Source organism: Salmo salar, chromosome ssa21 (assembly GCF_905237065.1).
Source record: "Salmo salar chromosome ssa21, Ssal_v3.1, whole genome shotgun sequence".
In the NCBI taxonomy this organism is placed as follows: Eukaryota; Metazoa; Chordata; class Actinopteri; order Salmoniformes; family Salmonidae; genus Salmo; species Salmo salar.
In genome coordinates, this window is record NC_059462.1 from 16,451,803 (window position 1) to 16,523,891 (window position 72,089).

General features: G+C 41.4%; 3 protein-coding genes across 4 annotated transcripts; 1 reads left to right on the top strand and 2 right to left on the bottom strand.

The window, feature by feature from the left end:
• The first annotated feature begins 5,508 nt into the window (after positions 1-5,508).
• Positions 5,509-9,685, top strand: gors2 (Golgi reassembly-stacking protein 2). 2 transcript variants are annotated; one of them, XM_014163946.2, is made up of 10 exons: positions 5,509-5,741; positions 6,183-6,263; positions 6,602-6,805; positions 6,961-7,047; positions 7,150-7,280; positions 7,371-7,503; positions 7,633-7,756; positions 8,220-8,303; positions 8,399-8,515; positions 8,621-9,685. In XM_014163946.2, exons 1-10 carry the CDS (start codon positions 5,679-5,681, stop codon positions 8,887-8,889), a joined length of 1,293 nt encoding a protein of 430 aa, XP_014019421.1. In that variant the 5' UTR covers positions 5,509-5,678; the 3' UTR covers positions 8,890-9,685.
• Positions 9,686-10,128: 443 nt separating this feature from the next.
• Positions 10,129-33,401, bottom strand: LOC106581771 (serine/threonine-protein kinase tousled-like 1-B). Its single transcript, XM_014164057.2, has 22 exons — positions 33,071-33,401; positions 20,793-20,914; positions 17,914-17,985; positions 16,412-16,450; positions 16,053-16,128; positions 15,921-15,964; positions 15,550-15,645; positions 15,274-15,360; positions 15,095-15,187; positions 14,685-14,795; positions 14,372-14,508; positions 13,943-14,131; positions 13,756-13,822; positions 13,275-13,372; positions 12,896-12,977; positions 12,712-12,803; positions 12,368-12,457; positions 12,101-12,270; positions 11,866-12,001; positions 11,649-11,760; positions 11,455-11,562; positions 10,129-11,162 (listed from the first exon to the last, which is right to left on the bottom strand). Exons 2-22 carry the CDS (start codon positions 20,907-20,909, stop codon positions 10,992-10,994), a joined length of 2,187 nt encoding a protein of 728 aa, XP_014019532.1. The 5' UTR covers positions 20,910-20,914; positions 33,071-33,401; the 3' UTR covers positions 10,129-10,991.
• Positions 33,402-40,220: 6,819 nt separating this feature from the next.
• mettl8 (methyltransferase 8, methylcytidine) lies at positions 40,221-56,935 on the bottom strand. The gene is given in 10 exon segments (NM_001140324.1): positions 40,221-41,247; positions 41,376-41,441; positions 41,631-41,737; positions 43,502-43,641; positions 46,798-46,858; positions 48,121-48,170; positions 48,327-48,688; positions 48,787-48,878; positions 49,023-49,179; positions 56,915-56,935. Coding segments are annotated over 9 exon segments (1,188 nt in total). The 5' UTR covers positions 49,175-49,179; positions 56,915-56,935; the 3' UTR covers positions 40,221-41,089.
• Between the last annotated feature and the right edge of the window lie 15,154 nt (positions 56,936-72,089).

Consider the following 72,089-nt stretch of genomic DNA (forward strand, 5'->3'; position numbering starts at 1 on the left):
TGGTCCAGACTTGCAGTGTAAATTACTTGGAGGACTGAACGGGTATAAATCTGTGGCAGCCACATAGAGCGGCCCTGAGAGGAATGATGATTGCAGGGACTTAAGGCGTCAGCAAGCTGCTAGTGAAATACTGAGTTTATTTATTTACTTCTAGGAGGATAGTGTCATTATAGACACTAGACCAGAAGATTGTTCACTGCTTAAAAGTAATAGGGACAAAACTGTAATGTCACAAATCTAATACTTTTGCACAATATATAAATCACGTGTATAAATAAAATAGTATTACCATAGTACTGAATTCAAGAATTGTAAATGCAGTATGCATTTAAAGGCACACATATTGTATTCATTTCTGTCCAGGAATGCAGATTAAGCATTCTTTCATTCTTACAGTTTGTTATCAGAGTCAGTGTTACGTAAGACATGCTGATCCTAATGCTACCTAAAATACTTGTAGGACAGAATTATTGTTGTCCTCTCAGCCTTGAACGCGTTACCCACAGAGACCATTTTCAATATAATGTGTAAAAGGCGAGGGCAGATAATAACTCTATCTAGTCTATGATGGGGTTAGTGCTTTGAAGTGGGGATAATTTGGCCTCAAAATAAGAGCAATAAAGGTATCCTTCCACTAGGGAGATTTTTTTCCCAGTATGATACATTTTCCCCCTTATAATGGAAAAAGGCCAGTAAAAATGAACTTTTATAACCACACAGTTTTGAGGGCTAGCCTAACATAAAGTACAGTAAGCTACTGAATCCTTATATATATATATATATATATCTATATCCTTCTTTGTAAGATAAATAATAAGCTTCATTTAAAGTTAATGCATTTGCTTAATCAATGCATTCATGTTTTTACAATACAAATAAAGGTAATTGACTAGATGTATAGGTTTAATATTGATTAGTAAGTCTAATCTCTGATATTGAGAGACTCACTTCACTATCCACGCAACCCCCTGCATTTGGCATATGTTTATACGGTCCCCCACATTGGTTGATTAATCGCAGCTGTATTATTGTAGAAACAAAATCAATGCCGTTCTGCTTTGTTTCATTTCACACCACAACAAGAGTGGAAACCGTTGTTTACCTGTTATAGAATTTCACTCCAACGTATAGGCTAGTCAGTCATGTTTTTCACTGCAAGAAGCTGCTGTGGAAAGCTACTCTAGATCAGAGTATGCCTATATCAAGTTCATCACATGGACATTCATCCTGAAGGAACTCCTCTTGATTGATGAGTGGAAGCAAAACCCTGAATAACTTTATTTCAAATGATATGATAAGACCTGAGACAGAGATACTCAATGATGTATTCATTAATCTGTTTGTGCAACCCACGTTCCTTATGATAGTGATCTTCCTTATCACCACACGATTCTATAACACCCTTTATCCTCTTACCTTAGCCTCGTCCGCTCCTGCTCTGAGATGATAGCCAGTACCAATGATGGTACTGGACAGCACCATCCAGCACCTATGGAATCAACAACCATGTTGGTGTTGTCATTTACAATGTTTGGGTGCCGCCCCTATGGATAAAGGATAAAGGCGCTGATACAGTTTGCTGAGGAAATCATTACATTTATGTCAGGTCGTCTACTATCCAACTGTTCAACATGAAATTCCTTTCTCATTCAAAAGAAAGACCTGGAACATGTTGGAACATCATGAGACACGTTGATAAGGTTCCACTTGGTATGCCTGTTTTGTGATGATTCCCCAATCATGAGATACAGTGCCTTCAGAAATTATTCATACCATTTGACTTGTTCCACATTTTGTTGTGTTACAACCTGAAATCAAAAATGTGTTTTTAGACATAATTTGCAAATGTATTGAAAATTAAGTAAATATCTCATTTACATAAGTACTCACACCCCCACACCAATACATGTTAGAATCACCTTTGGTAGCGATTATGGCTGTGAGTTTTTCTGGGTAAGTCTCTCTAAGAGCTTTGCACTTATTGTACAATATTTGCACATTATTTTTTATTTTTTTATTCTTCGAACTCATGTTGGTCATGTTGGTTGATCAAAACTAGACAACCATTTTCAAGTCTTACCATAGATTTTCAAGCCGATTTAAGTCAAAACTGTAACTGGGCTCTTCAGGAACCTTCAATGTCGTCTTGGTAAGTAACTCCAGTGTATATTTGTCCTTGTATTTTAGGTTATTGTCCTGCTGAAATGTGGATTTGTCTCCCAGTGTGTTGGAAAGCAGAGTGAACCAGGTTTTCCTCTAGGAATTTGCCTCCGCTTAGCTCTATTCCTTTTCTTTATATCCTAAAAAAAACTCCCTAGTCCTTGTCGATGACAAGCATAAATATAACATGATGCAGCCACCACCATTCTTGAAAATATAAATTGTGGTACTCAGTGATGTGTTGTGTTGGATTTGCTCCAAACATAATGCTTTCTATTCAGGACATAAAGTTTTACTTTACTATACTTATTGCAAACAGGATGCATGTTTAGGAATATTTGTATTATGTACAGGCTTCTTTCTTTTCACTCTGTCACTTAGATTACTATTGTGGAGTAACCATCCTCAGTTTTCTCCTATCAAAGCCATTAAACTCTGTAATTGTTTCAAAGTTACCGTTGGCCTCATAGTGAAATCCCTGAGCGGTTTCCATCCTCTCCGGCAACTGAGTTAGGAAGGACGCCTGTATCTTTGTAGTGACTGGGTGAATTGATACATCATCCAAAGTGTAATTAATAACTTCACCATGCTCAAAGGGTAATTTTTACCCATCTACTGTTGAAGTCAGAAGTTTACATACACTTAGGTTGGAATCATTAAAATGTGTTTTTCAACCACTCTACTTTGTGCATGACACAAGTAATGTTTCCAACAATTGTTTACAGACAGATTATTTCATTTATAATTCACTGTATCACAATTCCAGTGGGTCTGAAGTGTACATACACTAAGTTGACCGTGCCTTTAAACAGCTTAGAAAATTCCAGAAATTATGTCATGGCTTTAGAAGCTTCTGATAGGCTAATTGACATAATTTGAGTCAATTGGAGGTGTGTCTGTGGATGTATTTCAAGGCCTACCTTCAAACTCAGTGCCTCTTTGCTTGACATCATGGGAAAATCAAAAGAAATCAGCCAAGACCTCCACAAGTCTAGTTCATCCTTGGGAGCAATTTCCAAACGCCTGAAGGTACCATGTTCATCTATACAAACAATAGTACGCAAGTATAAACACCATGGGACCACGCAGCCGTCATACCGCTCAGGAAGGAGACGCGTTCTGTCTCCTAGAGATTAACGTACTTTGGTGTGAAAAGTGCAAATCAATCCCAGAACAACAGCAAAGGACCTTGTGAAGATGCTTGAGGAAACAGGTACAAAAGTATCTATATCCACAGTAAAACAAGTCCTATATTGACATGACCTGAAAGACCGCTCAGCAAGGAAGAAGCCACTGCTCCAAAACCGCCATAAAAAACTCAGAGGTTTGCAACTGCACATGGGGACAAAGATCGTACTTTTTGGAGAAATGTCCTCTGGTCTGATGAAACAAAAATAGAACTATTTGGCCATAATGACCATCGTTATGTTTGGAGGGAAAAGGGAGAGGCTTGCAAGCCGAAGAACACCATCCCAACCGTGAAGCACGGGGTGGAAGCATCATGTTGTGGGGGTGCTTTGTTGCAAGAGGGACTGGTGCACTTCACAAAATAGATGGCATCATGAGGCAGGAAAATGATGTGGATATATTGAAGCAACATCTCAAGACATCAGTCAGGAAGTTAAAGCTTGGTCCCAAATGAGTCTTCCAAATGGACAATGACCCCAAGCATACTTCCAAAGTTGTGGCAAAATGGTTTAAGGACAACAAAGTCAAGGTATTGGAGTGGCCATCACAAAGCCCTGACCTCAATCCGATAGAAAATTTGTGGGCAGAACTGAAAAAGCGTGTGCGAGCAAGGAGGTCTACAAACTTGATTCAGTTACACCAGCTCTGTCAGGACGAATGGGCCAAAATTCACCCAACTTATTGTGGGAAGCTTGTGGAAGGCTACCCGAAACGTTTGACCCAAGTTAAACAATTTAAAGGCAATGCTACCAAATACTAATTGAGTGTATGTAAACTTCTGACCCACTGGGAATGTGATGAAAGAAATAAAAGCTGAAATAAATCATTCTCTCTACTATAATTCTGACATTTCACATTCTTAAAATAAAGTGGTGATCCTAACTGACCTAAGACAGTGAATTTGTTACTAGATTAAATTTCAGGAATTGTGAAAAACTGAGTTTAAATATATTTGGCTAAGGTGTATGTAAAGTTCCGACTTCAACTGTACCAATAGGTACAGGTTTTTTTGCGAGATACTGGAAAACCTCCCTGGTCTTTGTGGTTGAATCTTCATTTGAAATTCACTGCTCAACTGAGGGACCTTACAGATAATTGTATGTGTGTGGAACAGAGATTGGGTAGTCATTCAAAAATCCATGCAACTTATTATGTCACTTGTTAAGCTTTTTACTCCTGAACGTATTTAGGCTTGCCATAACAAAGGGGTTGAATATTTATTGACTCAAGACATTTCAGCTTTTCATTTTTAATTAATTTGTAAAAATTCTAACAATATAATTCCACTTTGACATTATGGAGTATTGTGTGTGTGGGCCAGTGACATCAAAGCTCATTTGAAAACAATTTAAATTCTGTCAGTAACACAACAAAATGCTTAAAAAGTCGATAGGTGTGAATAGTTTCTGAATGCACAATAGCATACACTGCTTTCTATAGCTATACTTTCCCATTCTAAAACATGGAAAATAGCCAATGCAAGGTGATTTAACATTATACATCCTTCACATTACATTTTTTTTCTTTAGAGTGACCTTAAATAACCATCAAATAAGAGCATCAAAATGTGTATAAATGCATAGCCTACTAAACTGCTGAGAAGGGGTCTTTCCTGAATTACTTTTTTTGTTTTCTTTGTAACTTTTCATAACACACACATTCGTTTGATTAACTGGATAAAAAAGTATTTAAAAAAAAACACATTGAACACACAAAAAAGCCACAAAGTTTTAGTACCTTGTGTTTTTGACGATGCCAGAAACCAAAGACAGTACAGTATGAAGATAAGCAGAAACGGCTTATCCAATAGAAATCATCGATCACGCTTGTATGCGATGTCATGGCGACGTTGGTTAGCTAAGCGCATGCGTAGAATCACGTCAACGGTTGTCTCGCGCCAAAATGCGCATGTGCAAACAGTCAAATCAAAGCCCCTCCTTCAATATAAAGTAGTTTTTGACGAAAATGAAAACATGTCAGTTTGTCAATTTCACGAGGTTGGAGTAATAACATGTTCAACTACTTAAGATTGGTTCGAATCTAAGTTGTGCTTTTAGATTTCAAGGAAATGAACAACTAAAGTAAAACATTGTTCCTGTGTTATTGACCTCTCAAACCCCGGCCTGGTCTGCTGTCAAGCGTTCCCGGAAGGCTCACGATGTTGCGTCTCTGGGTTTAGAAACTCTCTCTTGCAGTGTACCGGAAGTGTTGCTATGTAGGCAATTTAGCCTATTTTTCGAATCATTCCGGAAACAGAGGGAAATAAAAGCTACTGTGGCTAGCCAGCCAATCGCAGTTTCACCACAAAAATATCCAGGGTTTGAGGAGACATGGGGGGAGCACAGAGCATCGAAATACCTGGAGGAGGATCCGAAGGTTATCACGTCCTCAGAGTATGGATATTTGCTTGCACACGGGGTCATGCTAAACCATGAGCTGTAACTGGGATAGCTGATAATGGGAACAACACAGGAATGCTTGTCAACAGACTGAATGATGTTGCGGCCTTCTGATTGCCGTAGCCTGTCAGTGTGTATTTTAGGGGCTTCCTATGAGCAATTCACAACATGTTTGCTGTTCAGAAAACAAACTATGTGTAGTCTAACAAATTAAACAGAGCACTGTCTGAAAACTTGCTAGCTGATTTGGCTAACTAGCTAGATTGCAAGCCAGCCATGAAGCTAGGCCATCACTTGACTTGAGGAACCGGTCCGTCAATGTGCAGTGACGGGGTGTGATTTCCTTTCAATCCAGAACACAGTTGTTGTTTCATTGAATGTTTCAAGGCAATAATATGATTGTGCCATGTGCAAACTTCATGTCTCAATTTGCAGGTGCAAGAGAACTCCCCTGGTCATCTTGCAGGATTGGAACCATTCTTTGACTTTATTATTTCCATCAGTGACACAAGATTGGTAAGCTGTCATTTCTCAAATGATCTACCTCTGGTATCTGTCAGATCCCTAGCAGCTCAAATGTTTCCAAAGCCAGGGATACAAGACAACCAATAGCTGGACTAACTTTGTTTACAGGTGATGCACTTTAACATGGTTGTGAGTAGATCGTTACAACCAGAAGTTACTTTTCGTTGCAGGTTAGGAGAGCATTTTACCTAACCCTTTATCTAACTTAATAATCCTGATCCTGCTACATTCATTCTCCTAACCTGCTACGAAAAAGTCACGTCTGGTCGTAGCTTTATACCACCTAGTCAAAACCCTTTCAAATCTGCTAACGTCTTCACTCTTGTCAGAACAAAGATAATGACACATTAAAAGACTTGCTGAAGGTGAACGTGGAGAAATGCATCAAGATGCTGGTATACAGCAGCAAGACCCTTGAGCTGAGGGAGACAACAGTCACACCCAGCAACATGTGGGGAGGCCAGGGGCTGCTGGGTGTCAGCATCCGATTCTGCAGCTTCGAAGGAGCCAATGAGAATGTGTGGCATGTTTTGGTGAGCGAATCGCCTTGCAGTTTAGAGCTGCGGACATGAATGAATGTGAAACGGGAAACGCCAGGATTGTGTAGCTTAATCATGATGTGAAGACTTTCAGTAACCCGAGTGCATATATTTACAATATCGATCTGCATTCTATTTCTTGTCCTCAGGAAGTGGAGCCAAACTCTCCTGCAGCCCTGGCTGGTTTGAGACCACTCACTGACTACATCATAGGTGCGGACACTGTCATGAACGAGGTGTGTGGAATGCCTTTCTTTAGTGACAATTCAATGATGTTCTCCCTACGCTAAACTGTTGATGATGATTGCTATAGTGTTTGGCTATGTTTTTCCCCGCAGTCTGAAGATCTCTTCTCCCTCATTGAAACTCATGAAGGGAAAGGGCTTAAGTTGTATGTGTATAACACTGACACGGACAACTGTCGGGAGGTGGTCATCACTCCAAACTCTGAATGGGGTGGAGAAGGCAGGTAATGGCATTGACATTTGTTGTTCATTGATTTAGCTGAGGTGCCTATAGGCTGGCAGGTAGCACAGTTACTCTCTCTGCCCTTCTTCAGCCTAGGTTGTGGGATTGGCTATGGCTACCTGCACAGGATACCCACACAGCCATTTGAAGAGGGTAAGAAGATGAGTTTCCCTGGACAGATTCCAAGTGAACCGGTTTCCCCACTCAAGGATGGCTTCACAGAGGTAAGACCTTTTTGGAAATGACCGACGACTTTTCACTCCTAATACCTGGCAGTCACGTGAGGGAATTTATGTACTCTGAGAATATTCGACAGCGCTAGGTGTTGATCCCAGTTTTAATTTGTTCCTCAGGTTCAGCTCTCTGCTGTCAGTCCTCAACCTGCGGTGCCTTCTGCTCCGACTGGGTTGGAACAAAATCTCTCTGACCTGTCAATCAGCTCAGCTCCTCTCACTGTCCCGAACGCTCTACAAACAGGTATGCTAGGTATCATTACTCTTCATTTAGATGCATATTGCTTACTGACTTGATATCACCAGGTAAGAGATTAGTATTCTCGGCGGTGTCAGAGGAAGGCCCAAAAAATGGTCATACTTCAGTCCCCCAAGTTAAATGGCCACCCGGACTATTTATATTGACACCCCCATCATTTGTTTTGTACACTGCTGCTAATCGCTGTTTATTATCTATGCATAGACACGTTATCCCTACCTATGTGTACAAATTACCTCGACTAACCTGTACCCCCGCACATTGACTCGGTACTGGTACCCCCTGTATATAGCCTCGTTATTGTTATTCTGTGTTACTTTTTATTTTTTACTTATTTTCCTAACTCTATTTCTCGAACTGCATTGTTGGTTAAGGGCTTGTAAGTAATTCGGCGCATGTGACAAATAAAATTAGATGTTATTACAATGGATTGTCTTTGTCCAAGGAGTGCCTACTATGCCACTGTTGCCTAGCCAAGTCGGCCCCCTGCTAAGCACTGTACCTCCAATCCTCCCTGCTACCACGTTACCAGGTACGCGCTAGACACGGTTTGGTAACAATATAATGTTGCATGTATAATTTGCATGTGGCTTTGTGTATTTAAATATATTCATATTTCCTGCACAGGTCTAATGTCGTTACCCGGAGGCCTACCTCCCCTTCCCAACCTGCCAAATTTGAATTTCACTTTGCCAGACTTCGGCACTGTATCGTTACCAGGTATTGGAGGGATTCCACCAGCAGGTAATGTCAATGTTTTCAAGATTCTTTATTTTTAAAGATGTTTATTTGAATACTACTTTCAGTAATATTTCTGTATTGCTGAAACATTCTACCTGTGTTCCTCAGGTTTCCCTCCATTGGCCCATCTTCCTCCTCTAACTCTATCCATGCTCAACTCTCAGCTGCCCCTGGTCCCAGGGGTAACTCTGCCTCCATCTGAGTTCACTCTGCCACCTGTCTCTGCAAACGTCAAAGTCTCCTATGAGCAGAGACCTGCCCTCATCCCGGACACAAAATCCTCCAGCGCCCCAGTGGTCATTGACAAATTGACGGAAACACTCCTCCCTACACCAGTGGCCTCCTTTGAACCAACAGAAGCGACCTCTGAGTCCTAACAGAGAACCATCTACCAACAAGCTCTACTATCTTTAAAATTCAACAATCTGGAAACACTTATAGTTGTACTACTGAAACTATGGTTGTGCCCCTAATTCTCCACTTTGTTCCGAAAGTGTGTATACTTCCTGTCATGGATTTACAAGCTCTGGATTAGTGTAATCATTGGCGAGTGTTTCTCTCTCTCTCCCCCCCTTAAATCCATCATGGGAAGTGTGCAGCCAAGTGCACACTCTGGAAAAAGGGTGGAGAATCAGGATGTAGCCATGGTTGTTGAAACAGCAAAGGTCCTCAGAAGGATGGGAGAATTGTGAGAGACCCACTTTAGTAAATTGATACTGCATTACAAGCTAAGGGCTCTTATTCAATCCGTGTAGCGGAAGTTCGGCTTTACAGTGTGATTGGAATTTAAAGGCAATGTTCCCGCTTTAGTGGAGACTGAATTCACGGTAAATGCTGCAAATGTGAGCTCAAAGCAGCAATCAGCAGTAGAAACAAAGCATGCTCCCTGCCCGTTTTGGTAAAACGCTGAGGGATATGTAACCACTCAAATTCATAGACAGAGCTATGATGCAAAAAATGTTTACAAACATTGGAGTAAAACAAGCTTATTTTGGGTTCTGGACAGTTGAACTCAGCTCATGAGCCATTTGTTATATTAAAAAATTCATTAAGTCCAAAAATTCTAAATTGTGGAATCTAATACTTCAGCTTGTACTAAAACACTTCATATGAATGAAAGTGTAATTGAACCATCCCTTGATTAAATGATGTATTTTTGCCTGGGTGTGAAAATGACGGTGCTTTACTTTTGAAAACCACAGGGTGTCAGTGTAGGACCAATGAAATCTACTTGGGTGAACAATGGGATTGTTCATTGTGCACTTTACATGTACTCTTCGAACTTGGTGGAACAAAAATATTCTTTATGGATGCAAATGTAAATCATGTTTGCATGATTCATCACCGTGTAGGCCTAATACACGTAATATGTCTATTGAGCCCTTCAGCATTTTGTTTTAAGATGGTCAGTGGAACAGAATATATTGGGCTGTGTAACTCCATACCTGCAAATAACCTGAAGGTCACCGTCTGGTCACAGACGCCTGACTGCAGCGACAAGGAGTACTCATCATACTTTGATCTTCCCCTCAGTTTCAATAAAGCCCTTATCCATCAAATGGAACAGCGGAGTGCTTCTCCCACCGTCTCCAAAAGAAGTCACTCGTATGGCATGCTATGATTTCCTGGTATTTATTATCAGTCATCATTTATTCTTTTTATAGAACTGTACAATTGTACCCAAAGTGGATCATACAGCCCTTTAAAAAGTAACATCAAAAGCAGCAAAATGAAAACACTCCAGGACATAAATGTACAAGGGAAATTGTTAAACCATGGTACAGCTGCAATTCAAAATCTGAAAATCTTCTGTACAGCAAATATACATTTACTCTTGAAGGAATTATTTTTAATCATCCTGCATATTATTCTGTACATTGCCATTCGTCTACATTTGGTTATTTTGTGCATTCAACATTAGTATGCTGCCTGGGCCTAAATGACAATAATGCCACTTGTATGCTAAAATTACATTCTCATAGCTAATTGTACAACTCAAATTAAAACCTAACACTTTCGCTGAAAACAAAAAACAAACAGCCAAATTGATGGTGAAAAAGGAACCTCTTCGCAGCTAAAGCATTTGCACCCTTGCAAGAGGATGTTAACAGTTCTAAAAACAGCAGGCTGCCAGTTGGCCCTATAAGGCTTCCACCAGCAAAAGAAACTCAAGTGTCCAGTCACATTTCTTCAAGGTACTTTGTCTGTAGCAGTGCTCTATTCAACCTTTACAAAGTCATTCACTTATGTTCTTTAAACATCCTTTCATTAGTCTTTAGAAAACACATTTGAAACAGCACAGTACAGGCGAAGGCCTAACTCCACACCATTCAGTCTGCAGTGTCTATGGCCCTCTTGTCCTTCCATACACCGCTAGTTGGCATGTAGCTCCTCTCCCCCACACACGGTCCTATGGGGGAGGGGGGCTCTGCAGGCGTGGGGCAGCCAGGCAGTAATTCAGTCAGTTCAGGACCAGCCCTCAGTATGAAATGATACTGGAGGCGGCAGGTCCTGAGCCACCGGCACCCATCTGCAGGTTCCCTGAAGAGTTGGACCTCCTCATGTGAGGAAGCAGGTAGGAATCCCTTCCCAGCTGGTGAACATCAAACCGGTCCTCCTTCCTGTATGCCAGGCAGCGCCTTATAAAGGCCTTGGGGAATAAAAGGCGACATCGTTCAAAACACGGGCACTGAGAACCAATTAAAATGATTAAACAGAGCAATACGTTGAGTATGCTGGTGATCATAACTTATGGCTGGACAGAAATGCATCTCAAAAGGGCCTGTGATGTCTGTACCTTACTGTGAACACTAGCGGTCTCGACAAAAGCAATGCCAAATACAGGAATTGATCATAAAACAATGCAAAACTATTAAAGAAGATGAAGTAGAAGTGACAATTGCAGTCAGATGGTAATATTCAGAACACAAATGATCCCTCACCTTTGCTTCATTACTGGCAACAGGCTTGACAGGAAACTGAACTTCGGTTGCATTAAGTATTGTGTTCTCCTGCAGGATATCCTGCTGAGACTGATTGTGGCCGAACGGCTGAAAAAGAAATAAGGCTCAGCGTCAACTTATTTTCTCGACACTCATTTTGGTAAATCAATAAAACCAGTTCTTTAAAAACGTACTTTTCTTCCATACAAACACTGGAAAAAGATGACACCCACAGACCACACGTCCACCTTGTTGGAAATCTTTGGAGGTTCTTTGCCAACAACAAAACACTCCGGAGGCAAGTACCTTTGAGAAAACAAAAACAAAATGATGTCTGCCCACATGTCAAGCATCATATCACCCAAATAATGTGCTGGTCCCATGACACGTGTATGCGGTGGCACTTCTTACCAGTAGGTCCCTGCTCCTTGTGATGTCAGGTCCATGCCATCTGCACCGTAGCTGTCGTCGTCCATGATTTTGGACAAACCGAAGTCTGTGATTTTGATTTCCCCACACGCTGTGCCATCAACAAGCAGGATGTTACCTTGAAATTGGAACAGAACAAATGAGCACATTGCATCAGAAATAATTGGAGCCCTCCCAGTATGGGATATCATTCAGGTGTGTGCGAGCGTTCGTTCACCCGGCTTGAGGTCATAGTGGATGATGGGGGGCTTGATATCGTTCAGATATCGGAGCGCATTCACAATCTGCATGACGATGGAGCGGGCCTCCTTCTCCGACATCAGCTTGTGCTGCTTCAAGTAGAAGTCCAGGTCATTGCCTTCACAGTATTCCAAAACTGTGCAAAACCTTTGGGGGCATCATAAAATGAGCAATGTGTAAACGGCAGTGACAAGAGATATATATAGATATATATTAGTCAGTACAATAAGCAAGGTTAACTTACGTGTCTGTGTCCAGTGAGAAGTAGTCATACAGCTTGACGATTCTGGGGTGGTCCAGCTGCTTGTGTATTCTGTACTCCCGACAGGCATGTCTGCAACAAGGTGAGCAATGTTACCATGGGCAACCAACTGAATGACACCAGGCAGTAGGAGCACAGCAGTATGACTGAATAACCCAGATATTAAGCAGATGGAGTAGAACAATAAGCTTAAAGCCGGTGCATTACAAGTAAATACATTTTGAAAAACTGTGTTGTTACTGTGATTCATAAAACTGACTCGATACCGCCACACAGTGTTGAATAAGAACACGGAGAAAATGGCAACGATTTAATGTGGAACATACTTGTGATAATTCTCCTTTTTCTCCTCTCTCCAGTTCTTGTTGAGCTGATGAATTTTCACAGCAGCATAGCGTTGCTCAATCAAGTCAAACGCCTATAACAGAAAGGTTCTGGACTGGTCCACTCAAACAAAGACTTGTAGATGCAAACTGACGACATGAATACACAGGTCGAATATAAACTCACCTTGTAAACTTCACTAAAGCCTCCTCTTCCCAGAAGATGTAACAGTAGATATCTCTCGTTCAAAGTCGGATGGTCTTTGAATCTTTCAAACAAAAACAAGGTCAGAATCTCATTAGGAATTAACTCGATGGTAGGACTTTCACCAACTCAAAAACAACTAATGGCTAGAAAGAGGGACCTCATTATTGAAATGCTAGTCAGGGGGGAAAAAAAACAGGCTCATTTTACATCGTGTGGCAGAATGGAAAACACGGATATTGAAAATGACTTGTGACAAGCACCATGACTGCCTCTCCAGTGTCTAACTGAACCATCTCTGTCAGCAGGAGCCCCTGTGCGTATTCCCTGACATCACAGAGATGCCAGTGATCAGACTCACTGTGAACTGTCCTCGTTATTTATTCTCTTAAGTTCCCGAATGTGAAGGTTCCGCACTCTCTCCAGACGCTCCAGCTCCACCTGGATTTCCGCTTCTTCCTATAAAATGATTCACACACAAACATACAGAGGAACATCAGAGGACTCACTACAAGGAGAGGGGAGCTCATCAAAACTCACTTCTACGCCTCGGCTGACTAGCCTTGTATTAAATATTAACGGTTGACTTGGTAGCAAGTCTGTCTCTAGGGCAAACCCTCTTGATGCTTATTCACCTAGAAAACAATTGAATTAACTATATGTTGAGGGGAAATTCAGGGAAAATGTCCACAGAATCTCTAAGCAGAGTGGAACTGTTAGTGGTTCTACATCAGGGAACAGTGTCAGGATGTCTAATCACGATTGGATCGACTTGAACAATGCGACGCATTAAACAAACACTCTGCTCGTGTTGCCTAGATCTGCCAGGTTGGCACACTGACCTTTTTGAGGTGCCCGAGTCGTAGTTTGTAGATCTCTTCCTGCTCGTGATACTCAGCTAGAGTCAACCTTTGGAATGAACCAACAAAAGATCATGAGAAATGAAAGCAACAGGATCAAGCATATTTGTTGACAGATATCTAGCGTCTTGTGTGCTTAGCCAAAGGTAGGGAGGACAAGGGCACTCACAGCTGAGGTAGGCTGGGCTTCAGAAAGGGATCATTCTCTGCTCCGTTCACTGCCTTGGTTTTGCGTTGCTTTGGCTCAGAGTTTGTGGTTGGTGCTTGGGAGTTGCTGGACGATGGGGGTTTCCTTTTGGCTAGGAGTTTCCTCTGCTTCTCGATATCCTCCCTCTGTTGGTTTATCCACTCTTGCTGTCTGCAGATAAAGATGTTCTATGTAATCAATACCATTTCTGCCAAGCCTGAGTTTTACCCTGGATAAGCCTTTAGAATAAAGAGGAAAATGATACACGCCAGTACAAATTCTACAAACTTTTCTTCGATACCTGAACAGACTGAACTTTGTTGAAAGAGAAAGACGTGTAGCTCGATAAATTTCTCAACTATGGTTAAGTTGACTTGAGACAACTTTGACAAGGAGACCAAGATACTCAACTTGACTAGGTTTTGGAAGGCAAAGCCATCGGTCCACTGCTCTGTGAAAGAGGCTCCATGTCGCACAGTGGTGAAATGGCCTAACCGTAGTCTGTCCTGCATACTCTTTTCCCGGCACGCCTGTTTCTCCTGGGTGCTCTAGGCAACACAAACAATGACAGACGTCACTGACTGAGTACTCATACAGGCTTGTCACAATGTTAAAAAAAATGTATATATATATATATATATATATATATATATATATATATATATATATATATATATATATATGCTAGCTTCAGACATTCCGCCTTGAAACGAAAGGGAAGTACCTTTTCTATGAGCAACTTCTTGCTCATGGTGATGCATTTATTTAAGCGTTCTTTGTACTTTTCAAGTAATTTCTGTTGTTCGTCTATCTGTCTCCTGAGATCGCAGTTCGCCTATGGAGAAGAAACAAATCAGGTTTATCATATTACAACCCTAGTAAAACCATAAGCCCTCTAAACACTCCTACCGTAGAAATAAGAACATTGCAGCTAACTTCCCAAGCATGTCAGCCTAGCATTGAATAACACACATTTTTGTACGCACTTTAGGTCTACGTGCAGCACGGCGAGCCTTTTTAATTGATCCATGTGTTCAGTGGCGTCACATTAATACATCACTGATACTTCAACTCAATGAGGGAGTTAGGAATGTTCCGCTGATGTGTTCTGTCCATTAGCCATATTTCCCTTACTCTAAGCAAATCATCAATTCTGCCTTCTTTTTTCTCAAGGTCCAGGTTCTTGTTCATCTCCAGGGCAGCCAACTTGAGCCCCGTCAGGTCAGTCTGCAATTAAAAACGAGTTAAGAATTTGTTCGCGACACACAGTCCAAAGTGCTGAACACACATACTACAGTGGTGGTCATCTTCACCTGCACACATTTGATTGCTAACTGCCTTGGATGCATCACATGTTCCCCAAAAGACAGACTCGTAGGCGATGAGCTGTTTTGCCTAATCTGAAACCCAAGGGACAACAATTGTTAGCATATCTAAAATGGTAGTCAATTTCTTCAAAACATTGACTGTGTTATATATATTTTTTTTAAATGGGCCATTCTGGCTTGGACAAGGCTACTATGCTTTCTTCATACGTTTATAAAGCCAACAAGCAATAAAGGAATTGAAGTGGATATGGGGTTACTTACACTGGAACCCTGCACAGAGTGGGAATGTGAGTTCTGAGGTGAGCGGATCACAGAGGGGAGACCTCTCACAGGACTGGACCCGTTCCCTCCATGGAACTGGAGAAAGAGAGACCACCAGTGTGAGTGACATCGTCGCCTGACACTTGGCAACAACATTGGCACAGAAAGCCTCCTTTATGTCCGGTTTTGTTCATTTGAGAGCTGGCCTGTGTGTGAAATGGATCACATCACGGCTTCATTGATATTCTCTAAAAACCTCTGCTGAACATCAAACGTGGCGCTCCACGACACAGGGACTAAGCCCAGCTCACTCAGGATAAGAGTATCATTTCAATTTTCAACCCCCCCCCCCCAAAAAAAGAATAACTTACATCAAAATAATCACTAATTTTGGGTCCTCGCACAATAGACTTCCCTGTGAGAGAGAAAATACAATTAGCATTGACTTTCAGACATCGATGACTGTACCTGGAGTACAACAGAAACAGCTTGAGGGAAGTTACCTTGGCTGTTCTCTGACTGGGTGTCAGGTTTCCTCTTTCTTCCTCTGGACGATTCAGAGTGTTTCTTTTCAGGAGTCTGTAAAGGACAAACTGTTTCACCAATGACCACTATCTGGTCGGTTGTACAAATACAATCATTTTGATTCCTTGAATTGTCCAGATTAGGATTTAAAATGTCTGTGTTTGAAAAACAAAAGCATAGTGAATACACTGTAGCAGCAACACATAAATCACAAGTCTACAGCCTGCTAAGGACTCCTGAATGTCGGTGAACTGACCGACCAATGCTGCCCCGCCGCCCAGTAGCTGAAAAAGGACGGGGAACATAGCCTAGTATTTCAAATACAATGAGCACCTACCGAGTATGCAGGAGAGCTCCCCCTTTTCACGTCTGAGCTCTGCAAACAGGAAAAAAAGGCAGGAGGGGTACAGAGAATGAGTTCAACGTAAAACCAAAATGCATAATTAATCGAGCTCATAATTAGCCTGTTCTGAAAAGAGATCAATTGTAATGGAAAGCTTTAATGAGGTAGTTGTGCGAGAACTTCCAGTGGGGAGAGGATGCTTATTTATGACCGATGCAGACCCCCGTTGGCAGTTTTGGGCCACAGGCTGTGAGAAATAGAGGAAAAGCGACTACAGCATGTAACTAAACTGTAGCACAGACTAACTAGCCTTTTCTAATGTCTGATTCAAATCAGCTTATGAGCTAAACAAGAAAAGAAGGTAATCGCCAAACAAAGCAAGGAATCAGCTAAAGAAAAGCAACCATTTTCATTGAATCAACGACCTCTAAGATAGAGGATGAGGATTATTTCTGGACCTACAAAAAAAAGCAAGCATTACAATGGTTAAACTGCAAAAACCCGAACCAAATCGAAGTCTAACATGAGGAGCCCATTTCAACAGGGCACAGGAACCCTCGTGATATTTTTACAAAATAAGATTTACAGGCCCCAGAACCAGGACAGAGCCTTGTGCAGGGAATCTGCTGACAGGCGGAGGTCTGACAGTTTCACCAATGCATCGTTAGGGAGGGTGTGACGTATGGGGGCCGGGGGGGATGTTTGGGTGTTATCTGTGCAGATTCATCATGTCTGCGGCAGAAAAGGCCAGAGAGGTGTTATTCTGCCTCCTCGATCATGCTCGCTCACAGGCCTCCATCAGTGACTTATTACACCACACGAACTAGACGGGAGGGGAGCAGACAATCACCCGCAGTCAGGTTGCTAATATACGTGCAGACTCCACATTGCGGAGGTTCAGGCTTCTTAGGTTAACCCTACAGTCAGCGATGTTGGGAGTCCACCACCCCACAGACTTGCGACACTGCTGCCCCTCCAAATTGGAGGCCATTTGTGTTTTCCCTTCATTAGCGAGCTGTGCTGCCAAAACACAGGAGAGCAGCGTGGAGGGAGGCTCAGACTCGGCATGCAGGATGATCAGGCTGCCCTGGCAGAGAGTCTGGCACAAACCGTGTTTGTACAGAGATGTGAGAGCGCGTGGCATTATGCGTCACAAGAACGCAGTTTAATCACAGCAAGATTCCGCACATTTTTATTCTCTCTAGCGCCATCTTAAGTCGCGTCTGACGTTCTCACCAGCGACAAGGAGGATAACAGGGCCCAGCTCCTCTCCCCTTCACTCACTCTCCGTGTGATCTCCCCGCTCACACCAACCAGCCCACTTCCAATCAAAACATAGGTCTGAGCCAAACAAGATGGAACGTCAAAGACTAAAGAAACAAATCCAGAAAAGCCGTAGATACCAGTTATACTGTCTGACAGCCTGTTCAAAACAAAATTGCACAGTCATTCATTTTTCACTAAAACCTTTAAGAACATCATGTTAATAAACATACCTCTGACTCTTTGTCACTGGAGGACCCCAGGCTTCCAAAACTTTGATTTGAACATTCATTGTTTGTCAAGGCCTGAAATCAAAACAGAAGTTCATTAGAATATTCTATTTAAACGTCATTTAAAAAGAATATGGCGGTACGCACAACCGGCCTTATAACCACATATCACGTGTAACCACGCCAGCCCAGGACCTCCACATCTGGCTTCTTCACCGGCCGGATCGTCTGAGACCAGCCACCCAGGCAGCTGGTTAAACTGTGGGTTTGCACAAGCGAATCATTTCTGCACAAACTGCCAGAAACCGCCTCAGGGAAGCTCATCTGCGTGCTCGTCGTCCTCACCGGGGTCTTGACCTGACTGCAGTTCGGCATCGTAATCGACATCAGTGGGCAATTGCTCACCTTAGATGACCACTGGCACGCTGGAAAAGTGTGCTCTTTACAGATGAATGGCGATTTCAACTTTACCGGGCAGATGGCAGACAGTGTATGGGGTCGTGTGAATGAGCGGTTTGCTGATGTCAACATTGTGAACAGAGTGCCCCATTGTGGCGGTGGGGTTATGGTATGGGCAGGCATAAGCTACGGACACAATTGCATTTAAAATCGATGGCAATTTGAATGCACAGAGATACAGCGATGAGATCCTGAGGCCCATTGTCGTTCCATTCATCAGCTGCCATCACCTCATGTTTCAGCATGATAATGCACGGCCCCATGTCGCAAGGATCTGTACATGAATCCTAGAAGCTGAAAATGTCCCTGTGCTAGAAGGATCACTACAGACCCTGGTTCGATTCCAGGCTGCATCACAACCGGCCGTGATTGAGAGTCCCATAGGGCGACGCACAATTGGCCCAGCGTCCTCCGGGTTAGGGTTTGGCCGGATTAAGAAATATTCTTAACTGACTTGTCTAGTTAAATAAAATCATCTTTATGCAAAGGAGATGTGTCGTGCTGCATGAGGCAAATGGTGGTCACACCAGATACAGACTGGTTTCTGTTCCACGACCCCACTTTTCTTTTTTAGATATCTGTTCCCAACAGAAGAATATCTGTATTCCCAGTCATGTGATATCCATGGATTAGGGCCTAATGGATTTAATGCAATTGACTAATCTCCTTATATGAACTAACTCACTAAAATGTTTGAAATTGCGGCATTTATATTTTTTGTTCTATATATATATATATATATATACTCAAAAAAATAAAGGGAACACTTAAACAACACGTCCTAGATCTGAATGAAAGAAGTAATCTTATTAAATACTTTTTTCTTTACATAGTTGAATGTGCTGACAACAAAATCACAAAAATAAATCAATGGAAATCCAATTTATCAACCCATGGAGGTCTGGATTTGGAGTCACTCAAAATTAAAGTGGAAAACCACACTACAGGCTGATCCAACTTTGATGTAATGTCCTTAAAACAAGTCAAAATGAGGCTCAGTAGTGTGTGTGGCCTCCACGTGCCTGTATGACCTCCCTACAACGCCTGGGCATGCTCCTGATGAGGTGGCGGATGGTCTCCTGAGGGATCTCCTCCCAGACCTGGACTAAAGCATCCGCCAACTCCTGGACAGTCTGTGGTGCAACATGGCGTTGGTGGATGGAGCGAGACATGATGTCCCAGATGTGCTCAATTGGATTCAGGTCTGGGGAACGGGCGGGCCAGTCCATAGCATCAATGCCTTCCTCTTGCAGGAACTGCTGACACACTCCAGCCACATGAGGTCTAGCATTGTCTTGCATTAGGAGGAACCCAGGGCCAACCGCACCAGCATATGGTCTCACAAGGGGTCTGAGGATCTCATCTCGGTACCTAATGGCAGTCAGGCTACCTCTGGGGAGCATATGGAGGGCTGTGCGGCCCCCCAAAGAAATGCCACCCCACACCATGACTGACCCACTGCCAAACCGGTCATGCTGGAGGATGTTGCAGGCAGCAGAACGTTCTCCACGGCTTCTCCAGACTCTGTCACGTGCTCAGTGTGAACCTGCTTTCATCTGTGAAGAGCACAGGGCGCCAGTGGCGAATTTGCCAATCCTGGTGTTCTCTGGCAAATGCCAAATGTCCTGCACGGTGTTGGGCTGTAAGCACAACCCCCACCTGTGGATGTCGGGCCCTCATACCACCCTCATGGAGTCTGTTTCTGACCATTTGAGCAGACACATGCACATTTGTGGCCTGCTGGATGTCATTTTGCAGGGCTCTGGCAGTGCTCCTCCTGCTCCTCCTTGCACAAAGGCGGAGGTAGCGGTCCTGCTGCTGGGTTGTTGCCCTCCTACGGCCTCCTCCACGTCTCCTGATGTACTGGCCTGTCTCCTGGTAGCGCCTCCATGCTCTGGACACTACGCTGACAGACACAGCAAACCTTCTTGCCACAGCTCGCATTGATGTGCCATCCTGGATGAGCTGCACTACCTGAGCCACTTGTGTGCGTTGTAGACTCAGTCTCATGCTACCACTAGAGTGAAAGCACCGCCAGCATTCAAAAGTGACCAAAACATCAGCCAGGAAGCATAGGAACTGAGAAGTGGTCTGTGGTCCCCACCTGCAGAACCACTCCTTTATTGGGGGTGTCTTGCTAATTGCCTATAATTTCCACCTGTTGTCTATTCCATTTGCACAACAGCATGTGAAATGTATTGTCAATCAGTGTTGCTTCCTAAGTGGACAGTTTGATTTCACAGAAGTGTGATTGACTTGGAGTTACATTGTGTTGTTTAAGTGTTCCCTTTATTTTTTTGAGCAGTGTATATACATAAAGTGTAATAATTTTTTGGGTAGTGACGGCAACAGCGGGCCAAGCTGCTAAATTAATATAGGGGAAACGGTGTGAGGATCGGTGGGTTTGACACACGCTCACTCACTTTGGTTCCCCCGCTGGTGCTGCCAGTGCTGCCCCCGGTGCTGCCACTGACCCCGCCCATGAATCGAGCCTCCAGCAGCTCTTGTCTCCGGGGGTCCAGGCTGTGCAGCTCCTCCATGGTGCCTGGAAGAGAGGAGCAACACCTCAGAACCTGCACACTATCATGTAAACCACTTACTGCCTACTCCTTGCGTTGCATGGTATACCGAAACGTCGGTACTTTTGTGATAAAACAAAAACAGTACTCAAATTTTTATGTTCGGTACTTCTGTCAAACGCGTCTCACGTGATTGAGAGGATCAAGTCCATTAGCGCAGCCCCTATATAGCGTGAAGAGCAAAGATCCTGCTCCACTTATTCATTGCTAGAGCCACCTGGGCTGCTCCCCACTCATGTAGAGAGGTAGAAACTGTTCATTACTGTTCGCAAAACAATGTCCAAAACAGGCTAGAACACTTCAAAATGGAAGATGATACCGGTAGCTTCCAGCTTTAAATTGTAGGCCAATTTACCCTGTTAGCTTCCAGCTGAATGAATTCACTACTCTAGTAGTTTGTGATGATATGCAAACCATAATGCTAAATATGCTGATTTCAAAGCTGACTGTCATCAAAAACATAATTCATTTACTTAGTCTCGCTTGCCACCAGAAACTCATTAACTTCATCTCCCTCGCCTCCCGTCTGGTTTCCACTAGATTCCATAGCCAAAGCCAGACTCCAAAGTTAAACTCCCCCTGTGAATGACTTCATTACTTTCTTAGAGACAGCGCACACTTTTAGAATAGAAGAGACTGCTTCTTATGCAAATGTTGTTGATCAGTACAATAATGTTCTCCTAGCAGTTTCCAATTAAATAAGTCCTAAATGGAAGGGATTGTCATCTGTAGCCCCGTGAAATCAGCTAAAACAAGCTCAATAACTCAACGCATGTACACACTCCTATGGAATAATATGCATTCACCTGTATTGTGAATAGACCTAAAACTGGAGATTTACCATTCAAATAAATGATAACCATGTTGTTTTGTAGTTAGACTGGTAAAAACGAAGTCAAATTGATTGTATAATTTATTCATTAACACATACATGGCTCTTAAAAAAGACATACAAATGTAATGATTTTAAACTCAAAAGATGGCAAACGATTGAACAGAGCAGTAGCTGAGTTTCTGTCCGGATCAAGTGCCATGCTGTGACTTTGGCTAGTACTCTTTTTTGTTGCGGTATTGTTTCGGTATCGCGCATCGTGATACTAAACCTGGCATCGAAGTAAAAATTCTGGTATCGTGACAACATTAACTCATCCAACGCTGCAGATGAGATCTGACTGAATCACGATCACCCATTCCATACATCATTACAGCTTGAACCAAGTTGTGTCCCCCAGCCGCCACCACTCCCACCTCTGAACCAGGTCAGTTCAGTTTCATAGCTGTACAACAAGACTCAGAGGAACATGGCACCTCCCCATGACATGAGTGATATATGCCCTGACACAATCTGATATATGTCCTGACACAATCTGTAGCTGAGCTCAGCCTGCAGTCTAACACCAGATAATGGGATTTAACAGAGTTACAGGTTGGGTACCGTTTGGAGTAAGCACAGAATTTGTAACCAACTTTAGCGATACGGTCATCGTCCTTGATTCGTGGAAACAGGAGTCTTAAAAATGTCTCAATCAATGAGAAGAGACTTGAAATGGACAAGATGGCAGCGCACACATTGGACTACTTTAATAACGGAGCAAATTCTAAATTTAAAAACGGACACCCTGCAACTGGACATTTTACGAGACTCCTGTTTCCATGAATCGTGGACGACGACAGTAGATCGCCAAGCTTGGTCAAAAATGTGCTACACCAAACAGTAACTCCAAGTATAATGGACACTTATTTTTTTAGTTAAATCATATTACCTGGTGTTACAATCTGTAGCGAGGCTGAATTCTATCTTCATGCAGCCTACTAGTCAGTAAACTTGCATCTATCCTCTGTATTCTTTTATACAAAAGGAAAACCAGACTGTCCGTCTTGAATTTATTTTTCCCACGACAAAGATGAGAAACTACTGAAAAATACACCATTATCTGAAAACTACTTCATTTGTTGAGTTTCGTGGATTTGCTCTGAAGCTCTGGCCAGAAAAACTGAGATCAGGTATACAGCTAATTTAACAAGGCAAGTCAGCTTCTGCCTGGCACAAAGTCTTAACTGCAAGGTAATAACGCGATTGACTTAGAACCCTGAAGGCCTTCAGAATAAGCCTCATAATTAGTCCTGGGGGATACTCTGATCATCTAAGGCGGCAGAGATAATCTGTTAAAACAAGGCATTACCACAGAGCTATCCATTTAGCTCCAACTAAAATAAGGTAGTGACAAAGCAAAACTAATGAGGATTGTTCCCTCGTCACACACAAAAGAACAGCTGAAAGCAATTTCTGAAACGTTTAATAGGCTAAATGTCTGGATACTTCACATCTGAACAGAGCAGGGGAGACATTTCCTACATTTATACTCCTCAAGATAACAGTCTATTAACACTGAAATATTTGACATAGCTTAATCCTGGTACATGCCTGACAACATTCTGCCTGATGAGTGTTAGAGGCAAGGCAAACCAAACATGGCGCTCTATAGCTATATGGGGCTCCCTAGTTGCGCAGAGGTCTAAGGCACTGCATATCAGTGCTAGAGGGGTCACTACAAACACCCTGGCTCGAATCCAGGCTGTATCACAACTGGCCGTGATTGGGAGTCCCATAGGGCGGCGCACAATTGGTCCAGCGTTGTCCGGGTCTGGCTGTCAGTGTAAATAAGAATATGTTCTTAACAGACTTGCCTAGTTAAATAAAGGTTACATTTACTGGAGTTGATAATAGCCTACACCAGTGGTTCACAAACTTAATCCACTCGGGCCTCCCATCATTGGGGAACATTCTGCAGTTATAAAGCTAATTTCTAGCAATTCTACACATTTTGCCATGTCCTTTATGACATCGGAGGGACTTAAACATTCCAACAAAATCAATGGGCTACAAAACCTAGCAAAAAAAAAGTTAGTTGACATGGGCTTGTTGATCTGGACATTACTGACAAGTTATAAATTCAATTGAAGTCGGAAGTTTACATACACTTGTGTTGGAGCCATTAAAACTCAATTTTCAACCACTCCACAAATTTCTTGTTAACAAACTATAGTTTTGTTAAGTCTGTTAGGACATCTACTACTGCATGACAAGTAATTTTTCCAACAATTGTTGTTTAGACAGATTATTTCACTGTATCATAATTCCAGTGGGTCAGATGTTTACATACACTAAGTTAACTGTTCCTTTAAACAGCTTGGAAAATTACAGAAAATTGTGTCATGGCTTTAGAAGCTTATGATAGGCTAATTGATATAATTTGATTCAAACTCTGTGCCTGACATCATGGGAAAAATCTAAAGAAATCAGCCAAGACCTCAGAAAAAAAAAAAATTGTAGACCTCCACAAAGTCTGGTTCATCCTTGGGAGCAATTTCCAAACGCCTGAAGGTACCACGTTCATCTGTTCAAACAATAGTACGCAAGTATACACACCATGGGACCACGCAGCCGCCATACCACTCAGGAAAGAGACGCGGTCAGTCTCCTAGAGATGAACGTACTTTGTGCGAAGTGCAAATCAATCCCAGAATAACAGCAAAGGACTTTGTGAAGATGCTGGAGGAAACCGGTACAAAAGCATCTATATCCACAGTAAAACGAGTCCGATATCGACATACCTGAAAGGCCGCTCAACAAGGAAGAAGCCACTGCTCCAAAACCGCCATAAAAAAAAGCCAGACTACGGGTTGCAACTGCACATGGGGACAAAGATTGTACTTTTTGGAGAAATGTCCTCTGGTCTGATGAAACAAAAATAGAACTGTTTGGCCATAATGACCATCGTTATGTTTGGAGGAAAAAGGGGGAGGCTTGCAAGCCAAAGAACACCATCCCAACCGGGAAGCACTGGGGTGGCAGCATCATGTGGGGGTGCTTGCTGCAGGAGGGACTGGTGCACTTCACAAAATAGATGGCATCATGAGGTAGGAAAATGATGTGGATATATTGAAGCAACATCTCAAGACATCAGTCAGGAAGTTAAAGCTTGGTCACAAATGGGTCTTCCAAATGGACAATGACCCCAAGCATACTCCCAAAGTTGAGGCAAAATGGCTTAAGGACAACAAAGTCAAGGTATTGGAGTAGCCATCACAAAGCCCTAACCTCAATCCTATAGAAAATGTGTGGGCAGAACTGAAAAGGCTTGTGCGAGCAAGGAGGCCTACAAACCTGACTCAGTTACACCAGCTCTGTCAGGACGAATGGGCCAAAATTCACCCAACGTAAATGTGGGAAGCTTGTGGAAGCCTACCCAAAAAGTTTGACCCATGTTGAACAATTTAAAGGCAATGCTACCAAATGCTAATTGAGTGCATGTAAACTTCTGACCCACGGGGAATGTGATGAAAGAAATAAAAGCTGAAATAAATAATTATCTACTATAATTCTGACATTTCACATTCTTAAAAAAAGTGGTGATCCTAACTGACCTAAGACAGGGAATTGTTACTAGGATTAAATGTCAGGAATTGTGAAAAACGGAGTTTAAATGTATTGGCTAAGGTGTATGTAAACTTCTGACTTCAACTGTAGCTCTTAGGTCTGCAATGACTGACATGACGAACGGAAAGCTGCTGATACCCTACCCAATTTCCAAAAATGTACCTTATGCATTCTACTATTAACACTTTCAAGAATAAAGTTGAAAGCCTCAGAGTTCCTAAAAAAAATAAACTGGCCTAGGCAATATCTTCATTATTTCACATGTAAACAAGCACACAGTATTAGGCCTACAGCCGCAAAAACAGGATTTCAACTACTAGGCTGGATCCTAAACAGTCCGATCCTCTTCCTTTTCTCAATCTCCCTCAAGCCTGAGGGCCTCGGAGACAGCTCAGCTAAGGGAATTCTCCAAGCTACAACCTCAGAGCAGACTCCGTGGGGGTCTACTTCACTGATATGGCCTTGCTCTAATATGCGCTCCATTTTGCATCTACAAAGGGCTATGAGGTCTCATAAGATCTGTTCAGTCAGTGCATCATGTCTGCCGCACCACTTCCACTGTCAAGAGTCAGACCAAAGATAATGCCAGAGAGACACCGATTTTGAATAAACCTCATTGAATCCAGACATTAGAATGGAATTCAACAATATTCAAAAATGTATTTAACTTATTAGAACATTAATTTGCCCAAGTTAATCATAAGACACGAACAAAATGTATCAGTGGTTGTATTTTCCCTGCAACTTTCTGAAAATGCCCGTGCACGCACAGCTACACTTTGTGTAGCCATTAGCGATAATGCTAATGATAACAATCTTCTGGTAGAGATGAAAAGATGATTTAGATGCACTATTGTAAAGTGGTTGTTTCACTGGATATTATAAGGTGAATGCACCAATTTGTAAGTCGCTCTGGATAAGAGCGTCTGCTAAATGACTTAAATGTAAATGTAAAAGGCTTTCCGAAAGGCTACTTTTGTAGTACTGCCTACCAGTCAGAATGATGTCAGGATTACTTTCATCAACCCAGTGGCAAGACCCCCCCCAGACCTTAAGAGGTTTCCTGATGTGGTGTAAGCATTGTTGTGGACTAAGAAAAGCAGCAAAATGTGATGTTCTATTAACAAAGTGAGATTTTGCCAGCGAAAACCTGAAAACTGGGAAAATCGTAAACTAAACAATTTCGGAAAAAAACTGAATCAGGCAACAACAAAAAAATACGATTTTATAGGGCACTACAAATGCAATGCTTGTCAAAAGTGGGTCTACATTTCACTTTCAAAAGGGTGCTCGGGTACTGCCATAAATGTTCTGAATTCAATTATCCAGTAAAGTTGAAGACCCAGTGGAGGAAACGCCTAAATAAAAGCCAATGCCCTGTCTTTCCTGTGTCCAGTACAAGAACATTACAAGCCACTCTACTCTGGCCAGTACGACCCATGGTGGTTTCCCACCAGCCTGTGGTTTACAGCACCCACAGACAAGACGACAGTTCCTCCACCTTGTTCTCCACGCTCATGTTAGACAATGCAGGCCTGTCTCCAAGACAATTCCCACAAGCGCAGTGGGCCGAAGGGACCTGGGGCTGGCTGTTTTACTTGGCTTTCACAAAGAACACCAAAGTATCCGAGCTGGAACAGAGAACAAACATGTATATCAAATTATTCTCTGGCAGCTCTCTTAAAATCAACACCCTTACATCAACCTAGCAATTTGCCCACAACATAGGTTTGTTCTGAAAATGTTTTATGCAAGAGCTAGACTGACTAAAATTAGACCAGATATCACTCATTAGTGCTACAGTCTTCATTTGTTCCCTATATTGGCATCACATAATCCACAAGAACAATCTGACTACCCATCGTTCAAATCGACTGTCCTGTCCAACAATTTCTACTTTCACGAGAAAGGGACCACTCCAGCTCATTTTACCAAAATGTCCACAGCAACAACAAAAAAGAAGCTTGCCAGCCACCTTCTTATTGCAAGGGGATAGCTTAATCAGCAAGATCAAGTGAAAAAGAGAAACTATACCAAACAAAAATATTAACGCAACAATGAAAGATTTTACTGAGTTACAGTTAATAAGGAAATCAGTCAATTGAAATGAATTCATTAGGCCCTAATCTATGGATTTCACATGACTGTGCAGGGGTGCAACCATGGGTGGGCATGGGCCCACCCACTGGGGAGCCAGGCCCAGCCGTTCAGAATTAGTTTTTCCCTCACAAAGGGCTACTTTTGTTCAGTGTATAAACCATGCTAAGGCATAAAATAGGCCAATTAAAAAATAGCTAAATCTATAGCCTAGTTCAAAGCCCATTTAGGCTACTATTCTATGATGTCAACTAGGGATGCAAATTTCTGTCAATTTTGCTTCTGTCTAACTGACCCTCTACCTGGTCAACAAACAGTTACTGTTTGGAAAATAATAAATTGTGTGACCAACAGAAAATACTATGAGAGATCTGTATATAATGAGATGTTATGTTTCCGCCCTAACAATGCGAGTCATCCCAAGGCGGGAAAGTAGTCGACAAGCTTAGGCCCAAAATAAGCCCAAAGAAACGAATTGGGCATATTTGACTAATTTTGGCAAGAGTGAAACCTCTTGCTTTGCCTCTTCCTCTCTGATACTACAGATGCATACAAGGACTGGACATTTTTTTATTAAGAGCTTAGTGGATACATGCAACAATAGCAAGCTTATCGTCTTACAGTTCAAGAGGCTGTAGCCTGTTATTGAACACACAACTCCTATAATGAAGCAGCTAATAAAATGCCATTTTCAAACATTTGCCAAATTGCAATTTGCGGAAAACACAGCTCTAAACCTAATGCGAGCAGTTGTGACAGAGATTAAAATCTCCTTCAGAAATGTAGAAAAAGGGGGAATCTAATAGCAACAACTATGATGGGTTACTAATATGACGAGGATTGTGCTTCTGGACAACGAAAGAAAATTGATATGAAAACCAATAGAACAGGAGAGAAATGCTGGTTAATGGCATGAGGAAGTCTTTATAAAATAATTGCATCCACATTTCTACAGATGGATTTTCGCAGGGCAAAACATGCCTCATTATTTGAAGTAAAACGTGCAGGTTTTACTGCCTTAAGCTCACATTGCAAAGCAGTGGGTGACTCGCTGATAGTCAACGGTAGGCAGGCTTCAGCCTATACACCCAAATGGCAAATGGGAGGCACTCTTAAATTACGAGTTAAAAATAGCTCCTTTTAAATCGTGGCCACCAAAGTTTAATACGCGAATGGTTATTTGTTGCCCAATGACTGGACTTAGGTTTCACTACAGTAGCCTACAGACTTGAGCTCCTCTTGCACAGTCTGACAGGTAGGAAGGCTTTTCCACTCCTCAAACCAGGCTCTGTATGCGTGTGATGAATAAGATGCATGACGACATAACGAAAATAACATTACAAACCACTCCACGACAATTTAATACAACATAATTATGCTAATTACCCTATAGACCAATAAGCATGACTGGTCAAATTTATTTTGGGCAGCTAACCGTTTAACATCCCTAATGTCAACTAGCCTACTGTAGATTAGTTTGCTGTTCATCCGCATAGTGTGGTGGGTGCTGCAACACCAGATGGAGGCAGTCTAACTGGCAGGGAATGCAAAACAGGCGAAAGAATGAAAAAAGACACAACACCCTGGAGACAGAAAGGATCAGGTACCACAGCAGGTTCCATGGCACCCAAGATGGATGCCACTTTAGCTCATTTGTGGAGTAGAGGTGAAATAAAATGTGGTGCTCTGGGGTCCTAGGGAGTCTTCGTACAAACCCAGGACGATGCAGTGCAACAATGCTATGCATCTCCAGTTAGAAACATGCATTTGATTTAATATAAATTGTATGCAACAGCTGCCCAAGTGGAACTTGCATTATGTAGACTATGGTATTTCGCATTTTTCAGTGATAATGTAATCATAAGCAGCAGTTATGCATGGCAACAACATCATTCATCAATAACATCATTCATCAAAAGTGGAAAAGTTGAAAGAACATAAAATGGAAAACCAGCCATGATTTACCACATTCAACCTAACAAAAACAAGCGAGTGTGGCACGAGGAAACCTCAGTTCCTTGGTCTCCACATCACTAAGGACCTATCATGTTCTAAACACACCAACATAGTCGTGAAGAGAGCACAACAATGCCTGTTCCCCTCAGGAGGCTGAAAAGATTTGGCATGGGACCTCAAATCCTGGAAAAAAAGTTCTACAGCTGCACCAGAGAGCAACCTGACTGACGCCACACACAAACATTCCTTCACACACACGCTGCTGCTACTCTGTTTATTATCTAGTCACTGTTCCCCTACATACATATACACATCACCTTGACTAACCCCCGCATGAAAATCCCTGGTATATAGCCTCGTTATTCTTTTTTTGTGTTACTATTTTTCCTTTTAGGTTATTTAGCTAATTGTTCCTACTTAAAAAAAAAGATTTACTCTGCATTGTTGCTTAAGGGCTCATAAGTTAGCATTTCATGGTAAGGCCAACATCTGTTGTATTTGGCAAATGTGACAAAGATCATTTTGATTTGAGTGTAAAGCGAGTGAGTAACTTTTTTACCTTTATTTAACTAGGCAAGTCAGTTACGAACAAATTCTTATTTTCAATGACGGCTTAGGAACAGTTCAGGGGCAGAACGACATGTTTACCTTGTCAGCTCAGGGATTCGTGATGTAATTTTATAGCTTGCCAGTAGATATTTCAGTACATCATGAAGTAACTTGAGAAATGTCATGTAACAGAGTAAATAATGCTCAACTTAATAATGCTCACTGCCAAATATCATTATCCACTTCAGATTGCTTAATGATTATAGGATTGAAATGAAGCAGACAGGTGCTATAGAACACTTTTTAAACTGTTCTGAACCATTGGGGACCCATTGAATGTGCAGATTTGTCAGGAAATTAGCTTTAAATTAACAGTCATCTCTCTCTCAGCTCCATGACAAAATGTGCAGAATTACAGAAAAATAGTCCCGTCCCGTCCCCCCCCCCCAGAAGAAAAAATATATATATATATAAAAAATAACTTTGGAGAAACACTGCCATATAAAATGTCTTCTGGGTTACAATACTTTGACAACCCTATCACCCTTTTCAGAATTTAGTCTGTTGCACTAGACTGACTAGAGCAGGGTTTCCCAAACTCGGTCATGCCCCCCGGGTGTGAACCTTTTGGTTTTATCCCTAGCACTACACAGCAGGTTCAAATAATAAAAGCTTGATGATGAGTTGGTTATTTGAGTCAGCTGTGTAGTGCTAGGGGAAAAAAACAAAACATGCATCCGCATAAAAAACAATATGCATTTTCCCATCCGAGTAGTTTCCCCATCACATTGACCTGTTGCGGATGAAAGGCTTTTCGTGATGACCAAGTGCACATGAAAATAACTGTGGTTAAATTCCCATGTACTGTATAAAGGATACAAGTTATTAAATGGGTTTCCATTACATTTTCAACTCTACTGTTCAAAATTTGCGTTACGTCGCTAATGTGCCCACTCTGGTCTTGGCACGTGCACACTAGCCAACAGATTGCAGATACAGCGCGGTTAGGCTGGCCTACATGAGATAACTATGGACAAAATAGTGATATTTTTATTTGTCAAATGCCGGCCAACAATCGATCATGTCTCCAGAACCCCCGATATTTATTAGAAAGCAGAATCAATCACCACGTGCACTTTCACCTCGTGAAGTTCATATACCTTATTGTATCTGTAGCCTAACAAACTACATGGTTTCCAAGTCCTAGTCGAGAACCACACACCATATTGTCGCGCGACTTCAAATTTACTTCTACATGGTTATTATATCAATATGTGCACAAAAAGGCTCCATTCATTTTACCGACAAAAAGATCGCACCTTGTCTAGCGTATTTTGTTTTGTCAACATTTCGAAAGTCTGATTACCTTTTTTTATACGACATGTACTTTACCAACAAAAATGTTGGATGAAAACCTGGTTATAGTTATAATTTGTACACCGCAAACTGACTGCAAAAATCCCAAACAGATGTAGTATGACAAAAACAAACCTTGATAACATTGGGATATTATTGAATATGCCTCCATTTATGCATGGAACAGATTTTCTAAATTAAAATGACTTTGAAATACTTTTAGTCATGTCCAAGATTGTATTTTTATTTAAAAAATGTTTTATTTTGCTCAGAAAATGTAAATATTTTAGGAATGTGACCAATGTCTAGAAATCTGTGAATCACTGTTGAAACAGAACATTTGCTTTAAATATGTACTGTTACCTGGTACAAACAAAGATGGGTATAATTTGTGGAAAGTCCTAACAGGAATCTGTTCACAAAACTTGGTAAAGTAACAAGGAAACCAACATACAACGCATACAAAGTAGAATGATCAATTCACCTAGTCAACTAGCCACCAACTCAGCACGTAGCTTATTCTTAATGTTTGTCCATAGGGTACCAGAGTGAGGAGATTTTTCGGTATAAACGTGGTGCGTGAAAAACGTAATTAAATAGCCCACTCCCTACCTGGTATCTTATGCTGCCGCTTTACAACCTTGTATGCGTTGTTTGTCGGCAAACTTGTTATTTACGACGTTTTTGGAACAGATTCCTGTTGAAACGTTACAGAAATTATACCCACTCAACAAAGATCACAACAATAACAAGGCATGCAAAGACCATCACAAAGACTTGAGTTGTCATGCAGGACATTTAGGCTGACTACTTGTCTAAAGTAATACACTGCCCCTATTAAACTATTGCCACTGTCCTGTCCACACAAACCATTGAATGTGCATGCTGTACTGTCATTAGCACAGTAATAGTTGATGGATACTTGAGTCACTTATACTGTTGTTGATAGTCAATGAGTGCAAAACAATTCTGATTGCAAACACCCGTTTCTGAATCGAATATGATCCATTGCACAGTAGGTTCTCATGACAAGTGTACTTAGCTGGTTACTGCAATATAAAAATATGCCATCCCAACTTCATGTAAAAAAAAAAGGCGTGGGTCGCCAGACACCATTGCATCATTATCGATAAGGAGTAAATCATTCTAGTTAACTACTGTATGCATGTACATATATTCATGTAGTCCACAGAAACTCATGAAAATCTCGCAATACTGAATCCATGGGTCCTCCATGTCACGTCCCTGTTTTAAATCAGACATCTTAGCTTGTTGGCTAGCAAATGCAACATTTAACAATAGATACAGGTAACGTAGTTAACGTTGTCTTTGTAGCCGGTAGAGACAGTTAGTAGCTAGCTAACGTTACCTGGATAGCAAATTCTGTATCGGAAACTTGCTAGCCAGCAAGGCAAGTAGCTAGCACGCTCGCTACTCCACTTCAGCATGTCAATAATTGATTAACTTAAATTGCGAGCAAAGTATCAGTAGTTTAAAGTACTGTGCTTAACATTGACCAATTAGCTAGTTTGCCTCATATATTTGCAGTTAGACACCACCAGCTAGTACTGTAGTGGCTAGCTAACGTTAGCAGGCTGCTGCCCATCATGGCTTCGGTGTAACTCAAGACGCAATTCATTTCAAGACTATTCTTAGCACGTACCACAAAACGACTCACAAAACATGTAACAAATACTTTTCTTCCAAAATTATTTTACAGTACCTTCCTTGGCCTTCACCACTGCCGTGATATGTTGCTGAGAAAGCAACCCCTGTGCTGTCGGGGACGTGGAGAGCTAGGGCCAAGATGGCGTCCTCTCCAAACTTCCAATGTTACTTTGGACACTCATCAAGCTACTTTTTGAAACGACAAAGCAAACAAACACCGCTGTCAGTGGCAGTACAATCTCGTGATTTTTGAAACCTTGCAATGTTTAGACATAAGCCCAGCTGCACCGGTAACCTCACAAAATGTTGGAATTTAACATTTTGGACATAACCTCCTCACACCTCTGCAGTGCGTCTGGAAGTGCCCTGTGCTGTTGTACCTTACTTCAAGCGTCACGCATCGTGTGCAAACATTATCGCGAGGTTCATGCACCCAGGAAAAATGCCACTGGTGAAAAAGCCATCAAAAATATGCGTGAAAGAGAACATCGTAACTGACATACAGTGTATGGAAGGCCGTTCCCGCCACCCACCAAAATAATTATGTCTCGGAGTTAGTAAGTCAGTAATGAGAAGTCATAATCAAGATACAGTAAGTCATTATTATGAGATAGCAAGTCATCTTTATGAGATAACAAGTCCTTATTGTGAGACAGTAAGTCGTAATTATGAGATAGCAAGTCATTATTGTGAGACAGCAATAGCAAGTCATATTTATGAGATAGTTAGTCATTATGGGATTGTAAGTCAATTATGAAATAGTAAGTCATTACAGTGCGATAGTAAGTCATAATTATGAAATACTAAGTCATTATTATGAGATATGTACATCTTAATTATGAGATAGTAAGTTTGGATCATTGAATAGTCCTGCAGTTTGACCCCTTTTAAAGAGGAAATCTGGGATTCAAACATTAACAAAGCATTTCCCCCGCAATTTCATTTGGTAAACAGCTGAGGAATGGGACAGGAGAACGGTAACCACTGTCAAATACATAGACGAAAGGACTTCACATATGGATGCAAGGACTGACCTTCCATGAGAACAAAATTATACACTACCGTTCAAAAGTTTGCGGTCATTTAGAAATATCCTTGTTTTTGAAAGAAAAGCACATTTTTTGTTCATATAAATAACATCAAATTAATCAGAAATAAAGTGTAGACATTGTTAATGTTGTAAATGACTATTATAGCTGGAAACGGCAGATTTTCTATGGAATATCTACACACGATATCTACATAGGCGTACAGCGGACCATTATCAGCAACTATCACTCATGTGTTCCAATGGCACGTTGTGTTAGCTAATTCAGGTTTATCGTTTTAAAAGGCTAATTGATCATTAGAAAACCCTTTGCAATTATGTTAGCACAGCTGAGAACTGTTGTGCTAATTTTGAAGGCCAGGAAGGCCAATAAGATCATCAAGGACATCAATCACCCGAGCCACTGCCTGCTCACCCCGCTATCATCCAGAAGGCGAGGTCAGTACAGGTGCATCGAGACCGAGAGACTGAAAAACAGCATCTATCTCAAGGCCATCAGACTGTTAAACAGCCAGCCATCACTAACATTGAGTGGCTGCTGCCAACATATTGACTCAACTCCAGCCACTTTAATAATGGAAAAATGTATGTAATCAATTTATCACTAGCCACTTTATGTTATATAATGTTTACTTACCCTACATTACTCATCTCATATGTATATACTGTATGCTATACCATCTACTGCATCTTGCCATCTTGATGTAATTAAATGTATCACTAGCCACTTAAAACAATGCCGCTTTATATAATGTTTTCATACCCTACATTACTCATCTCATATGTATATACTGTACTCTATACCATCTACTGCATCTTGCCTATGCCGTTCGGCCATCACTCATTTATATATTTTTATGTACATATTCGTATTCATTCCTTTATACTTGTGTGTATAAGGTAGTTGTTGTGAAATTGTTAGGTTATATTACTTGTTAGATGTTACTGCATGGTCAGAACTAGAAGCACAAGCTACACTTGTGCTACACTCGCTACACTTGCATTAACACCTGCTAACCATGTGTATGTGACAAATACATTTGATTTGATTAAAGAAGCAATAAAACTGGCCTTCTTTAGACTAGTTGAATATTTGGAGCATCAGCATTTGTGGGTTCGATTACAGGCTCAAAATGGCCAAAAACAAAGAACTGTCTTCTGAAACTCGTCAGTCTATTTGTGTTCTGAGCAATGAAAGCTATTCCATGTGAGAAATGGCCAAGAAACTGAAGATCTGGTACAGCGCTGTGTACTACTCCCTTCACAGAACAGCGCAAACTGGCTCTAACCAGAATAGAAAGAGGAGTGGGAGGCCCCGGTGCAAAACTGAGCAAGAGGACAAGTACATTAGAGTGTCTAGTTTGAGAAACAGATGCCTCACAAGTCCTCAAATGGCATCTTCATTAAATAGTACTCGCAAAACACCAGTCTCAACGTCAACAGTGAAGAGGTGACTCCAGGATGCTGGCCTTCTAGGCAGAGGTCCTCTGTCCAGGGTCTGTTCTTTTGCCCATCTTAATCTTTTCTTTTTATTGGCCAGTGAGATATGGCTTTTTCTTTGCAACTCTGCCTAGAAGGACAGCATCCCGGAGTCGCCTCATCACTGTTGACGTTGAGACTGGTGTTTTGCGGGTACTATTTAATGAAGCTGTTTACAATTACATTGTCTTCAAACAATGGAGTAACACAAGCTTATATTTTGGGTTCTAACTGTTGCTCATGAGGCATTTCTAAGTTATATTATACAAGAATCAATGGCTATATATACTGCTCAAAAAAATAAAGGGAACACTTATACAACACATCCTACATCTGACTGAAAGAAATAATGTTATTAAATACTTTTTTCTTTACATAGTTGAATGTGCTGACAACAAAATCACACAAAAATAATCAATGGAAATCCAATTTATCAACCCATGGAGGTCTGGATTTGGAGTCACACTCAAAATTAAAGTGGAAAACCACACTACAGGCTGATCCAACTTTGATGTAATGTCCTTAAAACAAGTCAAAATGAGGCTCAGTAGTGTGTGTGGCCTCCACGTGCCTGTATGATCTCCCTACAACGCATGGGCATGCTCCTGATGAGGTGGCGGATGGTCTCCTGAGGGATCTCCTCCCAGACCTGGACTAAAGCATCTGCCAACTCCTGGACAGTCTGTGGTGCAACGTGGCGTTGGTGGATGGAGCGAGACATGATGTCCCAGATGTGCTCAATTGGATTCAGGTCTGGGGAACGGGCGGGCCAGTCCGTTTGTGGCCTGCTGGAGGTCATTTTGCAGGGCTCTGGCAGTGCTCCTCCTGCTCCTCCTTGCACAAAGGCGGAGGTAGCGGTCCTGCTGCTGGGTTGTTGCCCTCCTACACCCTCCTCCACATCTCCTGATGTACTGGCCTGTCTCCTGGTAGCGCCTCCATGCTCTGGACACTACGCTGACAGACACAGCAAAACTTCTTGCCACAGCTCGCATTGATGTGCCATCCTGGATGAGCTGCACTACCTGAGCCACTTGTGTGGGTTGTAGACTCCGTCTCATGCTACCACTAGAGTGAAAGCACCACCAGCATTCAAAAGTGACCAAAACATCAGCCAGGAAGCATAGGAACTGAGAAGTGGTCTGTGGTCCCCACCTGCAGAACCACTCCTTTATTGGGGGTGTCTTGCTAATTGCCTATAATTTCCACCTGTTGTCTATTCCATTTGCACAACAGCATGTGAAATGTATTGTCAATCAGTGTTGCTTCCTAAGTGGACAGTTTGATTTCACAGAAGTGTGATTGACTTAGAGTTACATTGTGTTGTTTAAGTGTTCCCTTTATTTTTTTGAGCAGTGTATTAATAATTCAAATGTCCAAAAATGGATGTACCAATCCCAGATTGCCCCTTTAATGGATTGAATTTAATTAATTAATGAAATCTGATGTAAAACAGATGTCATCAAACAGGCACCAACTCACATCAACAAAACTCTCCAATCAACAAAATCACTACAAACTAACTCTATCTCACACTGTCTCACACACACAAACACACACACACAAAACGTGAATTTAGAAATTGATAATGCAGTACATAAACATGCACACACACAGAAAAATATGGAGTAAAATGTAGCTTATGGCATTTTATCCAAATCAGAGAATATTTTCACACTTGCATAGGCCTATTGATTCAAGTCTAGCTAGCTCTATGGTGTCAAAATTGAATGAAAAAAATGACCCACTATTTCTATCAGTATCTGTTATAATAAATGAGCTTCCAAGTTCGTTTCGCACTATGAACTACCTAAACGTTTTTGACCTAGAGTTAGACAATAAGCAAACATAAAATGACAATAATAGCAAGTGAATAATATTTATTCAATACCAACAAATATATTTAAACATTTTTCAAATAATAAAATGCATTAGTTAGCATGTTTCTTTGTTGAAAAAGTTGCATGTTTGCTTCTGTTTCAGGTAGGACTGTCAACAAAACAAATAGTCCTATTATGACATCAGGGTTCCAACATGGAATTATATTATGTGTCCGAATTTTCACATTATTTCCCAGTAAAACAGAACAAAATATTACACTGGAACACTCTTTCCACCAAAGATATGCAAATCATTTCATAATTCAAACGAGTGTCAGTTACAAAGGAAACCAACATACTTTTTCAATCCATCATCCTCAGCCAAGAAGGGGGTGTATGAAAGTGGTGGCTGATGAGGGGAGGACGGCTCATAATAATGGCTGGAACGGAGCAAATGGAATGGCATCAAACACATGGAAACCATGTGTTTGATGTATTTGATACCATTACACTTATTCTGCTCCAGTCATTACCAATAGCCCCTTCTCGCCAATTAAGGTGCCACCAACCTCCACGGGTGTACTAACTGGTAAGACTACAAAGATTTTGGTGGCAAAAAATTTACTTTTTTATTATTATTATTTTAGAATTTATTTCCATAATACAGTTTATTAAATACAGTATGATGTATTTGTTTAATGTGACTTTTTCTCTGTCATATATTTCCAACTTCGGGCTTGACTTTGTGTGTATCCTAAATGGCACCTACAGTGCATTCGGAAAGTATTCACACCCCCTGACTTTTTCCACATTTTGTTACATTACAATATTCTAAAATTGATCAAATAATTCCCCCCCCCCCATCAATCTACACACAATACCCCATAATGGCAAAGCAAAAACACTTTTTATTTTACATTTTCACCAATTTATTACAAATAAAAAGCCTAAACATCACATTTACATAAGTATTCAGACCCTTTACTCAGTACTGTTGAAGCACCTTTGACAGCAATTAGCCTCTTCTTGGGTATGACGCTACAAGCTTGGCACACCTGTATTTGGTGAGTTTCTCCCATTCCTCTCTGCAGATCCTCTCAAACTCTGTAAGGTTGGATGGGGAGCGTTGCTGCACAGCTATTTTCAGGTCTCTCCAGAGATGTTTGGTCAGGTTCAAGTCCGGGCTCTTGCTGGGCCACTCAAGGACATTCAGAGACTTGTCCTGAAGCCACTCCTGCGTTGTCTTGGTTGTGTGGGTCGTTGTCCCACACAGCCAAGATGGATGCAAGATGGCACCGACAGAGATGGTAGCCTCGCTTCAAGTCCTTAGGAAACTATGCAGTAATTTGTTTTTTGTTTAATGAATTATTTCTTACATTGTTAGCCCAGAAAATCTTAAGCGTTATTACATACAGCTGGGAAGAACTATTGGATATAAGAGCGACGTCAACTTACCTCAGGAGGCTGAAGAAATTTGGCTTGTCACCTAAAACCCTCAAAAACTTTTACAGATGCACAATCAAGAGCATCTTGTTGGGCTGTATCACCGCCTCATACGGCAACTGCTCCGCCCTCAACCACAAGACTCTCCAGAGGGTAGATGCGGTCTGCACAACACATCACCGGGGGCAAACTACCTGCCCTCCAGGACACCTACAGCACCCGATGTCACAGGAAGGCCAAAAAGATCATCAAGAACAACAAACACCCGAGCCACTACCTGTTCACCCCGCTATCATCCAGAAGGCGAGGTCAGTACATGTGTATCAAAGCAGGGACCGAGAGACTGAAAAACAGCTTCTATCTCCAGGCCATCAGAATGCTAAACAGCCATCACTAACATAGAGAGGCTGCTGCCAACATACAGACTCAAATCACTGGCCATTTTAATAAATGGATTTAATAAAGGTATCACGAGTCACTTTAAATAATGCCATTTTAATAATGTTTACATATCTTACATTACTCATCTCATATGTATATACTGTATTTTATACCATCTATTGCATCTTGCCTATGCCGCACGGCCATCGCGCATCCATATATTTATATGTACATATTCTTATTCCATCACCTTACATTTGTGTGTATAAGGTAGCCGTTGTGAATTTGTTAGATTACATGTTAGATATTACTACACTGTCGGAACTAGAAGCACATGCATTTCGCTACATTCGCATTAACATTTGCTAACCATGTGACCAATAAAATTTGATTTGTCTTATTGTAGGTGAACCTTCGCCCCAGTCTGAGGTCCTGAACACTCTCGAGCAGGTTTTCATCAAGGATCTCGCTGTACTTTGATCCGTTCATCTTTGCCTCGATCCTGTCTCCCAGTCCCTGCCGCTGAAAAACATCCCCACAGCATGTTTCACCGTAGGGATGGTGCCAGGTTCCTCCAGATGAGACGCTTGGCATTCAGGCCACAGAGTTTAAAAAAAAATGTTAGGTAAATACCAATTGAAATAGGACATTAAATAAACCGGTTTATAATTGGCTTTCAGAATATTATCCATAAACTAATTTACTCTGCATTCATTGAAATAACATTTAAATTGTTTTTGTGCTTTTGATTTTGTTCACTGCATTACCAAATAAATGAGTTGCATTTCCATTTTATATCAATCAGATATGACATGTTGCTTAGCATATAACTACAAAACAAAAATACCAGGTGCCAGAAATGGGATACATTGGCATAATTCAAGAATTTGCATTACCACAATTCATTAACATAATATCAAAAGTCTAATGTATATAATCAATATATTTCATCTACTGAGACAGAACATAAAACTTATTTTGAGTTATAATTCTGTTGTGTGCAAATAATTGGAAATCAATCACTCAACTACAACAACTGTAGCAGGTACACTTTTAATGTATTGTTAGATGTCCAACTAAGGAAGGTACAAATAATTCATTTTTATGACAGTATCATTCACAGATTTTCATTTTTTTCAACTGTTTAATTAAATATGTTTATATATGCATACACTCAACCAGACAAATAAATTACATTTGTCTCCTTACAAAAAGTGAGTTTTACATACATGGCATGTGAAACCCATAATAAGCACACAACAACCAGAAGGCACTCCCTCAGCCCGATAGTTGACCACTCCCTCAGCCCGATAGTTGACCACTCCCTCAGCCCGATAGTTGACCACTCCCTCAGCCCGATAGTTGACCACTCCCTCAGCCCGATAGTTGACCACTCCCTCAGCCCGATAGTTGACCACTCCCTCAGCCCGATAGTTGACCACTCCCTCAGCCCGATAGTTGACCACTCCCTCAGCCCGATAGTTGACCACCCCCTCAGCCCGATAGTTGACCACCCCCTCAGCCCGATAGTTGACCACTCCCTCAGCCCGATAGTTGACCACTCCCTCAGCCCGATAGTTGACCACTCCCTCAGCCCGATAGTTGACCACTCCCTCAGCCCGATAGTTGACCACCCCCTCAGCCCGATAGTTGACCACTCCCTCAGCCCGATAGTTGACCACCCCCTCAGCCCGATAGTTGACCACTCCCTCAGCCCGATAGTTGACCACTCCCTCAGCCCGATAGTTGACCATCCCAGTGGTACTGTAAATGCATCACACTAACACATCTCACTGCACTGAGACATGCTTATGACCTCCCTCTGACCTCTGATTTGGATAGACAAGTCCTTGGTAAAGCCAACATGGGGCAACATGTTCGTCCGAGCAGGGACAGTGGTGGTAGACTATGATGGTGGTGCTAGTGGTTGAGGTTTTTTAAACTTGCTTTGCATCCACACTCTGCGCATTACAACTTTCTTCCCTCTGTTCACCTGTAGTCGCCCATCCTCCAGATTCTGAATTTCTTCCAAACCAGCACTGGAAAATAAACTGTGAACTTCATCTGTGGAAAGAGTAACATAATATTACCATCACACATTACCACCACTAAATTATTTAAGATTAGATTGGAGATAATGTCTAAACACAATATTCAAAGATACAATATTCACAGAGACTTTTTCAATTGACCTTTTGTGAAGAAATAAACACAAGTTCCATCTCCCCGGGAGTAGAAATTCTCTGACAAGCATCGACCTGTTGATCAGAGAAAAGATCTCACTGTCATTATTAACGTATAGCCACTTTAGACAAAATGTATTCACTACTACCTATTTCAAATGATTATGATCTGCTGTTTTTCCCCAATGAATTATATTTATTTCCTCTGTAAAGTGTATACTTTGTGAAAACGCACTTTATCTAAAGTTCAAATTAGAATGGCACCTTTTTTAAACCGTAGTTGTGATAGGTCATATCTGCCGTAATCCCGGAAGAGGAGTATCCCTCCGGGTTTCAGGAATTGAGACAACCGGGTCACAACTCCTTGGACTCTGTCAAAGAAATCAATCAAATGACAAACCAACCAATCAATTCATCAGTTTCCTTCTCAAAACAATGTTAACATGCAACGGTATGATACATAAAAGTGGGCAGTCGACGCAAAACTTCATAAGGATAGTTAGACACATTTTGAGAGATGTTCATTTTATCATTCCAGAGCGAGGCTTCCCAGGAAATGAACATATACAGTACAAGCTGTAAGGCTTTTGCAAGGGAGAAAAAGGGTAAGAATTTGACTGTACTCTCCTCCCCAATATGTTAGCTGTTCAAATGTACAGTAGCATCTCAGCTAACATACAGTGCGTTCAGAAATGATTCAAACCTCTTGACTTTTTCCATATTTTGTTACGTTTCAGCCTTATTCTAAAATGTATTACGGTGTTTTTTTCCCGCTCATAAATCTACATCTTTGTCATTATGGGGTTTTGTGTGTAGATTGATTAAATCTTTTTTTTCCCCTCGCATCAATTTTAGAACAAGGCTGTAACGTAACAAAATGGGGAGAAAGGGAAGGTCTGAATACTTTCCAAATGCACTGCATGTGATGTCTGACAGAAAGTTAGTGAGCTAAAGAGAGCATATTTCAAAATCAGTTATACACCCACAGAAAATGCCTGCAGTAGAAGCCTTTTGACTTTGTCTTATTTTGTGACTGATAAATACAGTAACAAGCTGCTTCCAATGACTGAAGCGAATCAGCAATCAATGGCCCATTGTAGAGACAATATGCTCCATGATACTCCAGGCACTACACTCAATACTCACTTAGCGCTCAATAACAACCTAAACCATTAAAGATTTTACACAGCAAGAAAATGGCAGGAGGTACTGAGATGAAACCCCAGGACAGTACCAACTTACCTCTACATCAAATATAAAATGAAAAGTGATGGAATACAGGAAAATCTATTACGGCTTGCTGTGAGAGCTGGCTGGCAGCCAGCCCATATCCATAATTTTAATCAGCTGCAATCTTCAGGGGCTTCAGTATGAAGTAAAATGTCACTGTTTGTTACAAAAAGCAAGCATCCAAGTACCCAGGGTAAATGGATCTGCAGTTAGACTTAATGCCATTTTGAAGTGAATCATAAATAGACTGCAAATAGGCACATACAGTACTGTATGAGGGGAAAGGGGGATACCTCGTCAGTTGTACAACTGAATGCATTCAACTGATGTGTCTTCTGCATTTAACCCAACCCCTCTGAATCAGAGAGGTGGGGGGGCTGCCTTAAATCATCAGCCACGTCATTGGCGCCAGGGGAGCAGTTGTTGTTGGGGGTTAACTGCCTTGCTCACGGGCAGAACAATAGATTTTTACCTTGTCGGCTCGGGGATCCAATCCAGCAACCTTTCGGTTACTAACCCAACACTCCTACTCGCCAGGCTCCCATATTCTGTGCTACTTTTAAAGGGATGGTGTTAGCTACATGAACAGCACACCAGAGCTTACATCCTAAACTGATCTCAGTCAGCATGCTATTTCAATGGGTATTTTGCTTATTCACTTGCAACTGCCTTATCATACAAAACATGTACAATTAGCAAATGCATATAATCTGTATAAATAAACCCAGGATGTTCTTGATTCAAAACACACACGGTAGTAGAAAATAGCATAACCTCTCACACTCTGAGAGGGCCTGTTTTTGGAGGGTGGAGAGGGTTAGATTAGTAATGACATTCAGACAAAGCATGGGGAGGTGATAAATGAGAGTTGGCGCTCCTGCCTTTGTCTCCTAAACATCACCTACCGCTCGGGGTGAATGGAGGACAGCACGAAGACCAGCAGAATAACATCCAGGCTCAGTGGAGGGAACGGAAAGGAGCCCACCTCGTCACAGACGTCCTGAACAAAGGCGTGACACACAGACTGGTCATAGTCTGGGTGGTCCTACATGGGGAAAAAGAGGGGACTAAGTGGCCTCTGATTCCAAATAGCACAATGATATCAATATGTTAACAATTAAACTCATTAATTAATTAAATGTAGTGGATAGCTTAAAACCTACTGTCGAGCTCTTATGATGGAAATTTGGATTTCTTAACATTTTTGCTTAATTCACACACCAAAAATGGCCCTGAATGTATTAACAAGCTCCTCAAAGACATTTAAAAATAAATGTTTTTTATTTAACTAGGCAAGTCAGTTAAGAACAAATTATTATTTACATTGACGGCCTTAACTGCCTTGTTCAGGGGCAGAACGACAGATTTTTACCTTGTCAGCTCGGGGATTCGATCTAGCAACCTTTCGGTTACTGGCCCAACGCTCGAACCACAAGGATATCTGCCGCCATAACAAATTCTACAGTTAGTTACGAAACCAATATGGCGCTGTAGTCGATAGGAGCTGTCTTATGGGCTCCTGACCAATTCTGCTATTTTATGTGTTTCTTAACGCTGATCGTAACTTTATTTTTTTTACATTATTTCTCCTCCATCATTTCCTATGACCGGAGACAGATTCTGGACATCAGAACGGCGATCATTAACCCCGATTTCAAAAGAGAGGCAGGCGAGGCGGCATCCTGGCGAGACTATGTCTGCGACCAAAAAGACCGTATTTGCCCTCTGTTCTATTGGCAAACATGCAATCACTGGAGAACAAACTGGATAAGCTCCGTTCGAGACTATCCTATTAAAAGGACCTGAAAAACGGTAATATTCTATGTTTCTCAGAGTTGTGGCTGAACGAGGACATGGATAATATACATCTCACTGGTTTTTCTATACATCAAGACCGGATGGCAGACTCGGGTAAGACAAAGGGAGGAGGGGTGTGTCTCTTTGTTAACAACAACTGGTACGCAATCTCTAATATTAAGGAAGTCTCAAGTTATTGCGCACATTAGTTAGAATACCTCATGATAAGCTGCAGACCACACTATTTACCAATTTATATAATGTTTTTTTTCCGTAGCTGTCTATTTACCACTACAATCCGATGCTGGCACTAAGACCAAGCTGTATAGGGCCATAAGCAAAAAATAAAATAAAAATACATCCAATGGCGGCGTTTCTCATGGCCAGTGATTTTAATGCAGGGAAACTGAAATCCTTTTAACTTAATTTTTACCAGTGTCACCTGTGCAACTAGAAGTGACAAAACTGTAAATCACTTTTACTCCACATACAAAAATGCATACAAGGCCCTCCAAGCCCTCCATTTGGCAAATTAGACCACAACTCCATCCTCCTGCTTCCTGCTCACAAGCAAAAACTCAAACAGGAAGTACCGGTGACGCGCTTAATACGGAAGTGGTATGATGAAGAAGATGCTAAGCTACAGGGCTGTTTTGCTAGCACAGACTGGAATATGTTCCGGGATTAATCCAATAACATTGAGGAGTTTACCACATCAGCCACCGGCTTCATTAATAACCAGAAGCCATGGACTACAGGCAATATCCACACTGAACTGAAGGCTAGAGCTGCCGCTTTTAAGGAGCGGGACACTAATCCGGACGCTTATAAGAAATCCCGCTATGACCTCCGATGAGCCGTCAGGCAAAGCGTCAATACAGGACTAAGATTGAATTCTACTACGCTGGCTCTGAGGCTCAACGGATGTGGCAGGTCTTGCATACTATCACGAATTACAAAGGGAAACCCAGCCGCGAGCTGCCCTATGCCGCGAGCCTACCAGACGAGCTAAATGCCTTTTATGCTCGATTCCAGGCAAGGAACACTGAACCATGCATGAGTGCACCAGCTGTTCCGGACGATCTCGCTCTCTGTAGCCAATGTGAGTAAGACCTTTAAACAGGATAACAATTGCAAGGCCATGGGGCCTGACGGAATACCAGGACGCGCACTCAGAGCATGTGCTGACCAGCTGGCAAGTGTCTTCACTGACATTTTCAACCTATCCCTCACCCAGTCTGTAATACCAACTTGCTTCAAGCAGACCACCATAGTGCATGTGCCCAAGAACGCCAAGGTAACCTGCCTAAATGACTATCATCCCTGTATATAGCCAGGTTATTTTTACTCGTTATTGTTATTTGTTATTCACTGTTTATGTATTCCTCGTGTCATTATTATACATTTTTCTTATCTTAAACTCTGCATTGTTGGAAAAGTACCCGTAAGAAAGTTTAAGAAGCATGTGACCTTTTTAAAAAAATATATATATATATACATATATATATATATATATATATTTGACAAACATACATCAATTATGCATTATGTGAGAATGTAATTATTTTCATAATTAGAAGAAAAAGATCACAGGGCATGTTTAATGTAAGCCATTTTGAATGAAAAACTATTATTCACTTACTTTCTTACATTTACTGAAAAAACATGACCATTATCAGGTTAAAAGGGGATGAATAATACTGCTGGAATGTGAACCACTCCCCCCCCTAAAACAAATAAGCTGTTGTGGCAAGACCTTACACTAAATCACCACTAAAAGGTGCATATAACTGAAGGCACCCGTAAACACACCAGTACTTTACAGTATAGTTCAAAAGAATTACATAATGAGGTGGTTACTTCAAGCCAGCAATAGTATTAGCAATGTGAACAAACTAGGTGTTTTCCTAGTGTTTCATGAGTAGATACGTAGCATTAATTGAGCAACATCATATTAAGCTCTTAAATAGACTTGGAAAGGATGGCACCCATAAATCGCAAAGCAACTGACAACAGAGAAGGATAAATGTAACAACCTCTAATGAGGGCACACAGTCTGTTCCTAGTAGACTGCTCTAGTCTCACATTAAAGATAAATGCTCTGCATCTCAAGGACTCCATGCAATAATGTCAAGGACTGCTGGTCATGGCCATTTGATAAAAGACTCAATTACAAGAGCATCAAATGTCCACCAGGCCTCAAATCAAGCAAAGTGAGACGATTAACATTTTGAGTAGAAGAGAAGGATAATGTGAAAAACAAGACAAACAAGTAGCTTGACCGTGATGTAATAACCTGTTTGGAATGATTCAATTTCAACCAGATTTCAACCTGTTTTCAATGTTTGTTTGTAAGAATCTGGCTTGTTTGGAGAATTGTATCTAGATCTTTAAGAGAGCTTACCTTGACCAGCTGGACAGCACGAGGGGAAAAGTCACAGCAGTATAAGAATGCCCCTGTGTTTCTATAAGACAGCAACACAGATAGGGAACTTGTCAGCTTAATTTCATATCATTTTCACCACAAACACACCAATACAAAACAAAAAGGTACAGTGCCTTCAGAAAGTATTCATACTCCTTGGCTTATTCCACATTTTGTTGTGTTTCAGCCTGAATTCAAAATTGATTAAATAGATCCTCACCCATCTACACACAATACCACTAATGAAAGTGCAAAATAGCTTTTAGAAATGTTTGCAAATTTATTGAAAACGGAATACTGAAATATCTAATTTACATAAGTATTCACACCCCATAGTGTTCACCTATGGGGAATCATCTTTGGCAGCGATTACAGCTGCGAGTCTCTATGAGCTTTGCACACCTGGATTGTACAATATTTTCACATTGTTCTTGTTAAATTCTTCAAGCTTTGTCAAGTTGATCATTGCTAAAACAGTCATTTTCAAGTCACAAGTCATGTTAAACATGATTATTGCACACAGTGAGTCCATGCAACTTATGGGACATAAGCAACTTTTTACTCCTGAACATATTTAGGCTTGCCATAACAAAGGGGTTCTATACTTATTGACTCAAGACATTTCAGCTTTTCATTTAATTAATTTGTAAACATTTCTAAAAATATAATTCCACTTTGACATTATGGGGTATTATTGAGTGTTGGCCTATGACACAAAATCTATATGTAATCCATTTTAAATTCAGGCTGTAACACAACAAAACGTGGAAAAAGTCAAGGAGTGTGGAGTAGGGATACAAGTTAAGTGTATAATGACAGGTAGACTTAACTGTATAAGATCTACAGTAGCAATCAGTAAATATTTACTGAACAAAATAGCTCTTAAATCACCCACCCAGCAGGGAGACTGAGGGACTAATACATTGGCTATCAGATAACATGCTTTCCATTTCATTGAAGAGTCATTCATAGGGTTATGCATGCAGTCCAAGGTTAAACACTTCCTACTCGTTACTTTCCTCTCCTAGCCTTGCCAAGTCCTCTGGACAAAATGTTCTATGCAAGATGACATCATGCTTTGGCACAGGTTGTCTGCATAACAAAGTAAATATCAAAACATTTTCCTTCAAGAGAGACAATGTTATTCCAGAATTATATATATATATTTTTTTTAAATCTACCATTGAACACCACAGGTTCAGTTTGTGATGTCATGCATCAATACATTTTTCTGATCCGAGTGTATAACAATTTAAAAGACAACGAGACTGGATCAAATATATGTAATGATGTTTTACTTACTTAATAGAGCTGACAATAGGATACACACTGTTACCAGCCCCACATCCAACCTATGACAAAAATAACATTCTGTCAAAATAGACGACATTTGACTCAACTACTAGCCAGTGAAATCAATATCAAAGTTCTAACTCCACAGAAGCATTCTAACTACATAATATATGAACAAGTGTGGGAGGTGAGGGATAAAAGCAAGATGAAAATACCTCTAAGATCCTGAAAGTTGCATGTTCGCCTGGGAAAGAGCTGGGCTGCCTTGCAGCCCCTGCAGTGTCTCTCCCATCTTGATTACAGGACTGCTGGCAATCACTAGTCAGTGGATCTATGTGCTGGTGACTGGGTGCACGTTGCCGCTGCTGGCCCATCTCTTTCTCCCTACCGGACACACCAGGCTCTGGGCATGGGGCCCGCAGCCCACACGGTCTCTCCTCAGTAGCACTGCTCCCTAACCCCAAAGGAAGAAGCTCTGGGAACTCCAAGAACAGCCACTTGCGATCTTTAAAGAACTTGTCCTGGTGCATCTCATAAAAGCTGTCCCAGTATTTACAGGCGTCTATGTCATATTTGCCTTAGTGGTGGATGAAGAACAAAAACAACAGAAATATTAGTTTTCATACAATCAAAATGAAGAACATAATTTGCTAGGAACGTTTAGAGAAGGGCTACCTTGCTCTTCTAATGGAATGCGTAAGCTAGAATTATCGTCTGCCTTTTGTCTGGCTTTTTCTTTCTCTTCCTCAGACCATTTCACATGGTCCCTAAAACACAATCATTTCAACATTAACGTACTGCATGCTTGATCCAAAATACACTGCTGTGCCCTTTGACACAGTATATTATCAACTTCAGACTTCACATTGAAAGTTGCATTAAAGAAAAATAATAGATGTGCAAACGCATACCACATGTTATGCTGGAAGACGTCCTCAGGGTTGGTCAGAATCCTCGCTCCCAAAGGAGCGGGGGGTTGTCCCCCTCTGCTGTTTAGTCTGCAGGGAACCCTGCCCCAAACCATAGCCACTGAGGCTAGGGAGAGGCGTCGTAATCCTCTCATTTAGACTACGGATTGGGAAAACCAGGCAAGAAACCAATCAATCTATTTTAATTATGGAATACTTAGCCCATTCAAATAGACTGTAAATGGTATTAAACATTACAAATCTGTGGTTCCAGCCCTGAATGCCGATTGGCTGACAGCAGTGGTATATCAGACCGTTTTTCCACGGGTATGATAAAACATTTATCTTTACTGCTCTAATTACGTTGGTAACCAGTTTATAATAGCAATAAGGCACCTCGGGGGTTTGTGGAATATGGCCAATATACCACGGCTAAGGGCTGTGTCCAGGCACTCCGCGATGTGTTGTGCCTAAGAGCAGCCCTTAGCTGTGGTATATTGGCCATATACCACACCCCCTCATGCCTTATTGCTTAATTATACCATCTATTCACGAAGCTGTCTGCCTCCTGAAGGGATTTCGCCGACGCTCCGACGCTGCCCAAAATGCTCTGTCTAAACGCAAATACGCCTCCGCACGAGATACAGTTTTGGAAACACTTGGAATGTAACTTTTGTGTAAGCGAGAAATAATTCTTATACAAAATATACACTTATTGTGTGCAGTTTAGGAAAGTTGCACCTGGCTGTATTTTGAGAAACACAGGAAATGTGCAATGGAATGGTCCAAAGGAAATGCAATCGCAAGGTGAGAGGATGTGTCGTAGCCGAGGCGATGTGTGAAAACAACCGGGCGCGTCTTTGCATCTTCAGTATTTCAAAGATTCTTTCTCGCTTATATGAAAGTTAAGTTCTAAAGGTAACCAAAACTATAATCACAAGTCAGGATTAAACAGAGCGTCAGGATTGTAGTTCACGAGGGAGCCAGCTGTGATCAGTACCCTCAGCTGAGAACTCAAGGGGGGCCGCCTGTAAACTAGGTATACCCCACTTGGGTTATTGAGAGCTACACAAATTGTACCATCAAATTCTGATTAATTACAATGACAAGTCTGGGCAATTCTACAGTAACGGAATTGAGACTTAAAATGTACGCCAAACAAAAACCATTGATTTCAAAGTTTAACAAACCATACATCTATGCACAAGGACTACTTTTTACCAAAACACATTTACCAGAAGAACTGTGCAGATGCAAATTTGGTAACAGAATTTCGGTAATATCTTCCTCCATTTTTTGTGTTCACGTTTCCCAAAAATTAAATATCTGTTTCAAATTCAACAATGTCTGCAGAAAGAATGAGGTGTCAGCTATGACATGGCAAATTGACTATTTAACTAACTACAGTAAGTGGATTTAAACCTGGTATTGGCATTGCAGTAACAGTATTTAATTATGGGTCCCTGATCTGTACTACACAGAAATGCATAATTATGAATATAAAATGGCATTCTTTTCATGGTGAAGTATCATAAAAAGGTACACAAAAGGTATAAATATGTAATATCATCCTTTGCATATTTGGCTACCATTCTACACACTGGCTGTTTAATGAGCTAGAGCTGCCCCCAAATAAGAACAAATTTGGTTGGTCTGGACCGGACCAAATCTGAACCAATCATAGACGTCTAGGTTTTCGCATGTTTGGACATCAAAATACAGCATAGAACTCAGTAGAGTACAGTACAATACAGAACAGTAGAGTTCAGTATAACAGTATAGTAAAGTATAACCTAGTACAGTAGATTATATTGTACTCGACTAGTACTGTGAACCGTACTTAACTCTACAGTACTGTACTGATCTATACACTACTTTTCTTTACTGTACTCTATTCTATTGTGCTTACTGTACTGAACTATACTAATTTCCTTTACTGTACTACGCTGTAGCCTAGTGGTTAGAGCGTTGGGCCAGTAACCGAAAGGTTGCTGGATCGAATCCCCGAGCCGACAAGGTAAAAATCTGTTGTTCTGCCCCTGAGCAAGGCAGTTAATCCACTGTTCCCCGGGTGCCGAAGACGTGGATGTCGATTAAGGCAGCCCCCCCGCACCTCTCTGATTCAGAGGGTAAAATGCTGAAGACACATTTCAGTTGAAGGCATTCAGTTGTACAACTGACTTTCCCTAATATACTCTACTTTTCTTTACACTATGAATTCCCATTTTAGCCAATTCAATTGCAGAAATTCCATTATCGATTTTTCTGACATTTTTCTGACATCCGTTACCAATTTGGAAACAACATATTTTGATTTAATAACTTAAAACCTGTTGGGGATAGGGGGCAGTATTTGCACGGCCGGATAAAAAACGTACCCGATTTAATCTGGTTACTACTCCTGCCCAGTAACTAGAATATGCATATAATTAGTAGATTTGGATAGAAAACACTCTAAAGTTTCTAAAACTGTTTGAATGGTGTCTGTGAGTATAACAGAACTCATATGGCAGTCAAAACCCTGAGACAAATCCTAACAGGAAATGGAAATCTGATGTGTGGAATAACTTCAAACCTTTGCCATTGAAACACACAGGGACTTATTAATCATTTAGCACTTCCTAAGGCTTCCACTAGATGTCGACAGTCTTTATAAAGTGGTTTGAGTCTTCTATGGTAGAAACTGACCCAAAGAGAGGCTTGGGAAGTTGGTCACAGGGGGAGGGCCATTTACTACTATGACGTGGGCGCCCATGGCTACCCTCCCCTTTCGAAAGGTTTAGTAAGACAATGCAATCGTCCGCCTTGAATATTATTGAAGCTCTGGTTGAAAAAGGCCCTAAAGATTTATGTTAAACAACGTTTGACATGTTTGAACGAACGTAAATATATATTTTTTGCACATTCGTGACGACAAGTCCCGCGCGCTTCAGTACATTATGAGTAGCCTTCGGAACGCGCTAACAAGAAGGAACTATTGGGACATAAATTATTAACTTTTTCGAACAAAACTACATTTGTTGTGGACCTGGGATTCCTGGAAGTGCCTTCTGATGAAGATAATCAAAGGTAAGGGAATATTTACAATAGTATTTTTGATGGTTGATGGTTCCAAGATGGCGCTAACATGTATCGCCTAGCCTATTTTTCTGAGCATACCACGTCGTTTATTGCAAAGTGTGATTTCCCAGTAAAGTTATTTTTAAATCTGGCAATGCGGTTGCATTCACGAGATGTTAATCTATAATTCTTTGAATGACAATATTAAATTTTAACAATGTTTTCGAATAGTAATTTTGTAAATTGTAGCGCTGATTCACCGGAAGCATTTGAGGGAAAATATTTTCTGAATGTCACGCGCTGATGTAAAATGCTGTTTTTATATATAAATATGAACTTTATCGAACAAAAAATGCATGTATTGTGTAACATGATGTCCTAGGAGTGTCATCTGATGAAGATTGTCAAAGGTTAGTGCTGCATTTAGCTGTGATTTGGGTATTTGTGATGCATGCTAGTTGCTTTGAAAATGGCAGTGTGATTATTTCTGGCTGGGTACTCTCCTAACATAATCTAATGTTTTGCTTTTGCTGTAAAGCCTTTTTGAAATCGGACAACGTGGTTCGATTCAGGAGAGGTGTATCTATAAAACGGTGTAATATGTTTGAGAAATTGAAGTTATAGCATTTATGAGGTTTTGTATTTCGCGCGACGCGATTCCACTGGCTGTTGACTAGGGTGGGACGCAAGTGTCCCACCTTGCCCAGAGAGGTTAACTCAGAAACAAAGTTAATATCAGTAAAAACATTAACTAATTGATGGGTCTACCTTTACTTGTTACTTCTGTTAACTTTCATTATCCTCACTCGAGTGAGAGAAATGTGTAAATATCTTAAAGATATGTTGGGTTTTGGTAACGGAATTTGAAGGCACAAGGCAATGTTTCTTAAACTTACAGAAGACAGAGAAATTTCTTCAATACTAAATATCCTGTTGATATTAGTTGGCAGGGGTCTTTACTTCAATATTATTGTATTATTCCCTGGTAGATATTTTATAAAGACCTCTTTCCCATCTGTTTGACCAGAAATCAAAGCCTTAGCTTTTTCCACATATTTTGGGATAATTTTTTTTTCGAAAAGTATTCAGACCCCTTGACGTTTTCCACATTTTGTTACGTTACAGCCTAATTCTAAAATTGATTAAACGTTTTCCTCAATCTACACACAATACCCCATAATGACAAAGCAAAAACTGGTTAAGATTTCTTTGCAAATGTATATAAAAAAAAAACAGAAATACCTTATTTACATAAATATTCAGACCCTTTGCTATGAGACTCGACGTTGAGCTCAGTTACATCCTGTCTCCATTGATCATCCTTGTGATGTTTCGACAACTTGATTGGAGTCCACCTGTGGTAAATTCTATTTATTGGACATGATTTGGAAAGGCACACACCTGTCTATATAAGGTCCCACAGTTGACAGTGCATGTCAGAGCAAAAACCAAGACATGAGGTTGACGGAATTGTCTATAGAGCTCCAAGACAGCATTGTGTCGAGGCACAGATCTGGGGAAGGGTACCAAACATTTCTGCAGCATTGAAGGTCCCCAAGAACACAGTGGCCTCCATCATTCTTAAATGGAAGAAGTTTGGAACCACCAAGACTTTTCCTAGAGCTGGCCGCCCGGCCAAACTGAGCAATCGGGGGAGAAGGGGCTTGGTCAGGGAGGTGACCAAGAACCCGATGGTCACTCTGACAGAGTTCCAGAGTTCCTCTGTGGAGATGGGAGAACATTCCAGAGGGACAACCATCTCTGCAGCACTCCACAAATCAGGCTTTTATGGTAGAGTGGCCAGACGGAAGCCACTCCTCAGTAAAAGGCACATGACAGCCCGCTTGGAGTTTGCCAAAGGGCACCTAAAGGACTCTCAGACCATGAGAAACAAGATTCTCTGGTCTGATGAAACCAAGATTGAACTATTTGGCCTGAATGCCAAGCATCAGGTCTGGAGGAAACCTACCACCATCCCTACGATGAGGCATGGTGGTGGCAGCATCATGCTGTGTGGAGTTTTTTCAGCGGCAGGGACTGGGAGACTAGTCAGGACCGAGGGAAAGATGAACGGAGCAAAGCACAGAGATCCTTGATGAAAACCTGCTCCAGAGCACTCGGGACCTCAAGACTGGGGCGAAGGTTCACCTTCCAACAGCACAAGGACCCTAAGTACACAGCCAACACAACGTAGAAGTGGCTTTGGGACAAGTCTCAATGTCCTTGAGTGGCTCAGCCAGAGCCCGGACTTGAACTTGATCTAACATCTCTGGAGAGACCTGAAAATAGCTGTGCAGCGACGCTCCCCATCCAACCTGACAGACCTTGAGAGGATCTGCAGAGAAAAATGGGAGAAACTCCCCAAATACAGGCAGCCAAGCTTGTAGCGTCATACCCAAGAAGACTCGAGGCAATTCTTCAACAAAGTACTGAGTAAAGGGTGTCATGACGTTGGCCTGTGGGTAAGGTTTATGACCCCCCCCCCATAAATACCTTACTCCCTTCCCCTCTCTGAATCTACTGAAGGACTTGAATAGCCTGTGTTAAATATAGAGAGTCTGGGAACATCAAACAAATGGGGAAAGGTACCACATATTTTGTTAATAAAACCAGTTGGAAATATGCTTGGGAACGTAATGAGTATGTATGTCAGTTCGGTTGTCATCTGAGACATTATGACTGATGACAGGACGACATAAACTGTATCTGAGAAAGTATACGCCCTCTAGTTATCAGAGTCACATGGAATTGTTATGCAATTGAAATGTTTGATATTGAAAATGTTTGTTAGGAGATGAAATGTAATTTTAGCTTCCGAATGAGAGATTTGGGTTTTCATAAGGAAAGTGCCCTGCTCGATCAGTGGCCCAACCCTGTGAAGAGACAGGGGTTATAAACGATGAAACACCTCCCTCCCCTCTCCACTATATAATCCTTTGACGAAAAGATAACCACGTTGGTTCCAGTACGTGAGGTCTGCAGCCTCTACGTTAGAAGGACACACATGTCAAGAACAGAACTAAGCCAACCTCGGCGTGAGCTTTGGTGGCGAATGGTATGAACTTTGAGCTTATTCACTACAGAAGTGCTACTTCCCTAGCCGTTGAGTTAGCAGCGGCCGCTGCTTACGTGGGCTAGGAAAGGACGGACGACGGATCCAGTCTAACAACCAGACGAAGATACCACCACGTATCCAATCGACCACCATTGACATTCTTCCGAAAACAGGGAGATCTGTTGGCCAACCCGGCCAGCATCTACGACCAATCTACCGAAGCGCAGCTCAGAGTAAATATTTATTGCATTTTCCTTTTCCAAATGGGCGGTAATTTAGAATGCATAAGATAATGTATTTACGATAGCATAGCTGCTGTTTCTCTGTTCCTAAATCTTCCCGCTCTTTCATTCAAGCCCAACCCCCTTTCCTTTGTGTAACCAGCCGTCATATCTGTTCCGTCTACCGGGACGTTTTCTGTATGACATCATTGTATTCTGTGTATTTGTAATTCTGTGTGATTAGTTAGGTATTTAGTAAATAAATAATTAAACCCAATTTTGTATTGCTGATTCAATTTGTTAGCCAGGGTTCGTGAAGACAGCCAAGAATTTACAACTTTCATTATGAGACTGAAAATAATACAAGGGTTAATATTGACTGCTATCGATGTAAAATATTACAAAGTATTTGAAGAGTTTATTCGGAAGATAACGGCTCTATAAACGTTCTTCCGTGGTGCCCCGACTTTCTAGTTAATTACATTTACATGATTAGCTTAATCAGGTAATATTAATTACAGAGAAATCATTTTATAAGTTAGCATGTCATATCACTTAATCCGGCATAGCCAAAGACACGACAAGGGTCTGAACACGTGTGTGTGTGTGTGTGTGTATACATTTGCAAACATTTCTAAAAACCTGTTTTTCCTTTGTCACTATGTGATATTGTGTGTAGATGGATGGGGGGGGGGAGACTATTTTATCCATAGAATAAGGCTGTAACGTAACAAAATGTGGAAAACATCAAGGGGTCTGAATACTTTCCAAATGCACTGTATACCTTAATAAAAAGTACACAGATTTCTTTTGACACCCAATTCGACATGCTCCTATGACCTTCACATCTTGTTGCTCATGGGTCCTTTTACATGGAAATTACTATCTCTTGAGTTATCAAAGATTGATAAGGGAAAATGACAAGACTCCACTTCCTCTCTGGATGAACCATGAACTCAGAAATAATAACAAACGGAAGTAGCTGGGAAAGGATGAAAGTACACATTAGGGGAAAGTGGTCAAAGCAAGTATTGAAACCCCAATTAAACTATACAATTACATTAAACTGTTAATTAGACACGAAAGGACATTGCCATAGGTTGTTTAGTTTATCAGTGGCATATCCCTCTATCACGACTTTGAAGTGTGCCCTCAAGAACTGCACATACCAGCATGCTGCAATGCATTTAAGAAACCCACGCGACTGCAACACTTCTTTGAAATGCTTTTTCAACTAGTTGGATGTTATTCAGGAAAATCTTACATTCTAACTAATATTGGACCCAGAAGTGTAAAATCTAAGATTGTTTGCTTGTTAGATATGATCTTCATAAGGAAGGAAGTTGATAGTCTCGTTCAACACATACTGCTAGCTAGCTAACATAATTGAGCTAACGTTAGCTATACAAGAACGGCTAACATCACCGTGTGCAGCTGATGCTAAGGACACGTCATTTTAGCAGTCATGATTGTTAGTTATGCCCATTTAATTATCATTCTCTAAAGGACTAGGTTGGAGTATCGAATACCGGCGTGCATAACAATTGAACTGCGCTTACCTTGCTTTGCGCACACTGGTGTTCTTGGGTTGTCACTAGTTACCACAGCCACAAAGTCAAAATGGGCTATATTTAAAAAAATAAAAAAAACAGCTTTAGTCTTAATTTAAGGTCAAGATTAGGCATAGGGCTAGCAAAGCATTGTGGTTAGGTATAAAATCAGATTTTAAGAAAATACATTGTAGAAATAGGCGGGGTTTAGACATAATTATGACTTGGCTGTGCTGGTAACTAGTGAAGACCTTGTTTTTGGTGGAGTGGACAAGCCCCTGTGCATTGAGCGCTCTCTAATGATGCCTCAGCTAAGAGGGAACCATTTTGCTGCATATCTGGACCTGTGATTTAGAGCCATTTTTTTTATGCCGACACTTTGTCAAGACTCAACTTGAATATTGTTGTTAAAGGCTTTTATTTGTTAACTCCATGACAGCAAAGACTAAACCAAAGTCTGGACCAAGTCCTCATTGACTCTTTTTTTGCACTAACTCTCTTGCACTGACTGATTCTATGCATACACACCAGACTACCCACATACTCACACTAACACCCTAATGCACGCATACACACACACACACACTTTCACGCTCACCTCATATGCTGCAGATACTGTCTGACTATCCTGTTGCCTAGTCACTTTACCCCTACCTATAATAAGCCTCCCGAGTGGCGCATTGGTCTAAGGCACTGCATCTCAGTGCTAGAGATGTCACTACAGACCCTGGTTCGATTCCAGGCTGTATCACAACAGGCCGTGATTGGGAGTCCCATAGGGTGGCGCACAATTGGCCCAGCATCGTCCGGGTTAGGGTTTGTCCGGAGTAGGCCAACGTTGTAAATAAACATTTGTTCTTAACTGACTTGCCTAGTTAAATTAAAAACAAATAAATGTGTATATGTATAGTACATGTCTACCTCAATTACCCGTACCCCTGCACATCAACTCAGTACTGGTACTCCCTGTATATAGCCGTTTCGTTTTTACTCGTTATACACTGTGTATTTATTCATTGTGTCACTATATATATTTTAAAATGTATCTTATCTTTAACTCTGCATTGTTGGAAAAGGACCCGTAAGTAAGCATTTTACTGTTAGTCTATGAAGCATGTGACAAATCAAATTTGATTGTAAAATCCACAATGGGAGGATTTATTTAGAAATTGGTCAGTGCTGCTACAGTAGGTATAGGCCTTGATGACTCTTAGTTCCATTACATTACACATAATAATCATTGGAGAAGGAATCTTCTGAATGGGGGAGTTTTGTTAAGAGCCCTGACGCTTGGTCTGAATATTAACACGCATCGCTTGCGGTACGGTTTTTTGAAGAATAAGGATATAAATATCTTTCATATAAGCAATAAATACTTTTCAAAAAACAAAATATTAAATTAATACACACCTTTTATAGTGTTAGGGTTAGGTTAACCACAAGGCCGTATTTCCATGTTATGGCGTGTTTACAGAATACCTCTGTCAATAATTAATCATCTAGCATGCTCTGAACACCTGTGTGTAACAAGAAGGCCGCCAGAAACGTGTTGTCACTGAAAAATACTCAGCTGCAACTGTGATAAATGCAATTGTGTGTTTTTTTGCGTTTGTGAAATTATTTTGATGTGATACAAAAATAAAGGGCTTTATGTTTCTAGAACCGTATTGCAAATGAGAATTGATTGACGTTGAGATGGAGTATTTGGCTGTCTTGGCTGCCAGAGCCAGTCTACCTCTGAACATTAAGGAGGTAATTAAGAGTACATCTTGGGTTACAGTATGTAATGTGTATATTTTATTTTCAAACTACATTATGGGGCATTGTTATTATGCCGCATTACATGACCACCATCAGGAACTACTGTAGGTTTACTTTTGGATGCAACGAAACCACACCTGACTTTAAAATCCGTCAAATCCCATGCAGTCGCGTTACATGTTCAAACACTTGAATGCATAATGTACTATAGTCTAGCCTGCACCTCGATTAGACTGATAGGCAATTAATCAATGAACATGAAAACATGCATTAGCCTGTCATTATTTCTATCATCGATAGCGCCTACACCTTCTATCGCGGTTTCGGACTTCTAGCGCTGTAGAGATAATAAGGAAGGGACTTGTTGGTGTTTCACAGTTCGATACAGTGAAGGAGTTTTCCATCACAGCTCATCGAGATGATGTGAGTTAACATAGCGCGTTGTCCTAGCATTGTTGTTCTAGCAATTCTTGCTTGACAAATTGCTCTTTGCTAAGAAGCTATGTTTGTTTCTTTTTTTTAAAACAATCACAGTAATTGTTGCCCAGATAAAAGAACGTATGCATTGGACTGTTTAAGCATATTAAGTATGCTGCTGCTATACTGTGTCAAAGCCTTTTGTGCATGTCAGTTTCAGATGCAGGTGTCTTTGACAGGCATTGTCTTTAACTGTCACAACAAATGTATTACTGAGAAACACAAATAATCCCCAATAAAAGGATGTCTAGATGGCTCAGCTGGTTGGAGCATGGTGCTGGCAGCACCATTGTTGTGAAGTCAATTTATGCATGGCTCACAAATACTTTGGGTGCTAAGTTGCTTTGAATGAAAGCTTCTGCTAAATCATTATACATACACTTATTTAACATACTCTGATCAAGATGATTACAGTAAATTCCCTTTGAGAAAAGGTCCAATGTGCTTTGTAGTTGTCATAACCCGTACAAATATCCGCAATATTCCCGCTGTACACATTAATACGCAAAGAATGGAATGCAAGACATGAAGCGCTGTTCTCTGGAGTCTGACTTGATCTACTTCCACCCTGATGACTCAGGAATAATCATTCATGTTGCACCATAAAATGAGTCTAAAACCCCCCGACGAAGTTGTCTACAAGACCGGGCAGTCACTGCGGCATTATGGTATTTAGGTCAGAGCTATTCATCAGTCAGATTTCACAGAATGATATTGACTGAATCTTGAAATACTTTCCCCTTGTGTGCTGAACATTCTGAATGAACTGGAGAGTGATTCACAGTTCGATATATCAATATAGTAAGGAGTTTTCTATCACAGCATATCAAGGTGATGTGAGTTAACATAGTGTTTTGGCACCTTTTTATCCATTGGTCATAATACATTTTATATGAGATATATTTTCTCCATCATAGAGATATAAGGGTTAAAAGAGCCTTTCTTGCTGCTGTGCTGGATTCATAAAACCCCTTGTCTTCTATCCTCCATCGGCTGCCTCCCAGATCAGTGTCACCCCTAAAATAGGGGGGTGCTTATATTTGTCCTTTCATGTACAGTATGTACAAGTGTGTAACCTGTACAAGTGTGTGGTGTGAAATGGAAATGTGATTTTTGCATATCCCACTCCCCCTGAGACACCCTTGGAGAGTGGGGTAACGGCCAGTGATCAGCCATTATCGGCCAGGGATCACCTCCTCAGGCTGCATAGTGAAGAGACGATTTCACCAGCTGAATGATGACCCAGAGCAAGAGGTAGATTGTAAAGGATTAGGTTGATACTGTATAATTTCAGCCCAATCAATTTCTAAAGAAGAGTCCCATCGCAAAAGTTGCCTCACTGCTGTTAACGTGAGTCGCTTATGTATTCTGATGAGAAGTTGGACTGTTGTCCTTACCTGACTCCTGACTAAATTACTTTTAATGACAATTCAGTGGCATTCCACGCAGCCATATTGGTTATTGCTGGTGAGTGTTTGTTGATGCCTCTTGCAACATGCTACTTCAAAGATATTCCAGATGGTGGAGTATGAGTATGAGCTTGACCTTCTGGCTGTTGTGGAGGTGACCCACAGAGAGGATGAGGATTAGGCCCACGTCAGACTCCACACAACAACACTGGAGCGTTACTGAAGAGGGTTCCGCTTGTGGAGTCATGGGATGTGGTGAGGTCTTTATAATATTGTATGTTATATTGTGTAAAGATAGCCTGATCCACCATCCTGACCGCTGCACTCTCGTTTTGTTTTAACAGAACGTAAGCTCTGGATGGTCGAACAAGGCTAGTGTAAAGGTGGAAAATTTGTGAATCTCTCATTTTCAAATGACTTTATTAATGTATTCTCTTTTCTTGTTTCAGACTTACAGCTTACCAGCTGTTCTTTGACAGAGGTACGATTGTTCATATTGAACAGACGAAGAATAATAACTTTATATGCCATGTCTACAAAATCAGTCGTGGACAAGCAGATGAGTGAAATTACTTGAAGCTGGGATAATCATGGGACATTCATTTCAACTGCTAATGATACAATTCAAAAATATTCCTAAAATAGCCCTGTTGAATATGTTTTAATACTTATTTTTTACACGTATTTATTTGCCAATAATGACTACATGCTGTCATCCTGCTGTTCTTTTCAAGATGTTGGTATTCTAATAAAGTTTCTGAAATTGTCATTAATGTTTTGTTATTCCAATCCACCTGTTGCCTAACTGAGCTACTTCCCCATTTTATTTTTAGGACACATGAAGGAAGTCTCAATTTCATAATTTACTGAATAACAGTGTTGTAACCTTTTTATAATTTAAGAAGATCTGTGAATTAAGGTCCTGATCTGTTTATTCAGTAAATAAGTTCAGTGGTTTCAAAGTCCCACAATAAGAGCTAAGATGCTTATATTTGTGTAAACTCTACATAGTTGTGTTCTGTGAGTGTCACTGAGTTGGTAACGATTAAAACCGGGTGCAAATTGAATTCGGCCAGTCTTCCATCCCATGCTAAACCTTCCTTGAAGTAGAATACCCATCTCAAAACAAAAATGATCGAGACAAAACCAATGGTCACGGTGGCGGACAAAGCGAACAGAAATTGCTTGAAATTCTCCATCGTCAACACTGGATTAACGGAGGAAGTGACTTGAGGTGATATCTCAAACTAGAGGAATTTCATGAGGTTACTCGGGGGTTGGGAAATAAGCCATGATTTTCCAAATCAGGTCTGCAAATGTTTTCAAACACTAAAGTTGTGTAACCTCCTTTGTTACAAAAGGGCCAGACAGACACATAGCTGTTATAAAAAAGATCACCCATGTGTTGTGCACAACATTGGCGTGAGCAACAACAGAAGGGTCAGCAGTTCACCTTCAAAATAAAAGTCCCCCGTTGAAAGTGATGCAAATGGATAAAATGGTGGAATCATGCCACAATTGGACAAGATAATGCTAAACAATGTTGGAATCTTTTTATAAAAATTCAACAAAAGACAATTAGTTAATTTGAAAAATCTGTTGAAATCGCACTGTGGATGTATTTGAATTCAGAATTGTATTGGGGGCATATTTATACTCTGAACAAAAATATAAACACAACATGCAACAATTTAAAAGATTTTACAGGGTGACAGTTCATATAAGGAAATCAGTCAATTGAAATGAATTCATTAGGACCTAATCTATGGATTTCACATGACTGGGAATACAGATATGCGTCTATTGGTCACAGATACCTTAAAAAAAATAAGTAGGGCCGTGGATAACAAAACCAGTCAGTATCTGGTGTGACTACCATTTGCCTCATGCAGCGTGATACATCTCCTTCACATAGAATTGATCAGGCTGTTGATTATGGGCTGTGGTATGTTGTCCCGCTCCTCTTCAATGGGATGTGCGAAGTTGCTGGATTTTTTCTGTTTTATTATTTGACCAGGGAACACCTATTGCGATCTAGGTCTCTAGGCAACTCAGGTGTCTATACTTCAACAACAAGTTAGATAAGACGGAAGTTTATGAAGTAGGGCCTTGTAAACAAAAAGATAGTAAAATGTAGAGCTCTATGGGTCTTTAGCGAAGTCCAGGCAACTTTTTGATACAGAATGCAGTGATTAGTATCAAAACTGCCACTTGTAAAAAAAAAAATGAAAGGGAAAGGGGGATACCTAGTTAGTTGTACAACTAAATGCCAACAACTGAAATGTGTCTTCCGCATTTGACCAAACCCCTCTGAATCAGAGAGATGCGGGGGGCTGCCTTAATCGACATCCAGGTCTTCGGCGCCCGGGGAACAGTGGGTTAACTGCCTTGATCAGGGGAAGGGCACTATGGTAGATGGCATCCAAAGGTTTAAGGGCAGTAGCAGCTGTACTTTGGTAAATAATATCACCATAATCAAGAATATATAAAAAGGTTGATGAAATAATCTACTTCCTACTGCTTAGAGAAAGGCACAATCTGTTTCTGTTGAAAAAGCCAACTTTAAATCTTAGCTTATTTATTCATACATTTTCAAGTTCATAATTGTGCACTCTTCAAACAATATCAGGATATTCTTGCATTGTAATAGCTACTGTAAATTGGACAGTGCAGTTAGATTAACAAGAATTTAAGCATTCTGCCAATATCAGATATGTCTGTCCTGGGAATTTGTTTAGTTTCTTACAACCTGATGGTAATCACATTAACCTACGTTAGCTCAACCGTCCCGCGGGTGGGACACCGATCCTGTAGAGGGAGCTCATCTCTATGTTTTTTATACATCAAATTCATATTCATTCAGAAGTATTTATGAGCGGGAACATGTTAAATTGGAGAACCATCTAATGAATGAACATGTAGATCATCTGAAACATTCTTGCTAGAGTTTAAAAACAACATGTATTTCTTTTTGCCCGTGTTAAGCAAAGTTTTAAAATCAGCAAGGGATTCCTGACTGTAGTTTTGACACAGCCGGATCAACAGTCAGGGCAATAGCATACATAATAGTACCAACCACATATATATGAAGCACTTTTTTTTTTACAGATTGATCAATGGTGTTTATATGAATAGTGAAGAGAACAGGTCCCAAAATTGACTCCTGTTTATGCACTTCAAGAAATTCAGACTTAACCCCATCAATCACGATGACCGAAGTTCTCTCACTAAGCTAACCATGAACAGGTGTCAGTGTGCAGGCCTATAAAAGACAACTTATTCAATAAAATAGCATAATCAACAGTATCAAATGTTTTTAACAGGGCCTCCCAAGTGGCGCATCAGTCTAAGGCAGTGCATGGCAGTGCTTGAGGCGTCATTACAGACCTGGGTTCGATCCTGGGCTGTGTCGCAGCCGACCACGACCGGGAGACCCATGAGGCGGTGCACAATTGTCCGGGTTTGGCCAGCCGGGATATCCTTGACCCATCGCGCTCCAGCGACTCCTTGTGGTGGACCAGGCGCATGCACGCTGACTATAGTTGCCAGCTGTACGGTGTTTCCCCAGACACATTTGTATGTCTGGGTTAAGCAAGCAGTGCGGCTTGGCAGGGTTGTGTTTTGGAGGACGCATGGCTCTCGACGTTCGCCTCTTCCGAGGCTATACGGGAGTTGCAGTGATGGGACAAAACTGTAACTACCAGTTGAATATCACAAAATTGGGGGTAAAAAATTATTATTCTTTTTTTGGCAGGTCTACAAACAAAGAAGCACATTTCATTTTAGTGTCTAAAGCATTGCCAAGATCATTAACAACTAAAGTGATTGCTGTAATAGTGCTATGCCCAGGCCTAAACCCTGATTGGTTTACATTCAAAATACATTTCTCAGATAAATAAATACCAAAGTTGTACATTTACCAAGGATTCAAGAATCTTAGCTAGACAAGTAGCCTTGAAATGGTTCAATAATTATTAAGATCACAACTATCTTCGCACTTATGAAGAGTGGCAGCACAAGAGCCGAGTGCCATACTTTTGGAAAATTTCCTGATTACAATGCAGTATGGCACCGACAGAGATGGTCTCCTCGCTTTAGGTTCTTAGGAAACTATGCAGTATTAATTTTTTTAAATATATTATTTCAAACATTGTCACCCCAGGAAATGTTAAGTCTTATTGCAGTTGAAGTCGGAAGTTTACATACACCTTAGCCAAATACATTTAAACTCAGTTTTTCACAATTCCTGACATTTAATCCTAGTAAAAATTCCCTGTCTTAGGTCAGTTAGGATCACCACTTTATTTTAAGAATGTGAAATGTCAGAAAAATAGTTGAGAGAATGATTTATGTCAGCTTTTATTTCTTTCATCACATTCCCAGTGGGTCAGAAGTTTACATACACTCAATTAGTATTTGGTAGCATTGCCTTTAAATTGTTCAACTTGGGTCAAACGTTTCAGGTAGCCTTCCACAAGTTTCCCACAATAAGTTGGGTGAATTTTGGCCCATTCGTCCTGACAGAGCTGGTGTAACTGAGTCAGGTTTGTAGGCCTCCTTGCTCACACACGCTTTTCAGTTCTGCTCACACATTTTCTATGGGATTGAGGTCAGGGCTTTGTGATGGCCACTCCAATAACTTGACTTTGTTGTCCTTATGCCATTTTGCCACAACTTTGGAAGTATGCTTGGGGTCATTGTCCATTTGGAAGACCCATTTGCGACCAAACTTTAACTTCCTGACTGATGTCTTGAGATGTTGCTTCAATATAACCACATAATTTTCCTTCCTCACGAAGCCATCTATTTTGTGAAGTGCAGCAAAGCACCCCCACACCATGATGCTGCCACCCCCGTGCTTCACGGTTGGGATGGTGTTCTTCGGCTTGCAAGCCTCCCCCTTTTTCCTCCAAACATAGCGATGGTCATTATGGCCAAACAGTTCTATTTTTATTTCATCAGACCAGAGGACATTTCTTCAAAAAGTACAATATTTGTCTCCATGTGCAGTTGCAAACCGTAGTCTGGCTTTTTTTATGGCGGTTTTTGGAGCAGTGGCTTCTTCCTTGCTGAGCGGCCTTTCAGGTCATGTCAATATAGGACTTGTTTTACTGTGGCTATGGATACTTTTGTACCTGTTTCCTCCAGCATCTTCACAAGGTCCTTTGCTGTTGTTCTGGGATTGATTTGTACCAAAGTACATTCATCTCTAGGAGACAGAATGCGTCTCCTTCCTGAGCGGCGTGACGACTGTGTGGTCCCATTGTGTTTATACTTGCGTACTATTGTTTGTACAGATGAACGTGGTACCTTCAGGCATTTGGCAATTGCTCCCAAGGATGAACCACACTTGTGGAGGTCTACCATTTTTTTCTGAGGTCTTGGCTTGATTTCTTTTGATTTTCTCATGTTGTCAAGCAAAGAGGCACTGACTTTGAAGGTAGGCCTTGAAATACATCCACGGGTACACCTCCAATTGACTCAAATTATGTCAATTAGCCTATCATAAGCTTCTAAAGCCATGACATTTTCTGGAATTGTCCAAGCTGTTTAAAGGCACAGTCAGCTTAGTGTATGTAAACTTCTGACCCACTGGAATTGTGATACAGTGAATTATAAGTGAAATAATCTGCCTGTAAACAATTGTTGGAAACATTACTTGCGTGATGCACAAAGTAGATGTCCTAACCGACTTGCCAAAACTATAGTTTGTTAACAATAAATTTGTGGAGTGGTTGAAAAACTAGTTTTAATGACTCCAACCCAAGTGTATGTAAACTTCCGACTTCAACTGTACATATAGCCAGGAAGAACTATTGGATATCATAACAACATCAACTTACCAACATTATGACCAGGAATACGACTTCCCCGAAGCGGATACTCTGTTCGGACCACCACCCAGTACAATGGAGCTAATTCCAGTAGGCGATCCAAAACAACGAAGCCGCAGAAGGGACAGATGAAGCGGCCACCTGGACAGGCTCCGTAAACATGCACATCGCACACCGGTCCCGAGTATACTACTAGCCAATGTCCAGTCTCTTGACAACAAGGTAGATGAAATTTGAGCAAGGGTTGCCTTCTAGAGAGACATCAGAGATTGTAACATTCTCTGTTTCACGGAAACATGGCTCTCTCGGTAAATGTTGTTGGAATCGGTTCAGCCACCGGGCTTCTCCATGCATCGCACCAACAGATATAAACACCTCCCTGGGAAAAGGAAGGGTGGGGGTGTATGCTTTATGATTAATGACTCATGGTGTAATCATAACAACATACAGGAACTCAAGTCCTTCTGCTCACCCGACCTAGAATTCCTTACAATCAAGTGCCGGCCATTTTACCTACCAAGAGAATTCTCATCAGTTATAGTCACAGATGTGTACATTCCCCCTCAAGCAGACACCAAGACGGCCATCAAGGAACTTTACTGAAACCATACATCCTGAGGCTACATTTATTGTAGCTGGGTTTTTTAACAAAGCAAATTTGAGAACAAGTCTACCTAAACTCCTTCAGCATATTGATTGCACAATGTGCATGCGCAACACCCTCAACCACTGCTACTCTAACTTCCACAATGCATACAAAGCCCTCCCCCGCCCTCCCTTCGGGCAAATCCGACCACAACGCCATTTTGCTCCTTCTGTCTTATAGGCAAAAACTCAGGATGTACCCGTGACGAGAACCATTCAACGCTGGTCCGACCAATCGGAAGCCACGCTTCAAGATTGTTTTAATCACGCGGACTGGAATATGTTCTGGTCAGCCTCCGAGAACAATATCGACCTATACGCTGACTCATTGAGTGCGATTATAAAGAAGTGCATTGGAGCTGATGTACCCATTGTGACTATTAAAACCTACCCTAACCAGAAACCGTGGATGGATGGTGGCATTGCGCAAAACTGAAAGCGCGATCCACCGCATTTAACCATGGAAAGATGTCTTGGAATATGTCTGAATATAAACAGTGTAGCTATTCCCTCCGTAAGGCAATCAAACAAGCAAAATGCCAGTACAGGGACAAGGTGGAGTCGCAATTCAACGGCTCAGACACGAGACGCATGTGGCAGGGTCTACAGGAAATCACAGACTACAAAAATAAATCCAGCCACGTCACGGACACCAACATCACGCTTCCAGACAAACTTAACACCTTCTTTTCCCACTTTGAGGATAATACAGTCCCATCGTCGCTGCACGCTAACAAGGACTGCGCCCAGAAGGCATCCCTAGCCGTGCCCTCAAAGCATGCACAGACCAGCTGGCTGGTGTGTTTACGGACATATTCAAATCGCTCCCTATCCCAGTCTGTACCCAAGAAGGCAAAGATAACTGAACTAAATGGCTACCACCCCGTAGCACTCACTTCTGTCATCATGAAGTGCTTCAAATGACTAGTCAAGGATCATATCACCTTCACCTTACCGGCCACCCTAGACCCACTTCAGTTTGCATACCGCCCCAACAGGTTCACAGACGACGCAATCGCCATCACACTGCCCTATCCCGTCTGGACAAAAGGAATACCTACTGTATGTAAGAATGCTGTTCATTGACTACAGCTCAGCATTCAACACCATAGTATCCTTCAAGCTCATCATCAAGCTGGAGGCCCGGGGTCTCAACCCCACCCTGTGCAATTGGGTCCTGGACTTTGACGGGCTGCCCCCAGGTGGTGAAGGTAGGAAACAACATCTCCACTTTGCTGACCCTCAACACTGGGACCCTACAAGGGTGCGTGCTCAGCCCCCTCCTGTACTCCTTGTTCACCCACGACTGCATGGCCATGCACGCCTCCAACTCAATCTTCAAGTTTGCAGATGACACAACAGTAGTGGGCCTGATTACCAACAACGACGAGACAGCCTTCAGGGAGGAGGTGAGGGTGTTGTGTCAGGAAAACAACCTCTCCATCAACAAAATGAAGGAGCTGGTCGTGGACTTCAGGAAACAGCAGAGGGAGCAGCCCCCTATCCACATCGAAGGGACAGCAGTGGAGAAGGTGGAAAGTTAAGTTCCTTGGCGTACACATCACGGACAAAATAAAATGGTCCACCCACACAGACAGTGTGGTGAAGAAGGAAGGCTGAAGAAATTTGGCTTGTCACCTAAAACCCTCCCAAACTTTTACAGATGCACAATCGAGAGCATCCTGTCAGGCTATGTCACAGCCTGGTACGGCAACTGCACCGCCCTCAACCCCAAGGCTCTCCTGAGGGTGGTGCGGTCTGCAAAACGCATCACCGGGGGCAAACTGCCCGCCCTCCATGACACCTACAGCACCCGATGTCACAGGAAGGCCAAAAAGTGAATCAAGGACATCATCCACCCGAGCCACTGCCTGTTCACACCGCTACCATCCAGAAGGCGAGGTCAGTACATGTACATCAAAGCTGGGATCGAGAGACCTAAAAACAGCTTCCATCTCAAGGCCATCAGACTGCTAAACAGCAATCACTAACTCAGAGAGGCTGCTGCCTACATTGAGACCCAGTCACTGGCCATTTTAATAAATGGATCAGTAGTCACTTTATACAATGTACTCTAAATAATGCCACTTTAATAATGTTTACATAACTTACATTACTCATATCTAATGTATATACTGTATTTTATACCATCTATTGCACTTTGCCTATGCCTGTAATGTGATCTGTGTGTAGCTTGTGTAGAGGAGTCAGGTGCAGGACAGCAGATATGCAATTTACTCAAAATAGACAATTATAATACAATAAAGCGAGCCCACATAACGGACCGTCTTACATACAAACAATTACTCACAAACAAACATGGGGGAACAAAGGGTTAAATAATTAACAAGTAATTGGGGAATTGAAACCAGGTGTATAAGACAAAGACAAAACAAATGGAAAATGAAAAGTGGATCGGCGATGGCTAGAATGCCGGTGACGTCGACCGCCGCCCGAACAAGGAGAGGGACCGACTTCGTCGGAAGTCGTGACAATGCCGCTCATCCATAGACTAACATGCACATATTCTCATTCACCCCTTTAGATGTGTGTGTATTAGATAGTTGTTGGGGAATTGTTAGATTACTCGTTAGATATTACTGCACTGTCGGAACTAGAAGCCCAAGCATTTCGCTACACTCACATTAACATCTGCTAACCATGTGTATGTGACAAATAAAATGTGATTTTATTTAAATAAAAAATGTGGGTTATTGAGCCAACAATGATGGGCGCTGCACTCTTAAGCAGATCTGGATCCAATTCCTTGGCCCCTGTGGATTTCTTGTTGTCTATTGCTTGCAAAGCATCCAGAAAAGCTTTGACTATCATTTCTCTGGTCATTCAGCAAGTTTCCCCTATCAGCAACCAGCAACCAGTATCATTGTGAATAGGCTTAAAAGTTATTTCAAAGAGATAAAATGGTGATCAAATGCATCAATGATGGCATTTTTTTTCCATAACGAGGCCAGTGTCTGAATTAATTTGTTGTGGCAGAGAGGAGCTGGATGTGGAGAAGCTGGATGTGGAAGTCCTGGGCTGGCGTGGTTACATGTGGTCTGCGGTTGTGAGGCCGGTTGGACGTACTGTCAAATTCTGGTAAAGAAATGAACATTCAATTCTCTGGTGGACTGTTGCCAGAGAACTGCAGTCAGCGTGCCAATTACATGCTTCCTCAAAACTTGAGACATCTGTGGCATTGTGTTGTGTGACAAAACTGCACATTTTAGAATGGCCCCAGAACAAGTTGCATCTGTAGGGAATCGAACCACTCGATTTCGTCCCTACGTTATATTGGCTTAGAACACGTCACCCTCCCTAAGAGAGGGGTTGACCTCGATAATTTATTGTTAAAACGAGAGGCTGTCTGGATCTTTAATTTAAAGACCCTTGCTCCCTTCGGTCTCAACGTAGACTTTGATCTGAAGCCATTCTTGTGAGTATTGGGATTTTGCTATTAATTGCAAAATGTTTGTAGGCCTATGTAGCCAAGTTGTATCTATGATCTACAGTTGAAGTTGGAAGTTTACAAACACTTAGGTTGGAGTCATTAAAACTCGTTTTTCAACCACTCCCCAAATTTCTTGTTAACAACTACAATGTCTTCCCTGTGGCTCAGTTGGTAGAGCATGGTGTTTGCAACGCCAGCATGGTGTGTGCAACGCCAGGGTTGTGGGTTCGATTCCCACGGGGGGCCAGTACAAAAAAAAAATGCATGAAATTAATTGTATGCATTCACTACTGTAAGTCGCTCTGGATAAGAGCGTCTGCTAAATGACCTAAATGTAACTATAGTTTTGGCAACTCGGTTGGGACATCTACTTTGTGCATGGCACACGTAATTTTTCCAACAATTGTTTACAGACAGATTATTTCACTGTATCACAATTCCAGTGGGTCAGAAGTTTACATAAACTAAGAAACCCCCAAAAAGTGTTAAACAAGTCAAAATATATTTTAAATTTGAGATTCTTCAAATTAGCCATCTTTTGCCTTGATGACAGCTTTGCATTTTCTCAACCAGCTTCATGAGGTAGTCACCTGGAATGCATTTCAATTAACAGGTGTGCCTTGTTCAAAGTTAATTTGTGGAATTTCTTTCCTTCTTACTGTGTTTGAGCCAATCAGTTGTGTTGTGACAAGGTATGGTTGGTATACAGAAGATAGCCCTATTTGGTAAAAGACCAAGTCCATATTATGGCAAGAAAAGCCCAAATAAGCCAAGAGAAATGACAGTCCATCATTATTAAGACATGAAGGTCAGTCAATCCGGAAAATTTCAATAACTTTTAAAGTTTCTTCATGTGCAGTCACAAAAACTATCAAGCACTATGATGAAACTGGCTCTCATGAGGACCACCACAGGAAAGGAAGACCCAGAGTTACCTCTGCTGTAGAGAATAAATTCATTAGAGTTACCAGCCTCAGATTGCAGCCAAGATAAATGTTTCACAGAGATCAAGTAACAGACATATCTCAACATCACCTGTTCAGAGGAGACCGTGAATCTGGCCTTCATGGTCGAATTGCTGGAAAGAAACCCCTTCTAAAAGGATACCAATAATAAGAAGAGACTTGCTTGGGCCAAGAAACACGACCAATAGACATTAGACCGTTGGAAATCTGTCCTTTGGTCTGTTGAGTCCAAATTTGAGATTTTTGGTTCCAACCGTTGTGTCTTTGTGAGAGACGCAGAGTAGGTGAACGGATGATCTCCGCATGTGTGGTTTCCACCACGAAGCATGGAGGAGGTGGTGTGATGGTGTGGGGGTTCTTTGCTGGTAACACTGTCTGTGATTTATTTTGAATTCAAGGCACACTTAACCAGCATGGCTACCACAGCATTCTGCAGTGATACGCCATCCCATCTGGTTTGCGCTTAGAGGGAGTATTATTTGTTTTTCAACAGGACAATGACCCAACACACCTCCAGGCTGCGTAAGGGCTATTTGACCAAGAAGGAGAGTGATGGAGTGCTGCATCAGATGACCTGGCCTCCACAATCACCTGACCTCAACCCAATTGAGATGGTTTGAGATGAGTTGGACCACAGAGTGA

Excerpts from the sequence above, each read along its gene's own strand:
- gors2 (XM_014163946.2), top strand. The coding sequence starts at position 5,679 with ATGGGGGGAGCACAGAGCATCGAAATACCTGGAGGAGGATCCGAAGGT. Across the intron at positions 5,742-6,182 it reads AAGGTTATCACGTCCTCAGA|GTGCAAGAGAACTCCCCTGG; the intron begins GTATGGATATTT and ends CTCAATTTGCAG. Across the intron at positions 6,264-6,601 it reads CCATCAGTGACACAAGATTG|AACAAAGATAATGACACATT; the intron begins GTAAGCTGTCAT and ends CACTCTTGTCAG.
- LOC106581771 (XM_014164057.2), bottom strand. The coding sequence starts at position 20,909 with ATGGAGGAGCTGCACAGCCTGGACCCCCGGAGACAAGAGCTGCTGGAG. Across the intron at positions 15,646-15,920 it reads AAATTAGTGATTATTTTGAT|TTCCATGGAGGGAACGGGTC; the intron begins GTAAGTTATTCT and ends CTCTTTCTCCAG. Across the intron at positions 12,804-12,895 it reads GCTTTAGTGAAGTTTACAAG|GCGTTTGACTTGATTGAGCA; the intron begins GTGAGTTTATAT and ends TTTCTGTTATAG.